The sequence below is a fragment of the Zeugodacus cucurbitae genome, chromosome X, assembly GCF_028554725.1.
Source record: "Zeugodacus cucurbitae isolate PBARC_wt_2022May chromosome X, idZeuCucr1.2, whole genome shotgun sequence".
Lineage (NCBI taxonomy): Eukaryota > Metazoa > Arthropoda > Insecta > Diptera > Tephritidae > Zeugodacus > Zeugodacus cucurbitae.
Window position 1 is genome coordinate 32,692,045 of NC_071672.1, and position 58,281 is coordinate 32,750,325.

Genomic DNA, 58,281 nt, shown 5'->3' on the forward strand with positions numbered 1-58,281 from the left:
TATGACGCTATTCCAGTGTTGCCTGAATATTTTCGGTTAAAATTAAATATGTTAAAATTCTAATCTTTAATATTTATAAATCTTCAAATAAAGAAAAAATAAGATAATTCAGAGGAAAATACCTTTTTCACAACAATTATTTTTTAATGTGTTTAATAAAAAAATCTTTTTTTTTTATTTATAACGCAAATACTTTAAGTGCAATAAACAAATCAAATCAAATAGGTACGATATGAGGGTAAATTTTGCAACAGAAACATAACTATTCCGAATCTCTGCATGAATTTGTGGTGATCTGCTCAGAAAAAAAATATTTTGCGAATTTATGTAATGAAAAATTGATTGTAAATGTTCAAAAACAATTTGAATAAATTATTTTTTCACCTATCATTTATACGCTTGGCTGGCTCCAATTTATTACATCTTCTAACAATTCTAAATATCGAAAAACTGAGCTTCACAGATTTCCTAATAGTGAAGATCTTTTTGTATACTAGTTTTGAAATCTTCAATCTTGGTGATATTTTAATTTAAAAAACTTAATTTTAAAGCTAAATCTGCACATCTGGCAACTCTACCCAGAAACTATAATAATAACAGCTGAAGTTGAAGTTGTGTGAAGTATAACTGCATCTAAGTTTCCCAAGCGAAATTTTTCGAAGCTGAGTCAAGTCAAGCATCGGTAACTGGAGCTTAAGTTCTTCCATCCGTTCCAAGTTAATAGGATTTGACATCCTGAAAGTATTATTTTCCGAATTTCATTGAAATCCAGTAGTTTTCCTTTTCGACCCATTCGTGGATGACGACAAACCCATTTTCCATTTTATTTTTGTTTTTATAGTTTTATTTATACCTTAGTTATGATACTTTATAGTTTTTTGGTTTTAGACATTTTGTGGACATGGCAAGGCTCCGATTTCGCCTATTTTCAATACCAACCTCCTCACGGTCCAAGGAACATGTGTACCAAGTTTCGTCAAGATATCTAAATTTTTACTCAAGTTATCCGTTGCATGGACAGACGGACGGACGGACGTACATCCGGATTTGTCTCTATGTCTAACTCGTTTAGTTTTAGGACTTATAACCGTTATGTGAACAAAACCATAATACTCTCTTAGAAACTTTTGTTTGCGACAGTATAAATATATATATGTGTAGATATATATTTTTTATTGTCCTTTTTGTAAATAATTTGTCATTTGAGTACCATTGTGAATAGTCTAAATGTGTAAAATAAAATTTGATATCACTGATGCAATCGGCGATAGAGTACATATAGCTTTATTGAGGTAGATCACAAGTAAAATTTATGACAAACGCGCATCTTTCAAATTTAGCGAGCGGAGAAATATCCAATCGAATACAACGTGCTTTGTCGAATCCGACTCAGCTCTATCTTTCACTCTCTTTCTTATAAGCTAGCAGTAGTCGAGACAATTCTATGCGCCCCTGAACCTGAAACCACATTAGGGGAATTATCTTACCCTTGCAAAACCCTTGCACGAAATGCTAAGTCTGCTCTCATGATACAAATTCACACATACATTATTTTTGCGTCCCGCGCTATATGGCAGTCTTGCAAGAGCAAGATAATCCCCCTTTTATGTTTCGGACAAATCAAAGAATTGCTATTACACGTACAATTTTTGCTGTCTAGCCCGGACGTTACACGAGAAAGAAATTTCTTTCAAGTTGCCACACACTCACACCTTTTTACTACCGCACTCTCGCTTTCACAACTTGAAATCCATCTTGCTTTCAATTTTTGCGAGCAAGAAGTGCTTCAAGTTGATGATCAAGAAATGATCAGCTAAGTGTAGAGTTCTCCAATTTTCAAATTACAAGTATTAAAATTAATGACGAATAAAGTTGAAATAAGTGTCATTTTACAAAATTGTCCACAAACAATTAATTTTATGGAACATGAATCTTCTAACGTATCTACAGATTGATTTAAAAATAAGGACGGATGAATCCATTTTGGCGATAAATGGAAGCAGTTTCCTTGACGACGGTATCTCTGTAAGACCGTTTTCACACAGGCAATTTTTGTCGCGGCAATTCTTAGTTTTATAGGAGAGGGGGCGACGAAGAGACGAGAATTTCTCTCTCTCTCGCTTCCCTTGGTCGCCCCCTCTCCTATAAAACTAAGAATTGCCGCGACAAAAATTGCCCGTGTGAAAACGGTCTAACAATAATTGAATATCAAGTTGCCTGCAGCCTACGTCACGGCTTTCAATTTATGCCTATTTTGACAATTAATTCGTGTGATCAACTTGAAAGCAAGCTCTTTCTCGTGTAACGACAGCGTAAGCAGTAGTGTAACCTTTGCATTATATTGTTTATTTTCCGAATGTCAATAATTTCCTTGTAAATGTATTAGAAATGTGTTTTTGTGAAAGACGAACAAAAATTCTTTTTCCAGGATATTTTACATAATATAGTGGAATATTATGATCAAACATATGAACTGGAACTAATTTAAACCCTTTATTTGCAGTTTACAAGGGATGACTAAGATGAGTGTGAATCTAGCCGAAGTGTATGCATTTACATATGGCGATGTGTATTAACTGATTTTAATTGATAATTGCTGATAGCATGATTCAGCTTTATCACCTGCCCAATATTCTGAATTTCTAATTACGCAAGGATTATAATCAGTTTCTATGCTAATTCAAAGTTTTCGAATGGGTGAATACCTCTGGATAGCACGTGTACTAATGAAAACTGGTAAAAACCAAATACAAACAACGAAAAGAATTATTTGATATCCTAAGTGAGTAAATATGTCTAAGAAACGTGTATTTACTACATAAATAATACAGAACGTTGTTATGCCTAATAAAAGTGATTTTAAGTGGAAACTAAAATTTTAATGGCCCGATTACTTTGGCGGTCGGGGTTTGACAACTCCGATCGGTATGGTGAAAGAGGAGGATCTCCAGAGCAGGAATATAGATAAATATTATTGATGGCGCCGCGATCTGATTACACCGTTGGAAAGAGGACGTCCTCCCGATTCAAAAATATATAGGGTAATAGGTACCGCAGACGCCTAGTTTTCGAGATATTCCGCTTTAAAGATAAAAAAATCAAAATTTTCAACTAGCTATTTCACACAATTTAATACACTTTAACACATTTTACGCACTTTTTTCACCTCAAATATATTAAATAAAACTGTAGGCGTTGCACTAAATGTACATTTTACTTTTATTATATAATTTTAAAGTTAGAATTATATGTTTCAAAAATCACTATTCACTCTCAAATTTATGTGTTTACAATTATGCGGAAAACGAGCGCTGCCACATTGTAGATACCATATATAAATCATTCCTCTTTTTGTGAAAACTCGTCTTTTTTGCCAAAATTCCTCTTTCATCTAACAAAATGAATTTTTAAAAATCATATCGAGGGCAGCCGTTTATTTTGCTAACACTTGTATTGGCTTGATCAGAAAGGAGTTCTACGCGAAAAAATTTCGAACGCACCTGGTGTTGGATCGATGAGGGTAATTTTTTTAAGCGCGGCCGAAGGCCGCCTCTGCAGAAAGAAGTTCTACGAGAAAAAACTTCGAATACCCCCGATCCAACACCGGGTAACACCCGATCCATGAGGGTAATTTTTTTAAAGTGCGGCCGAAGGCCTCCCGTCCAGAAAGTAATTCTACTCGAAAAATCTTCGGACACCCCCGGTTTTGGCCCGACCAGGGGCATTTTTTTAAGCGCGCACGAAGGTCCCCAATGATGTAAGGAGTTCTACACGAAAAAAAACTACATCCCTGGAAAGATTTTTTATATACATCCTTGATGAGAGAGTTCTACGACAAAAAACTATGATATGCTAATAAATAAAACACAGTCATTAAAAAATCTATCATCTATGGTTTCTAACATGTGGCATGGCATGACATGTGTAATTATCAATATGTGAAGTGAAAAATATGGGAAAATTGCGTTAAAGTGTGTGAAATAGCATGTGCAACTCATAGAAAAAATTAGAAATTTAAGCACGAATATTTAATAAACTATATATCCGATCAATAATATTTATATATATTCCTGCTCTGGAGATCCTCCTCTTTCACCCGATACCCCATTTATACCGATCGGAGTTGTCAAACCCCGACCGCCAAAGTAATAGGAATCGTGCCATAAATTTTTATTGTCTTAACGTTGTTGTAAAATCCTTTTTAATAATATACTACTATAATTTAAAAAAATGTATGCGTTGATAACAAAACTGTATAAACTGCCCTTTGTACATCTAAATTGTGAAGTTTAATTTCTCATCAGTTTCAACACCATAAAATATACTTGCATTACCGAGAATGAAAAATGTAAATTAAGAAAACAAGGACTAACATATAGTTAAAATAAATCTAAATAACATACTGTTAAAACATATCAAACTAAAAAATTAGCGATAATTCTTGATTTAAGCCGAGAAAAATAATAAACCAAAATTACTTGCACAATGAGTTAAAATACGTCATATTTTTCGCATATTGAGCAATCCGCGCATTATAAACGAGAGTGCAATTATTTTTGTTAGCGTACATCTATCAAGAATTATTTTTATACTCTCGTAATAAAAATTGCTAAGAGAGTATTATAGTTTTGTTCACATAACGGTTGTTTGTAAGTCATAAAATTAAACGAGTTAGATATAGGGTTATATATATCACAATGATCAGGGAGACGAGACGAGTTGAAATCTGAATGTCTGTCTGTCCGTCCGTCTGTCCGTGGAGCGGATAATTGAGTAAAAATTGAGATATCTTAACGAAACTTGGAACACGCATTCCTTGGCACCCTGAAGAGGTTGCTTGAAATGCTTGCTTGCGAAAATGAGCAAAATCGGACTATTGCCACGCCCACAAAATGGCGAAAACCAAAAAGTTATAAAGTGTCATAACGAAGCCATAAATAAAGTTATAAAGGTAAAATTTGGAATTAAGGATCGCACTAGGAAGGGGAATATGTGGTTGTAATTTTTTTGGGGGAGTGGGCGTGGCCCCGCCCCAAAATCGGTTATTTATATATATCTCGCAAACCAATGAAGCTATATAAACCAAACTTTCTGCAGTCGGTTCTCTTACGTACCCCACCACACACCATGAAAATAGTTTAAATCGGATAATAACCACGCCCACCTCCCATACAATGGTTAGGTTGAAAATTACTAAAAGTGGGTTATCACTAACGAAAACTGGCATAAACACTAAATTTTACAGACCGAATTGCAGAAGGAAGCTGCACTCAGACTTTATTACAAAATGGAAAATGGGGGTGGCATCGCCCACTTAGGGGTCAAAAACCATATCTCAGGAACTACTCGACCGATTCGAATTAAATTCGTTATATAATATTTTCTTAACACCCTAATGAGACGTGTGGAAAATGGATGAAATCGGTTTACAACCACGACAACTTCCCATGAAACTCAATTTTGAACTCCATCTTATTCCTTCACTTTATAATATATACATAAGGAACCAATGAAGAAAATTTGGGTAAATCTCCCAGGTATCTTAATTTAATTCAGACGAAATATTTTTCTTCTAATATTGTGTCTCTGTACCAGAAAAGATCGTGTCATAACTTCCCCTAGCTCTCATATACCTAATTATATGATTTTCAAATTGTGTGTTATCTTAATAAAAATGTATCAATAAATTGCGAGAGTATGAAATGATCGGTTGCACCCGAACTTAGCCTTTTCATGTTAATTATTTAGTTTGATTACAACAGTACTGCTAAGAAGAGCAGTCCAAAATGTGTTACAGCAATACCTATAGCATGTTAAAAGTAATGTATATATATAATTAGTCAGTTTACAAATTTCTCAGAACTCGGTACTTTTCTATGACTAATTACCCCTACTAAAAAGTAATTAAAGGTGCCTTTTGATAGAGAAGTTTTGAAATATACCTACTTGCTTGGAGTAGAAATTTGTTTAGGTTTGATTATTTTTGAATAGTTGTAATTAGTTATAGAGATGCTGACTAGAAGTAAAATACTGTTTGGAAATTTTAGGATATCTTTTAAAAGTTTTGCTATCACTTGAAATGTGGACATTAATTCATTTTTAATATTCAAATAACACCATCGTTGGTTGGAACTTATAGTTACAGCATACTTTTAGGGCATCTTTTTCATTGAGTTGCGCAAACTTTTGTTCGCCTTACAGTGTATATTAAACATTTAATGTTTCAATACAACTGAAAAAAGTTACTAATAAACATACGTACATAGAAATGAAGCTAATATAATCATATTATAAAGCACTAACAACTAAAATATTAAATTTAAAATACACTAAATTTATTTCTTTATGCTCTGTGTTGACAACTATGTAACAAATATCAGGAAGCAACCCATTTAGCGGTTGAAAACCGTTTTTTGTTTTCAGTAGCTCACAATAAATTAAATGGGGTAAGATGAAACAGCTTTATTTTTTTATTCAAAATAATATATAATTATTTATACATATATTTACATATGTTAGTTCTTCTAAAATAGATAATTTACCAAAGTTATTAATTTTATACAAATGCCAATCCTAAAACATTTTCAGTATAGTGGCATCAAATATAGATTTGCTTAATTCTAATAATTGCAATCAAATTCTGACTTTCATGTTTGGATGGTTGAGGATAAAACTAATAAAATAAAAATTTCAAGATATCAAAATTGTACGTACCATATTACTTTCAAATAGTCATTAATAATGGAATGATAGGATCAAAATACCAAATATAGCAGCTCTTTTTTAAGTAAAGGAAAAAAGTAAAATAAAACAAATGAAAGATTTACGGAATCTTAGTAATCCGCTTGATATCCACAAGCGTCCATAAGTAGTCCATTCTTTATTATATTGATATTTATTATAAAATTGAATAAATTTCACGCTTACATTAGCTGCCATCGATTGGTCACTTCTCTGCTCGCTATCTTTGGGCGCTGCTCGCCTGTCAAAAATTTTATATGTGAAAGCAACAACAAAGATATTTGGTTGATTTCGTGCTGGAGAGTATGCGAATACCTCATTAAAATTTCAATAGTCGCTGACTGAGTGCTACCAAGTTTTGTTTTACTCATTTTAGAACCATTTTACTATTTATTTAATTGCTGTCATCGATTGGCTAACTGCTATAGACAAGCCAATCGAACAAACTTTCCAAAATTTTCATTCGGACTGGCAGCACTGAAATCGAATTTTTTGCTTGTTCAGTTAAAAGAGTTTCTAATCTGTTTACTGCTTCGTAGTGCTCGTCGGTTGTATTAATATTCGTATTTAATTATGAATTGCAAAGGAATGCATTACATAAGCTGTCATCGATTGGCTAACTGCTATAGACAAGCCAATCGAACAAACTTTCCAAAATTTTCATTCGAACTGGCAGCACTGAAATCGAATTGTCTATACTTGGTCGCACTGAACTCTTCTACCACCGTCAATGTCTTACGTTTTCTGCAACACATTTAATTTTTATTACAGTTTTTTATTCAATAAATTCAATACAAAAATACTTACGATTAATCTTCGCCAATTTTTATTATTTTGACAGTAATTTGTCCTTTGAGCCGTTCACAATAGTAAAATGGTTCTAAAATGTGTAAAACAAAACTTGGTAAAACTCAGCAGGCGGCGAAAGAATTTTTTAATGAGGTATTCGCATACACTCCTGCACCAATTCAACTAGATAACTTTGTTGCACCCAGGAGGAAATAAGACGATATATAGGTTTGCCCTAACTAAATATGGCTTTGGGTGCGGACCACAGTCTTACTGCAATTTCAAATTCTTTATCAAGAAATATATATGAAAAGCTAAAGAGTGCCTTCTGAATTGAAAAAAACTGGGAAGCGGGTCTTTTGAAAATAAATGTGAAATCTATTACAATTTAATATGTAGGTGTGCGTTGGTTATCGTCTTGTATGGGAGTTGGACCAATTGGAAATTGCAGTTGCTCACTAGCAACTTTCGGTACCATCCTATATAAAAAGTGGCAACATGAAATTTTGCTTGTAAGATCATGATGGCTTTATTTTCTGTCCCAATAGAAAAAAATTTGCAACCACAGAAAAACCTCAGGTTCCAAAGGGTTAAGATGTTGTTTATGTTATATAGGAATAAAATGAAAATCAAAACGACGCAGAGCCAACACAAAAATTATAAAAATAAAAAATAATAATTGAATATAAAACCATCATCTGGATAAAGTCAGATCAGTCGTTAACAGCTATCTGAAACAACAAGAATGTAGTTAGTTGTACCTTCGGTGTACATACATACATAAAATGTCCAGATTGGCGTTGATGACTTAAGGGGGGTGGTAAGGTTTTTTTTTTATTTTTTTAATTTTTTTTTTCTGAACCATCAACATCTCAAGAATATTGTGTTAAAGTTTTAGGTCATTCGGAGAAAAACTAACGAAGTTACAGCGGGTTGAATAACGGTACCACCAGCTATCTGCGCTGAGTGTACAAAACTTTGAATCGATTATCCCAAATATGTCATTTTTAAAGTCGGTGACCAGCCTACATCGATCGGGTTGAAATTTTTAACAAATATTCTACATATACAGAGGTAGTCAAAATTATTTACACATCGTTTCTTTACAAGTTTCACACAAAAAGCTTTCGCTTGTTGTTGTTGTTGTCGCGGGTAACAAAATGCTGTGTTGTTGTAAACCTTGATCTATTCCCGAGCGAATGAAGTCGGTTTGGCAAGAATAGCTAGAAATATGGCGGAGATATAAGCAAATGAACTGAAGACTCGCAGTAGTCAAAAGTATTTACACACATTTTTTTGCGTCAAAAGTATTTGCACACGGTGATTAAGCCTTTATCCTTGGATTTGGTTTAAGCAAAAGTAGTAATTGGCTTCTACTGCATTCATAACTAACTAACAAAGACTTAAAATATAAAATTTGGTAAATAAAATGCCAAAACCAAAGGAATTAAGGATTATAACTAAATTGGAGACTGTTAGTTAGTTAAAATTTATAGAATTTGATGTAATACTGTTTATAATGTTATTAAAAAGAAAGAAACGAACAATTGCAAGGATACTTTAAAGATTACTGGGCAGAAACCTGAGATAACTCCAAGATAATGTAGAAGATTAGTAGGAACTGTCATACAAAATCCCACAATTAGTCCTGTTAATATTGCAGCACCATCGAATGAGCATATTGCATGAACAGTCAATGATGCTACACTGTTAATGACATTTAAAAATAGTAACATAAATACCTACGTTGTGCATAAAGTTGACCACTTCCAAAATCAAAAAAGCTTTATTTCCGAAACCAAAAAACCGATATGCCTCTCACTTGCTTTAAAATACATCCTAAAGCCTGTCGTGGACAAATGACTGAATTTTAGTTCCAGGGCTTCTTCAGTAAACGCTTTATGCATTTACCGCTAAATAAAGACGGGAGTAACATTATCATTTTTTGGGGAAATTTTCTTTACTTCTGTTTTGGAGATTTGGTACTAATTTAGGGACCCTAAGTCATCCGAATACATCAGGATTTACATGAACATGCCATTGTAGTGGTTAGTCTGCCTTTTCCAACTATTGACCACATTTTACAACAGGGCAATGCTTCATTCCATAAAGGATCGTTACCAACAAAACTTTTAAGTGAAGCAAATCAAGCTGACCTCCGCAGATCCCCGACCTAAACTTTATTGAAAATATTTGGACATTCGTTAAATATCAGAGGACAATTGATATAATAACCGAAAACCCGGAAATTACCGACATTTGGTCTAAATTAACTGTTAACTTAGCGCATAATTTGGTGGAATCAATTCGGACCATAAAGCAGACTGTTATTAATGCCAATGGTAATGTAACCAATTATGAATTTATCGCCTTAGAATAGGAACTTATCCTGAACATTAAAATATTAAAGAATAAAAACAGGATAATAGAGTTCATATTGTGTGTAAATACTTTTGACGCAAAAAAAAATGTGTGTAAATACTTTTGACTACAGCGAGTCTTCAGTTCATTTGCTTATATCTCCGCCATATTTCTAGCTACCCTTGCCAAACCGACTTCATTCTCTCAGGAATAGAACAGGTTTTACAACAACATAGCATTTTGTTACCCTGCGACAATAACAACAACAAGCGAAAGCTTTTTGTGTGAAACTTGTAAAAAAACGTCCGATGTGTAAATAATTTTGATTACCTCTGTATATAGCTCTCGAATGACGTCGAAAATGACGTCGTCGTTTCTCCAAAAATTTTAATTATTAACAATTTTACAATAACAAATAGGTCGATTTTTCGTCTAAAATCGTCATTTTGGCTTCAAAATGGTACCAAAATTTGAAAAATTTAAAAATTAAAAAAAACTCGACGTCAATTGAAAGATAAACTAATAAACTAAAGAAAGCATTTTGATTTTTTGGTTTCGGTTGATCCAGTGATGCTGTAGGCTGGTCACCGCACAACAACTTTTTTTCGAGGTGCCTGCCGAGATCGACGATAAATCCGTTATTACTCGCTTTTTTTCGATAAATTTTTTTTTAAGTATCCTTCAAATGTTGTACTTTCATATAATAATAAGTAAAATAAACCTACAGCAATAATTTTTTTAAAAAAATTCATGAAAAAAGGTCTTTTTTCGACGAAACAAACCTTACCCCCTCCCCCCCTTAACTAATTTAATATGATGTAAAAAGTAAAGTTGAAATCTCAGAACAGAGTTCAAAACCCTTGCACAGGGAAGAATATTGCTGTATAAGAAAGCTACCCAAATGTGGTAAAACGCAAATATTCCAATGCCATTGCCCTAAAATGAATCAAATGGAACTATGATTTTAATCAAATGGAACTATGATTTAATTTACATACAAAAATAATTCGAGATTTAATTCAAGGGCAAAATCAAATGCTGCAAAGTGGTTAAATGCAAACTTAGCGTATTGAATATTTATCTATGGGTAGCCCAATACTAATTGGTGCTTATTAACTATTATTATATTATTAAACTCATCTAGCATATAAAAACAATTTTTTCATACTTCCCAAATGACTAATTACTATTTGTAAGAATCATACGGTTGGAAAGGCACTTAATTTATGAGTTTACAAGAAAGTTTTATTGAAACAAGCTGGTTATTATATAGAGGGAAATACTTAAATTATATTTGAATACATATTGTTTATCTTTTATTAACACAATTACTAACTTAATTGATAACAAAACGATGTGCAGTGATTGAAATTTTAATAATAGGAATGATGTATTTACATGTCTGAAATCAATAAAACACAAATATTTCGTTAGTAAATGGATAAATTGAGTTAATGAACGAAGAAAATAAATAAGATAATACTTTTTGAATTTTTAACAGAATTTTAACAAAATAACACACTGCGTAAAATTTTCCTCATGTATTGGCTCTAAAAAATACTTCTAATAGAAATATAAAAAAATTCTTCGTTCATTAAAGAAAACGAAAATTTTTCAAAGATGTGTGCAAAGTTTGAACAAAATCGCTGCATAACTTTTCGAGATATCGACTTTAAAAAATTGATTTTTCGGATCTCGGATTGATATTTTTGGTTAATATTTTAAACATAATATCTAATAAGTCACAAAAAAATTTCATATGTTGAAACCCAGCTAACTCCTAAAAGAGAGTACAGCAAAGGCTTTTAGTACGGTGACGGCGATAGCAAAAATAATATATGTCCGATCGAAAAAAACCAAGGTGATCTAGCTTCAGTATTAAATTATCTTCTATTTGAACTAAAAAAGTTGGACAAAAGTATTATTTAAACTACTTGTTTTGCAACTTAAAGTAAATTTTTTTCTTAAAAAAGTGATTTTGTTTTCAAACTTCGAAAAAATTTGGAATTTTATAACTTCTTGGGTATTTTTTTAGTTCATAAAGAAAAAAAACGTATAAAAATTAAAAAAAAAAATTGGTTCGACTGTTTCAGATACATCGCACGACCTCCATCACTGGCACCGATTTACAAGTGCAGACTCCAGGCGCTCCAGAAAAATACTTACAACTTTGAAAAAATTTCAATATTTTTTATTTATTATTGTTTTTTAAGCGTTAATTTAAGGTACACTATCGTCTTAAAAATCCGTTTGTCTCAATAATTTCCTTCCCTTTAAAAAAATGCTAAAAAAACGCTTTTTTCGGTTTCTAAAGCAGACTACTGCCTTAAAAAGTTCTTAATGGATATCATTTCTTTCATGCTCACCTACACAGTCACAGTTCAGCTCACACATAGGTTAGGTTAGGTTAGGTACGAAGGCTGTTTCCCTATAGGGGGAAACCCTCTTAGACTATCGAGAGCAATCCTTTGTGATGCCATAAAAATTCAACCCCCTCACTTATTTATGAATCGACAAAGCGCTTGGAACCTACCACAAATCTGCAGAGGTTTTTAACTTCTGTATCCGCTAGCTCGCGGGGGTGCCCAAAAAAGTGAGATCCAAGGATTTTTTGTCTAGATCTCGCAAAGGCGGGACATTCCAAAAGGAAATGCTGGGAGGATTCTACCTCACCTTCTTCTAGGCAGCTTTTGCAGCTAGCATCCGATAAAATTCTTAATTTGACCGCGTGAGTCCCAATGGGACAATGGCCAGTTAGAACACCTATAACTTGGGAAAGATTGATCTTGTTTAGGGCGAAGAGTTCCCTTGACCTCTTGCGATTTACTTTGGGCCAGAATGATCTTGCGACAGAACAGGTGCTAGTGACTGTCCAACGCTTGCTCAGTTCGACTGAGACCCATTCATCCAGAAGCAAATTGCAAGAGGACAGCGGCGCCCCTGTTTGTTCCCATTCCACCGTAAGTGCAACAGAACTACCTGTCCTAGCAAGCTCATCAGCCTTGCAGTTTCCTGCGATTCCGCTGTGGCCAGGCACCCAAACTATTATAATGGCAAAGTGCTCCGATGCAACTGATAGCGAGGACTGGCAATCCTTAACCAGCCTGGAGCGCACAGTCATTGAGCTTAAGGCTAATATTGCCGCCCTACTATCAGAGTGGATCGTTACCTTTTTGAAAGCTGCTGCACTCCGCAGCAGTGAATCCGCTGCAACCTTTATGGCCGCCACTTCCGCTTGGAACACGCTACAATGGTCCGGAAGCCTAAAGCTGTAGTTAATGAGAAGTTCCGGACTATAAACTCCTCCTCCAACTTTCCCCGCTAACTTCGACCCATCCGTAAAGAAGCTTACTGCGTCTCTCCTCCAGCGACTTCTACCCACCCAAACCTCTCTTGAAGGTATGAGAGCAGGGAATACGCCGCCAGGGTAGGGCTCATCGACAGGAAGGTAGTCCAGTAGCCTCGGAATGAAGTCGAAGCGCCTGAGGATACTAGAGTGCCCAGGCGCGCACTCTGTTAAGTACCCAGCCTCCCTCAGCCTGATAGCGGGTTTCGCGGCCATACACCTTCCGGCTATGTCCACGGGTGCTATATGAAGTAAGGAATTCAGTGCCAAAGTCGGTGTGGTCCGTAGCGCACCGCACATGGCTATGAGAGCCGCCCGTTGTACACTCACTAACTTTTTAGCTAGTGAAGTCTTTTCAAGCGCCTCCCACCATACGTGAACCCCGTAAAACATTATAGGCTTGACTATGGTTTCATATAGCCAAAGAACTACTTTTGGTGAGAGGCCCCATCTACTACCCCTACAACAATACATGGCAACCGATGCCTTTTTTGCTCTTTCCGCAATGTTGGCTTTCCAAGAAAGCTTTCTGTCCAAGACAACACCTAGGTATTTTACACTGTCGGCGGGATGAAGACAGACTCCTCCCATCGACGGCAGAGGCTCATCCGGTATTTTGTATCTCCTGGTGAAAAGAACTAGCTCAGTCTTACGAGGATTTACAGAAAGACTGTTGTCCAGAGCCCAACTTGATACGACATCAAGATAACTTTGAGTCAAATCATATACGGTATCCAGAAACTTACCTTCAACCATGAGAATCACGTCGTCTGCATAGGCAATCGCCCGGCATCCGATCTCATTAAGCTTTCCCAGAAGGTCGTCTACGACCATGATCCAGAGAAGAGGTGAGAGGACCCCTCCCTGCGGAGTACCCCTATTTACCTCCCGTCGCACCCGTGTCGTGCCCCATTCTGCCACAATCGTTCTATCGCAGAGAAGAGTGAAAATAAGATACTTGAGGTTGGACTCAACCTCGAATCTATTCAGGGCCCTTACTACCGCTTCCGCCAGTACGTTGTTGAAAGCCCCCTCACTGTCGAGGAAGGTTCCCACTGCATATTCCTTACGTCCGATAGCTTTCTCTATCCATGAGACGACCACGTGTAAGGCTGTGTCCACTGACCTGCCTTTACAGTAAGCGTGCTGCGCTTTAGAGAGACGGTTTCTGGGAATCCTACCCCTTATAAATCGATCGATCAGCCTCTCCAATGTTTTCAGTAGAAAAGAGGAGAGACTGATAGGCCTGAAGGTCTTTGGCCGCGACGTGCGAGCTCTTTCCGGCCTTGGGTATAAACGTCACTCTGACCTGCTTCCAGGCCCCCGGAATGTGACCAAGTCTGATGCAGTTTGCATATATTGGTAACAACCAACTACACGAAAGGCTGAGGGCCCGCTGCAGCTGCGCCGGAATGATACCATCCGGTCCAGGGGACTTGAACGGTTTGAATGAATTGATCGCCCATACCAGAAGTCTCTCGTTCAGAAGATCCGCTTCTTGACATCCCTCTACTTTTTCACAGAAAGTTTTCCAGGACGACCTCTTAGCCCTCCTTATCTCGGACTTGTACACGGAGAAATTTCATTCTACAGACTCTCCTCCAGTAACGCTAGTTCAGCGCTTGGATTGCCTTCCTCTTGCCCTTCGACGAACAGCTTATCCAGACCGAAGGCGGACTCATCGATTGACGAGCCGCCCCCAATGCTGGCAGCATCCGAGCATCCGAGGGGACCTGGTCCACTTCCATGGTCATTTGACCATCCGCTTCTGTTTGAAGCGTCGCAGGCTGCAAGCAGTCCGTCTTGGCTTCGGTGGAGAGAACTCTCAGAGTTACCTTCTCAAAGCCATAACTAATGGCCCCCTTTAGCTCGTTGAGAGGACCGATGGACTCCGCATTAAGCAGTATCAGCACTTACCGATAGGGTTCTTCGGTTTTCTCGAGCCGTATCACCTTCCAGTCGTGTGCTGGCAGCGAGGGATTACAATATTTTATAATCTCCTCGATTTCCCCCGCAGAGGAGGGTTCAGCTGGAAGCCAGACGCGAGCCCTAGGACGCAGTGGCAAATCTGCCTTGTCTACAGCCTCCAATCTGGCCCTTTCCCAAAACTCCCCCACGAGAGAGACCGCCTCTTTATAGAGCACTGCCGATCGTTCATCCGCACACCTAATCAGCTTGTGAAGCCCGTAGTGCCAACCAGCACTTTCGCAATCCGGAGGTGGCCCAGGGTTTCCCCCTAATCACCTTCAGGAACACGGCAGAGATGGCCGCCGCCACCCTCTTCCATTCTTCTCGGGAGATGGCACCATCCCCCCTACTGCGGTCCAACACGCCGATCTCGATGGAGCCCGCCGACTTAGCGATATCGCTGAAAGTTGCGCAGCTCCCGTCCGCGGCCTCTTGGCGAGGGAGGATTCACCCTCCAGCGACCTTTGTCGCTTGACCGCCGCGGCTGCACCTTGCCCTGTCGTTGCCGGGTCCACTCTCTCGTTCAAGACCTTTTCGGCCCACTTGAGGGTGCTGGCGTGTTGCTCCGATGCCTGCCCGTCCTTCTTTCCGCCGTAGCGCTCCATAATTTTTGCTGCTAAACGTCGATCCGACTTTAGATTCCTAGCCGGATTTTTCCGGGGTTTGTTGGTACCTCTCGAGGCCGTGGTGGCCCCCATAACTCGAGCAGAGGTTCCCCTGCTAGTACTGGCGATTCCGCCGCGTACGACTGCCTTGTTGGAGTTGTCAGCCGGCGGGTTTCCGCCAGCTACCCCCGTCAGTCTGTCCGTAACTGCCCCTGGGACAGAGGCCTCACCGACCTTTTTGACGCCCTTGGAGGGTGACGATCTCGTCACCTTGGGTACTACTCGCCCACCCGGAGCGGGTCGAGAGCTAAGAGTCGATTCCGGCCCTTCTATACCTTCCGCTGTCCTTTCACTGTTGTTTATTGTTGTTTGTTGTTGTTGTTTGTTGTTGTTTGTAGTCTTCATTCTATATGGGTCCCCACTCAGAGCCGCTATCCTCCCCCCGGGAAGGTAGTCGCCTTTAGATGGTCCCAAGGTTATCTCGTTGACGAGGCCAAGGCGAGGGTTGACGTATGCCCTTATGGGGCTATACGTTCAGAGCCGACCAGCGCAAAGAGGGAGTCTTCTCAACCTACACCTACCACACCAACTTAATGATGACGGGGGGGAACGTACTCCGAGGCCTGCCATGGTTTTAACGGGACGGAGGCCGTTGAGACATTAGCCCGCCAGCCATTTCTAATGAGTGTCACCCCATCATACTCAGGTGACAGAATGCCCCAACAACCAGCCCAGGGTTCAACCGAAATATCTAAACAAATGTCTCTACTCGTTGTCCGTGTCATGCCTATGGTCTGGAAAATCAGGGGGTTAGTAAGGCCGTGAAGACCGCAGGTCATTTAGCGTTACCCAGGATGCACCACTCGGAGGCGACCCACACTACATCCCTAGCTCACACATAAGTGCTTTTTAATTTATTGGAACAGTTCAGAAGTCAGATACATATGTATGAATATACAATATGAACAATGACAATGTAAAAATACTGATGACGAATTTAAAAGATTTTTTGGAACCTTAGTTACAATTCAAAGCATATTTATCGGGAAATACGACCCCTTAATCAGTAAGGTCGACAGCTTTACTACACGATTATGAATGAGCACAACTAAATACAATGGGAAACCAAACCGAGTATAAATCAAGTAACAGCTGTCAATAAGACTATCTTCGAAGAAAGTGAAGTAAAGTTACATTAATATTAATGTCGGAATAAAATCACGAAGAGATATTTATGAATGTATATCTGAGTTTATTGACAAAGTAACTATACATACATGGTATGTACAGTGCCGGACAAAAAATATGAACACTATTAAAAATAAAAAATTAAAAAAAATAAAAAATAAAAAATTTTAAAAAATAACTATCCTAACCAGTGAAAATTCACACACTTTTTTAATTATAGGCTCATCAGTAATTCAAACACTACTTTCGCAACAAAAGTTACTAAAGAGAGTATTATAGTTTTGTTCACATAACGGTTGTTTGTAAGTCATAAAACTAAACGAGTTAGATGTAGGGTTATGTATATCAGAATGATCAGGTTGACGAGACGAGTTAAAATCCAGATGTATGTCGCTCCGTCCGTCCATCTTGAGTAAAATTGAGATATCTTAACGAAACTTGGGATACGTATTCCTTGGCACCCTGAAAAGGTTGGTATTGAAAATGGGCGAAATCGGACCATTGCCACGCCCTCAAAATGGCGAAAACCAAAAACACATAAACTGTCATAACTAAGCCATAAATAACGTTATTAAATTAAAATTTGGAACAAAGGATCGCACTATTAAGGGGCATATTTGGATGTAATTTTTTTGGGGAAGTGCTCGTGGCCCCGCCCCAATTCGGTTATTTGTATATATTTCGCAAACCAATGAAGCTATATAAACCAAACTTTCTGCAGTCGGTTCTCTTACGTACCCCACCACACACCGTGAAAAGAGTTGAAATCGAATAATAACCATGTCCACCTCCCATACAAAGTTTAGGTTGAAAATTACTAAAAGTGGATTAACTCACTAACGAAAAACGTCAGAAACCCTAAATTTTACAGAAGAAATAGCAGAAGGAAGCTGCACTCAGATTTAAAAAAAAATGGAAAATGGACGAGGCATCGCCTACTTATGGGTCAAAAACCATATCTCAGGAACTACTCGACAGATTTCAATGAAATTCGGTATATAATATTTTCTTGACACCCTGATAACACGGATAAAAAATGGGCGAAATCGGATCACAACCACGATTACTTTCCTTATAACTCAATTTTGAATTCCATCTGATTCCTTTACTTTGTAATGTATACATTAGGAACCAATGAAGATAGTGAAATAAAACTTTACACAAATAGGCTCTGGCTCTCTGGACTATAACTTTTCAAGGCCCCAGATATCGAACATGTTGAACTCAGCGCCTAAGGGTAAATTTTAACCGGAAATATTGGTAAATCTCTCAGATAATTTAATGTAGTTCAGAGGAAATTGTTTTCTTCTAATAGTGGGTCTCTGTTCCAAAAATTATTAAAATCGACTCATAACATCTCCTACCTCTCATATAACAAATTATAGGTTTTTCAAAAACACGGTGGGCTTTATTCCGTATATATCTGTTAATATGTGAAATATCTTAGCAAAATTAAGTGTGCGTAAAGTCTTGGATATAGTGTACCTTGCAGGTAAAAATGTATGAAATCGTTGCAGGAATTACCTCAGCTCTCATATACTATATATTACGATTTTCGTTATTCTAGTGGACTTTATGCCGAATATATGGGTACATTTGTGGGTCTTATATTAATAAAATTACTTCAATAAATTGCATAAAATGTTCGGTTGCATTTACTTGTTTAATTATTGAACCGTAAGTTTAAGTTTTACTAAAAATGAAATCAAAAACATTTCGTTGTAAAAATAAATTACTTTTAAATGGCATGCTGATTCCTATCGTGAGAGGTCAAACTAAATAAGAACACTTGAAACAATTGATAAATATTAATAAACGGAAGGTAAAATAGCGTGGATATTCAATATTTTGTTGTATAGCCATTCATTAGCTGCGCCGCTTGGCATCTTTTTAGCTTTGGGTCCACTAGTTCCTTACAAGTAGCCTGGGATACGGAATACTATTGATCTTGGATTCTTCCTTGTTTTTTTTTTATTTTACGCTTGCAATCTTTTTTTTAATTTTTTCTCCAGAAGTTCTCTATTGGAAATAGGTCCGCAGATTGGGAAGTCCAGATTTAAATATCTATTTTATTATGAATAATCTAATTACATACAAGGGCCGAGATATGTTTAGGATCATTGTTCCTTTGAAACCTTCACTTTAGGAGCAACTTTCATTATGTAAAATGGACCACAACTTCCTAAATTGAAAATGCGGATGTAAATAAATTGTTCCACCTTTTATTTTAACTACTATAGAGGATCCACACAGTAGCAGAAGACACATTTCAATAACATGATGTTTTTACTTCCGTGCTTAAGATTTTGCCGTAGATTTACCGTTAAATGCAGAATTTATTAACCCTCTACCAATGCTTAGCATCACTTGCAACTTAATTTATCTTAATGTCGTTTGTACATAGTGTGTTACGATTATTCAACCTGTAAAGGCTGATTTAAGTGGTTTGGTGGGTTTCAAAATGTGAAAAATTTAAACTTTTTTATTGTCTTATCATATAGTGCAATATGTATTAAATATAATCCGAAAAATATCAATCCGACAATCAAACATTTTAAGAGATATTCCCTTTGAAAGTTCCGTCCATCAGTTCACGTCAGTACGAATGTAAATCTTTAAAAGCATTTATCTGAAAACCCAATAAAGTCGGAGGATACTATTTTGCCTACACCTTTGGAATAACATTATCTAGTTAATGAACGAAGGATTTTTATACTCTCATTACAAACTTGCTAAGAGAGTATTATAGTTTTGTTCACATAACGGTTGTTTGCAAGTCATAAAACTAAACGAGTTAGATATAGGGTTATATATACCAAAGTGATCAAGGTGAAGAGAGGAGTTGAAATCCGGATGTCTGTCCGTGCAAGTGATAACTTGAGTAAAAATTTAGAAATCTTAATGAAATTTGGTACACATTATTGGTATTGAAAATACGCGAAATCGGGCATCGCTCCTTTTAGATACTACCTTATATGTTGAAAACTACTACAAACCTTAAATTTCATTATAAAGAAGGTACAGAAGGGCTTCACTCAAATTGCTATTAAAAATTTAAAGTGGGTGTGGCTCCGCCCACTTATGAGTCAAAAACCGTTTCTCCGAAACTACTCGACCAATATCAATGAAATTTGGTTTGTAATATTTTCCTTGCATCCCAATCATATGTTGTGAAAATAGGCCAAATCGGTTCACCACCACGCCTACTTCCTATATAACAGAACTTTGAAGTCGATCTGAATAGTTTACTGTACAATATATAAAGTAAGCACTAGTGAAGATATCGGAACAGAACTTTGCATAAATACTACATTTATAGTGCGGCAGCCTATAAATGTAAAAAGGCCCCATATATCGAACATAATGATCTCGGTGCTTCTAACCTAATATTTGGGTTTCCAACTGCCTATGAACTTTATACAATTAAGTAAATAAATTGCGAGAGTATAAAATGTTCGTAATGTAATATGTAAATATTTATCTTTGATATGCTAAATACAGCGGAACTTCTCTAACTCGAATCACCATAATCCAAAAGTTAGAGAGATTTCGAGTTATAGAATTTTCATTAAAACCTATTATATAATTTTTCAAAAATATAGATTTATGATAGTTTTATTTGTTTACTACGGGTACAGTTTACATGCATTCTACAATTTTGTTTGTTGCAATTTGCTATCGTTTGGCTCTTGACATCTGTATCCCATGCCTCCATATGATATAGAGAGACTGTTTTAAAATTCTGCCTCGATAGTAAAATTTTAAATTTTGTATTACACCCTGGCCGAAACGTTCGATTTATGGAAGGAAATTTGTATGAAATTTGACTTCTATTGTCAATTTAAGAGTTCGAATTATGGAGAACTTCGAGTTAGGGAAGTTCGAATTACGGAGATTTTAGAGTTATAGAAGCTCGAATTATGGGAGTATCCACTGTAGTTTAAACGAAATATATTATTGTATGTATTTAAAAACAAGTCAGGAAGGGCTAAGTTCGGATGCAACCGAACATTTTATACTCTCGCAATTTATTGAAAAAATTTTATTTGCATAAAGTTTAATATATGTGGAAAGTTTTATTCCGCTATCTTCATTGGTTCCTTATGTATACACTATAAAGTGAAGGAATCAGATGGAATTCAAAATTGAGTTATAAGGAAAGTCGTCGTGGTTGTGAACCGATTTCGCCCATTTTTTATCCGTGTTATCTGGGTGTCAAGAAAATATTATATACCGAATTTCATTGAAATCTGTCGAGTAGTTCCTGAGATATGGTTTTGTAAAAAAATCTGAGTTGTCAGATAAAAATGTAAACAAACCAAAAATTGGAAAATAAAAACTTTATTCATATTTATTTTGACCATCCCGGATCTAATAATGATTGTAGATTCCTTAAAAGATCAGAATATTATTGAAACCCGTTAAACGAGTAATAATATATGTAGATATTCAAACAGCTAATATAGTAATAGAAAACGGATAACCTATTGTCGTTACATTGTCCATGGCTTGAGACTTGGGATATTGGCAAATGCAAGTTACCAAAGCTGTTTGGAGGAAGGCGTTGTGGAATCATCTAAGCATTTCCTCCTCCAATGCCAAGCTAGACTGAGATTGAAACAGCTTGGTAGGCACACTTTCGGCGAACCTAGCGAGTTGGCTAGAATTGACTTTAGCCGACATACATAAGAAGTTTGTAACAGATTCTAAGCGTTTTGTCAAATTCTAAGGATATTTCTGATCCAATATAAGTTGATTGATATCACAAAGGACAGTGCTAAAAAAGAGTTTTGGCAACTTTTTTTTTGGTCACTTGTTCTAAAAATCTAACTTTGTGCATGAAAAATGTCCGCACAAGGGAGGTGTCCGTTAGGAGAGGTTATATATTTGAGTATTTGTGCCAGCGATACTCCAACTTTCTCGTTCAAGTTTGGATATAAAAGTAAAAGTTAAGCGCAATAATTCGGCAGTAAAGACTGACTACTTCTGAACTTTCAGAATTCCAGAAACGCTGTACGCCGATATTGAAATTCGTACGTATTGCGATTAAACAGCTTTAAACAAGATTCAGTTCCATTCCAAGATCCATATGTTCCCTGCCAAGGATTGTCAAAGCATTACTCATAATTATTTGTGGAATCTTTTATAACGCTGTAACAACAACAACAAAATACAGTACTTATCTAACCGCCCTCGTATGTGTATGTGTATAATCACACATTATCGTCTGGCATGAATTGTTGTTTGTTATGTTTACTTCAGTTGTGGACGTAGTCTGATAGCGTGGGATTAAGTTGTCAATATAAAATGTATGTACGCAAAGACATTATCGTGGAACGTATAGGCGCCTAAGGAGTGAGACACTCATTTCGCCAAACAGCTCAAAGCGGATATTTGAAAGTAAGCTTAAAAGCTTTTGATAGATGTCGAAGTAGTTTTTAGAGCAATAAATTAAAAATAATTTTTTGGAAAAAGAAATTATAGACTCTACCAAAAGGTAAGGAAGACTCAGAAAATTGTAAATAGATTTATTGAGACTAAAACAAGACTGCCATTAAATTAAGGCACGCTTAATAGCATATTTCCACGTAGTTTAATTAAGAAAACATTTTACATTTTGACCACTATTAATTATGGCGCGTAGTCACTAGTTAGTAATGATAAGGAGATAAACATACAGTTAGACTGAGTGGCCGAAGTTCAACTCGTCTCGCCAACTTTTGCTTTTGTTATACAGTTGCTCCTCGATTATGTGGGCAACGTATAACCGTTAACTTCGTTTATGATTGACATGCAGTTTTAAACCGCCGACCACATTTCTGTTAGAAAATCGTACATACAAAATTTAGCCTTTATTTTTATTAACAGGCGATTTATTTTTTTAATTCCCCGCCTTTCAATTGTGAAAATATATACATATGTATGTGCGCCATTAAAAGCACAAACCGCTCATTGTCAAATACTGTTAAGGAAATTCATTATTATAGAATGATATGGAAATAAATATATAATATAAATCTAAACATGAATATAAATATATTTTATATACTGAAGTGCTATTTATTACTTTAATTCGTTCAATATACGTATGTTTCCATTTTCATTTAATAGTAAAAATAGTGTAGCCAAATTAATAAAAAAAATTAAATCAGTTATGGGTAGTTATTACAAACTCAGTGTTACTAATTTAATTGTAGTTACTATGCAATTTATCCATAACATTTTTGCGTGATTGGCAATTAATTCTGTCTGAATGAATGTGATTGATTGCCATTGGGAGTGTACTACTATTGATACTGTGTGTGTGCGTGTAGACAAGCATTTATATATACATATATTAATACAGTGCGATGTATCGCTTCCATTCAAAGAACGTCACAATAAAATATTTTTATGTGGGCAAAAAAATATATTCACCGCAGCACTGTGTATAATTAAAGTTTTAATTTAGCAAAGATCTCATTTCACTTAAGCATCATGTGATCAATACAATGATAACAAAATCAGTTAACTCTCTACAGTCGCTACTCACTAACAATAGTGAGTGGAACGGATCAATTGGAGAGTTTAAATGAATAATTCGAAATAATATTATAAATAACTGTATTGTTTTAAAGGACAAGTGTATATATTCTTTTGACTATATTTTATGCATACGGTAACGCAAACAATGTTTAAAAAATTTGTGATTTTTTTATTGAATTGTGTTACATTTACGCGAAGTTATTTAATGGAAATTTAAAAAATAAATGTGATGCCACATTTGGGCACGTTTTTAGCAGAAAATCAGTTGCATTTACGCCGATTTTACAACGTTTATGTTTGAAACCACAAAAACCGCGTCTAAAGAGTAACGCCGAAAATTATAAAAGTCTCAGATAAATATGTTCACATATTTAAGAATAGGCCTTGTAACCACACACAACAACATTTACTCGACCGTTTGGACAGTTAGTATGTGTGTTGTTAACGAAATTAAGTGGGCAGGTTTCTTTGCCTAAAATGGGGTTTAGTGACAAAAATATGCAACATACATGCAGACATAAATACAAACAACAAACAACTACTTAACACTTATTTGAACAACTGTAACATAAGTGCCTATATAAAATAATAAAACGTAAATATCAGTCCGGAACACCATTATTTTTAATAATCTGGGGATTTACATATACTTCTATATGTTCAGTTTGTTTGCAAAATGCAAATAGATACAAAAAGTGTCGCAATTCCTACACGATTTCGGTTGCTTGGCTTATCGGAAACAAAAAAAAATGTCGGCGTTTTGAACTGTAAGCTTAAATGCAAGGAATGGATTGATACCAGATGAATCAAATTTCTGGTAGATATTAAATAATAATTACACATACTAAGTTTTTTTTTGTTTTTGTTATATAGAAATCATTATATAGAGAAGTAGAGAAACTCCGAAAACCCACCTACAGAACCTACTTTTGACACTTAAGCCAACATGGCCGCCTATGTTGAGCTAATTCATATTCCCCAAAAAGAGTTTCGCATAATCAAAAATTTGTGTATTATTGTTTATTACCATTCGAATTTTTGGTATTATTATGATGTTATTTGGTATTACGAAATTAAATTATATTAATTCTTCTTGATAGGGATGAAAAACCAACATAAATATTTGAAAATGTTTTGTTTAATTGAAACGAGAAGATTTATTTTACTATAAGTGGGATTCTGCTTTGTAATGCGATATGGTACTAAAAGTTAGCAGAAATTTAAACAGTATTACAATTTAATTAATTTGAAGTATTTATAGACACAAATGAGAATGAAAAATACAATTTATACATAAGTAAATATGCATATGAAGCCATACACAACATTTATGTAGTTTCGATCGGCTGTACGCGAAAGACAAATCGATCATCAATGAATAAACATGAGAGAGATCAAGCAGTTAATAAAATAACCCTTCTTATAATAATGATATAAATTTGTTACATTATCAATTTTATGTATTTGCCTATATTTAGACAATACATTATATGACAAAAATTATTTTCCAAGTAACTGCATTCAAATATAGAAATATTTGTCCCTTTTAAACAGCTAAATCATATAAATCATAAAAATTTACGATTACACTATATTTTCAAATGAGTACAATACATTATAAATAAGCTATATGAAATTAAATTCTGTTCATTGGACCCTTTTTCATAATTAATAGGTATTTTCTGCCTTACAACTTGTACGTTTTATTCGTTTGCCACCCTATCTCAATAAAGCTTTAAATATGAAAAGCAAAAACAACAACTAGAGAAACTGTCAAATAACTTACATGGTTGCTCTATTCTTGCTACCATAATTCTGTGGTGAATAATTATGCCACCACATTCGATAAAATGAAGCCCAAATAAATTCTTTCATTATTCTTAAATTTGGACGTAGAACGAGGTGTTGCAACAACTAGTCAAAAAAAGGACTCTTTTTTTATCGAAAAAGTATTAAATACTTTCAAATAAACAGTAGTTTTACAACTTTTCATTAAATTTCGCAAAAATCCTAAAATTCTACCATTTTCCGGCAAAAAGTCAGCCATCTTGGATGTCAAAAGAAACTCACCCCCGGAGACTACTTGACAGTTCTCCATGAACCCCTCTCAGCTGTGGATTGTTTACGTTTTATCAGCTGATAGTTTCTCTACTTCTCTATTCAATGATTGAAATATAGCACCTTCCTCTAACTGCTTTAAAACGACTTCAAATTTTTATACTCTCGCAACAAATGTTGCTAAAGAGAGTATTATAGTTTTGTTCACATAACGGTTGTTTGTAACACCCAAAACTAAACGAGTTAGATATAGGGTTATATATACCAAAGTGATCAGGGTGAAGAGTGGAGTTCAAATCCGAATGTCTGTCTGTCCGTCCGTCCGTCCGTCTGTGCAAGCTGTAACTTGAGCAAAAAATAAGATATCTTGATGAAACTTGGCACACTAATTTCTTGGCACCATAGGAAGGTTGCTTTCGAGCAAAATCGGACCACTGCCACGCCCACAAAATGGCGAAAACCGAAAACACATAAAGTGCCATAAAATTTGGTATGAAGGATCGCACTATGAAGGGGCATATTTGGATGTAATTTTTTTGGGGAAGTGGGCGTGGCCCCGCCCCCTAATAAGTTTTTTGTACATATCTCGCAAACCAATAGAGCTATATAAACCAAACTTTTTGCAGTGGTTTTTTTTTAACACTTCCTAATACCGTCCAAAAATGAAAGAAATCGGATAATAACCACGCCCACCTCCCATACAAAAGTTAGGTTGAAAATTACTAAAAGTGGGTTAACTCACTAACGAGAAACGTCAGAAACACCGAATTTTACATAAGAAATGGCAGAAGGAAGCTGCACTCAGATTTTTTTACAAAATGGAAAATGGGCGTGGCGTCGCCCACTTATGGGTCAAAAACCATATCTCAGGAAATACTCGACCGATTTCAATGAAACTTGGTTTGTAATAGTTTCCTTACATCCCAGTGATATGTTGTGAAAATAGGCCAAATCGCTTTACAACCACGCTTACTTCCTATATACCAGAACTTTGAAGACAATCTGAATCCTTTACTTTACAATATATAAAGTAAGTACTAGTGTAGATATCGGTGCAGAACTTTGCACAAATTCTATGTTTATAGTGTGGCAGCCCCATTCTAAAAATCGCCGAAATCGGACCATAGGTTTTTAAGGCCCCATATATCGAACACGAGGACCTCGGTGCTTCTAACTTAATATTATGGTTTCCAACTTTCAATGAACTTTATACAATATATATGACGAATATGTGGGTCAAATTATGTATTATATAATATAAATAAAGTTAAATAAATAAATTGTGAGAGTATAAAATGTTCGGTTACATCCGAACTTAGCCCTTCCTTACTTGTTAAAACTCATTTTACTACCGTACTCTAGACATGCTAAGAAAGCAATTGATGATGATAATAAATCGATATTTTGTGCCCATCACTTGGAATGACCCACTTAAACGAGTTGTCCGAAAAGTTGAATATTAAGCTAATAGTATGTTTACATATGAAAATAATCTCGTTCTAAGCTCGTTCAATAATCCAACTGTTTACATATAGTCAAATGAGATTATCAATTGTCAAATGTGTTGCATTTGTTGTTGTATTACACATATTTCTCTCGCTGTTGGCCATTTTTGTTTACATTTTCATTTGACACACCGAAAATCTAGTTGTATAAAACGAGATAATTTTATAATCTCGGATTATCCAGAGAGGAAATTTAATGGGAAATCTCGTTCCTTAATTACAGATTATCGAGTTAAGCTCGTAAATGGAGATAATCTCGTTATATGTAAACATAGTATAAGCTCTATTCAATACTACTCAGGTGAGAAAAAAGAAAATATATTGCATTTGAACAAATCTGGAGGGAAACCATTAGAGCTTTCCCGTCGGGATTGTTTGGGTCAATAAATGTTTAGTCAATTAATTAAGTAATATAACAGACCTCATTAAACGACTTTGAAAAAATACTAATATTGCACTCGTATATCAAAAAAACATAAATAAATAAATAAAAATTTGAAGAGTCGTTTTTGTACCGATCTTGTAGAATTTCACTAACTCATTTATTTATGAATTAATGAATCCAAACAATGAGCAACCACGCTTCTCTCATCTTCAATTTTCTCAAATTTAATATGTAAACTATTTGACTAGAAATAAAATTGATCTCAGTATTTGTATAAATTTTACATTTTCTAATGGATTGAGTTCTTTCGACGCCGTTTAGAATTCAATCAGTACAATTGTCTCCAAATCGTTTGACACATTACAATTTTCGTTCTTCGAATATCTAACCTCACGTGAAAGCGCAATCCAGGTAACTGTCAAAGTTATATCATGTTCCGACAGGAAATTTTAAGTGTTTAGATTACATTTAAACGATTCACAAAACTACCCTGTTCTCACTGCCGTTGGAGATTTATAAATCAGCTGTTTTTAACTCATATATGCAAGGGTGTTTCTGTACTGTTAGCTAGCAAAGTTCTGTTTTAATTTTATATTGTTATTCATTGGTTTTAGTTTAAAATATCTTCCCAAGTAATTTATTCAATTTTACATTGATAAATTTTGAAAATATTATACGGTTTTTAGTCTTCTTCTTCTGAAAGCCAGCAGCAGCCAGCACCTAATAGTAGTAAAGATCCACTCTTCGCTGCTGTTGACCGAAGCTGTGATATTTTTTTGACGGTTTGTAGTGAAAATCAGCTCTGATTAAACAAATGTGAGCAACAGATGGCGCTAAAACAGAGTCGCACAGGGGTCAGATTGAAATGGATTAGAAGATAAACAATATACTTAGATGTACATAATGTTTTCATATTATCATGTACACTTTAAAAACGATTGTTATGAAACCAGTGTTAGTCCAAATTTGTCTAGATTTGAAAAGCTCAAAACCAGTATAACGCAACAGTTGAGCAGCTTAAGCTCAGAAAGTTAAACTTGGAATTCCAACGGGAATCATTTATTATTATTTAATAAGACACATATTGTTTTTTTTTTTTCTAACTTGAAACCCACCTTAATACAGTCGATACAGTCAAGAAGAAAACGTTGAGGTTTTCAACTCGCCCTTTTTCAATAAATTTCTACATTTAGCATTCGAGCTACCTATCGCGAAGAGCGTTTATCAGGTGCAGTCACTGAAACTAGGGCAATGCGAGGTCCTTTTGGTCTTCCGTAATTGCAGAGATCTGTCTTTTAACCTAACCTAACCTTTGTGATCTAGAAAGAATTTTACTCTTTTGGATCCAAAAGATATACAAATGAACGCATTATATGCACTTGCATTATATGAAACTTTGAAAAATTAATGTAGTAATTTACCCCAGAAATGTGTACCCTTCTGCAATTTATTAAAATAATGGTGTACAAAATAATAATTAATATTTCATATTATTTATAAAAAAACTGTATTTTAAAGTACATTTATTATTTATTTCTTTTCATTTTGCAGACGCTGTACTTGCGCAGGCGCTGTAGGCAAAGGATTGTACCTGATATAGATTGCAATGTAGTATGACAATGAAATTTTAGTATTATTAAATATTTATCAGCATTTTAAAGATTCTATAGCACTCATCTACGCTCAATGATAATAAGACGAATATTATTTGTACTTAATTATCTTATTTTAACTATAAATGCTGTATACATTCCAACGCCATTCGACTAAAGTTTCTGCGTAATTTTAAAATCAAGCTTGCATAATTATGTATACTTCACATTCAGACAAACGAACATCAAGGTTATATGAAGTAACTGAAGCTTCAACCAACAATGAATCTGCAGAAGAGAACCAACATCAAAGAGAAACCAACTTTTGCTTTAGACTTAATGGTAAGTTGCATTAAGGGGTTAGGAGTTGTCAGTGACACGAAAATATGACAATTTTCAATAATTTGTTTTGCTATTAAATCATGTTATTTTACAAAAATATTAATATGGCATTATTACGCAATGTTTTTACTTGAAGTCACGAAAACTGGAAAAAAATAAATTAATTTCCAAAGTTATATTTATGATCCAAAAAATGGTCCTTGCGGTGACAATCACAAGTCCTTGGGGATTCATCTAAAATCAATCGGATAATAAAAATTAGTTTTATAAATAGATAATCCAGGGCCTGATCGAAACTTTTTTTCCAGAAATTAACAAAATACTGGCCTCAGGAAAATTTTTTCTATAATAGATTTTCGGGAAAAAATCAAGGGTTAATTGGTCTTAACCATAGAATCGAAATTTTTGAAAAAAACAAAAAAATATTCTAAAAGCTGTATAAATTTCATTAAGATCTAATAAGCGGTTTTCGGGTTACAGTTGCTACCAGTTTAAAAAACATAGTTTTGAGAAAAACGCATTTAAGTTTCACACTAGCGTGTTCGAGAGCCCGAGCGCTCTTTGTTATTTGTCGAATAACTAAAAAAGTAATTATCGGATCAACTTCAAATTTTCAGAGAATTTTTTTAAGATATTACACTTAACGAAAACTGACTACCCCTTACACCGTAATGAACATATATTGCAATAATTACAACTACAATTTGAACTAAACTATCCACAATAAATTATAGCTTTAGTATATATGTACATAAATTGCTACATATATAAACTCAATCAAAGGAAAAAATATAATACGGTATATATAAGGGAAAAGTCAGCAAGATGGATTAAAATCATTATAATATGGGTATAGGGACCAGACCAAAGTTTGGATCGATCTTACCACAACTTAAATAAGTTAATATATAAGATAGTGCCACCATTTAATTTTGCATTATATCTTAAAATTATTGTATACTAGTAGACCCGGCCACGTGTTGCTGTAGATAATTTAAATTTTGGTTAAATTTGAAATACACTGTAATTATTACTTAAGTATGAATATACAGTGATGCCCGCCTAAGTGCCTCCCGTTTAAGTACCTATATTTTGCGGCATAGTTGTTTTTTTTCTATAAATTTACATACAAACTGCCCTCTTGAAGTTATATTGAAGTTGAACATTTAGAGGAAAAGCTTTTCAAAAGATTTCAAAATTTTACTAACTAACTTTTTAATCATTTAATGCATAAAATGTACTATTAATGTCATATTGATGTATTAAATAAATGTGAACACTACAAAGCAATGTTTGGAGTACATACATATGTGTACATAGTTTAAAGATATTTGTAGTATTTAGTATTTTAGAAAAAATTTGGCAAGTACCTCAAGGCACTTAAGCGGGATTTATTTAAGTGCCTTGTCCGCTTTAGTGGCTCAAAAGTGTTACCTTTTTAACAGTGGCACTTAAGCGGGAATTACTCTAGTCGAAAAAGGTATTATCGATAGTAAAATCCACGACTTTGTTGTAGTTAATCTAGATGTCAATATGTTTAAATGATTTGTGATTGATAAGAGTTGATATTAATTTCAAGTAATATTTTATTAAAATTTTTAAGCAATGAATATATTATAAAGTTATTAGTTGATAGCATGTAATATTTATTTTTATAAACTAGTAAGGTAAGATCGACAATTATTTATTTTGTAGGATAGTATTTAATATTTTGAATTATAAAAAATTTAATTTAATTCAGCACTATTCGGTGCACAATATTCTTGGTTAACATGTTTCTAGTTAATACAGGTACTTCTAGTTTTCCAAACGTGAACATCCAGCATATATTTACAAATATTTGCCCATGAGAAATAAAGGGTTTTTCAATAAGAGCGCTAAATAAAACAAAAAAGGTTAGGATGTCAATGAAATTCTTTATTACTGTGAATGTACATTCGATGCCATTATGTATGGAATGATCGATTACTTTTGGATGGTCACCACAGGCACGGTTAACAGAAATCCAGACACTGAACCCAATTTTCGACGGTTTCCAAGCTTAGACATGACACAGGGAATATTCTAACGGCATCAAATCGCTCGACCGAGGCGGCCAATTGACTGGGCCATGGCGTGAGATAACACGTTCTTCAAACTTGTTTTTCAATAAATCGATTGTGGTGTTGTCCTGTTGGAACCACATATTGCCCAAGTCCATATCATCATTTTTTCGGTATGCAATGGTGACTCATGGATTACGTGTGGATTGCTACCTAGCGCATATTTTGCTTATTGACGAAGCCATTCAGTCAGAAATGAGCCTTATCGCTACGTAGGATATAGCTCACTTAAAGCTAATTGCCAATGCCATTTTCTGGTGTGACCGTATCTTTGTAAAGATCTCGCCGCGTCAATAAAAAAATCGCCTTTTTCTGCACTAACAGGAAATAAATAATTGTTTGTTCTGCTTCTGGTCATGGCTCACATTTCGCGATAATTTCAGATAAATTACTTTGGTCGTATTATTTTTCTCGTTGTAAATCCCTGTTAACTACTTTGGTGGCTGCCCGGTCAGGTGATGGCATAACACATTGACTTACTAGTGAATTTGATATTAAAATTCATAAATCGTCGATTAACAATAAGGCTTAATTATACATCTTTGCCATGTGATCTACGTTTGGACATTGGTGTGTTTGCCTAATTCGATAAAACAGTTTTTGTATTTTCCCCACAAAGTCGATGATTGCATTGGAAAAACCACCCTGCAAGACAGGTACCGGCGAATTCTTCGGTGAAATGCCCGGGAGCGGTACCCGCAGTTTCAATGAAAGTTTCTATGCCATTCTTAAGGGCGAATTGGCAAAAGTACCCGAAACTATTGTGTACGTGTGATCATTCATCCCTTTCTTGCACATTACATTCATCATTTAACAGTTTATATATACCTCTTGCACAATTTGGAGAATGGTATTGGTACAATCACGGATGAAAGACCCAAAACTGCGAACCAAAACAAAATGTGCACTTTTAGTACTGCGACCCATAAAAGCCCAGAAACTATAACCGCTTTTTTCGGTTAGTTCTACCAAAACCCCAAATGAGAATTTAATAACAAAATCATTAATTATATTTCATATTTATTGAAAATATCATGCCATTTAGGTGTTTAAACTATATACATATGTAAAAAGTATTGAATAGTTGAACAATTTTTGCTATCTGACAAAGGCTGGAGGAAGAGCGGCCTGGAAGTGTAAGCTGCGCACATTATGTGAGAAATCTGTTCTTTCATTAATTTCACTAGTACTAGATTCATCCAATTTCTGGGAGAAGGGTTTCTATAAAATGTAAAGTAAAATTTTAATTTTTACAACATAAAAGTTGGTAATAGTTAACTTATGTTTCAGGTATTCTAAGTCTAGCACGAGCAACTTTCTAGTCATAACATCCATGCTCTTGCTGTAGTATTTCCATTGAACTAATTTCGGTGAATCCATGTCCTTGTAAAGCGATACAACATCGTTATGATTCCTGAATACAAGGTGAAAATGAATCAAAAAAGTCCTCCTAATTAAACATACAAGAAGTTTTTAAATTTTTGTGATCACAAACATTCACTTAAACTTACCCTTTAATTTCTGTGTTTTAGCTGCTAATGGCACGGCCAACTGAGGTGCCGATAAGTCCAAAAATACTGCAACTGCTTTTCCCTCTAGCTCATTGGCAAAATCCAGTGGACACACGTCACGATGATAAACGATTACAAAATCACCTAAACTATGTCGTTCCAATTCTCGTGCTTGTGTTGACCAAAATGTTTAATTGCACGTAAAAAAGTGACATTAAACCTAATATCTGGTGTGTAAATGATTTGTGTTCCATGTAATAGCGTTTGCATCCATAGTTCTGGATTTGCTTGCAGCACATATTCCATCGCTTTGAAAGTTCTACACTGCTACCATAAGTGACACCAATAAGTTTCCGTACATTTAACGCGCCGTATGAGGTTTGAAATATCTGTATGGGAAATTAATTAGAATTTAAGGCAAGATAATATTATTATATTCAACAATTATTAACGTATTCAAGGGTTTCGCCCTTGATGTTGACAATTGTTGGCGTAGCTTCTATTGCGTGCTTCGAATTGACAGTGCAATGAAGTATTACTGTATCACCCTCTTCAATTCCATATTTTGGTTTTAGAAAATTTTTATTTTACGTTTTTAAAATGCGTGCTTCAATAATTTAAACTTTAATTAGGCTGCAGATCACTGAATTAAATAAAACACGCAAAATAATACTTCACAAGCAGCCATAAAATAGCTCAAAACAAAACTTGTTCAAACACGAGAACTTTGGTTGTTTCTTTCTATCATTCAGGGTGCTGTATGAGAGAAGAGTTGAGTTAAATGTTTATGCACATTTTACCCTTTGTTTCGTATGTGTGTATGTAGTGGTGTTATTAAAATTTCCTTGAATGTGTTGGAGTTTCAGTACCCATGACTTGCTGGGCATCGTCAAATTATTCCAAACAGTTGTTAGAACCAAATTGTTATCGTCTTCTAACAATTGCAGTTCCCGATATACATATGGTATTGAATACTCTTTCATTAAGTGTTCGTAAAATTCAAAAAATTTTGGTTCAGCAACATTCACTAATACTCACGCTTTTGTAATTGAAATACGGCCAATACACTTCCTTTATACTTGCAAATGTATTTGATTGACTTTCGAAACTGCAAAGATCAACATTAATATGAGCTTTATATCTTTTGAAAGTAATGGTCAATTTGTTAGTCGTTTTGTCAACGACGATACATTAGAGACCTTCAATATCCGTGTATCATTTGTATATTACTTTCAACTCTTCTCTATCACCCTTTCAATAATATTTATATCTTTTTATTGATTTCATTGAGGTTTATATATTTGCTATATACACATATATTTGCTATATACGTATATATACAACACGTCCACTTATCTAAAAATTTGTAAATCCTAATGTCCTTTCGTGCTGTGAATATCTGTTGAAAAATTCTTATGTTTTCTAACTTTTTTATTTGTTGCATTTGTCCAGTATTGCCTATTTACAATACAATCTTATATTGCCAATTGTAACGTGTACGAAGTTTTATTAAGATATCTAAATTTCCTATCAAATTATCGCTTATCCGAATGGTCAGGCGGTCAAATATTGCGTCTAAGATTTTAAATATAAATTATCCTGTCTCTTAAGTTGGATCAAACTGCTCATGTGTGCCAAATTTCATTGAATTTGGTTCAGTAGTTTGGCGTGACTACAGGACCAACAAAGTGACATGAAATCTATATATACAAAAGAAAGTTGTATTAGTTAAACTACTTATAACTCAAGAATGGCTGAATCGATTTGGCATACATTTGGTTTGTAGGTAGCTTAGAACCGGGGGCAGGACATAGGTTACTTTATATTCCATTCCCGAGAGGAGAACGTGAATAAACTTGTTTTCAAAACATCAAAGTAGGCATTAATTCCATAAAAATGAATACAAAACTGAAAAACAAAAAAAATATATAAATCACAACCTTGCAACCGTTTCTTTAATTAACTTATTCAGATGTATATATAGAGATTCTAATCTCTTTACTTCACGTAATTGATTTCAAACATGAACGATTAACGAAAACTAAGAAAGAAATTGCAAGAACGTGTTTAAAAATACTAAACAAAACTGTTGTAGTAGATAATCGGTCCAAGAGAATATATCTTAAACCCTGGCTCAATTTGTAAGAAAGATTATGTAATCAATCAACAATATTTATCCATTGACCGAACATTCCTTGCTCTTTAATTGAAGCGAAAGCATAATGTTTAGAGCTACTTCTGCAGAACCATATGTTTGCAGATGTCTGATAATCTATATATATAAAATTCTCGTGTCACGGTGTACGTTATTGAACTCCTCTGAAACCGCTCGACCGATTTTCGTGAATTTTAGCGTGCATATTGGCTAGGGTGGAGAATCGGACAACATCTATTTTTCATCCTCATAAATGTTAAGGGTGGTCCACCCCTAAAATTTTTTAACTTTCCGCGAAGAAAATTAAAAATTTTCTAAAATTGGGAAGTTATTGGTTGTTGAACTTCAAACCGATCTGGCTAATTTTAGTCTTGAAATATTCGTGGAAGGCCAGAAAAAGATTTGAAAGTGAGTAAATATGGAAAAATTGCGAGAAAGGTATCAATAAGAGAATTTTATTCGAGTTGACAAGAAAAATATAAAAAGAGAAAACAAAAAAAATTATATCTTGAAGGTTGTCATTGCTTTGTTAAAATATTTTTGTTATTGTTCAATTGTATTTGTAGCCTGCATAAAGTCCAATAGAAAATCATCATATATAGTATATGAGGGCTGATGTAATTCCAGAACCAATTTCACTCATTTTCGCCAAGGTTCCAAGGTTTCCAAGGTTAATGGGAATAGGCACCTGTTAGTAGGCAAACACATTCGGCCATAAAATTACTCCTATATTGCAAATGAATGAAACATCAGTCGGCAAAATCGCCAAAAATAGCGCTCTAACGAAGATTTTCCAAATATTCAAGAAGTCGCTGGAGGTACTGCACAGGACTTTAAAAGATCTTCATTGTCGATAAACGTTTTTGGTGGAGCCAGGATTTAGTTAACAGGTGATCTACGCCAGACTCTTCCAATTATTCCTGGATCAACTGTTACTGACGGGCTAATCGCATGCCTAAAATCATTTAATTTGTGGCGACACATAAAGCATCGCCAATTAACAACTAAAGTGTTTTTGCAACAATATCAAATTGCGATTGTAGAAGCAGTTGGCAGTTGACACCTCGATGGATTAATAGCATTTCCAACAGATTTCTGTCACTTCATTGACTTGAAAGAGAAGTTTTCCTGACATGAAACCTCAATATGATAACCATAAATGACTGATTGAATGACCTATATTGGTGGTAAAAAAACAAAGATATCGATGGTATTAATGCGACAATTTAGAATTTCGGTCCAGGAGAGTTGACACAGCTACAAACCAGGATGACGTAGTCAATTATCCAAAAATAATTAAAATTGACTGTACTATCACCACTCACTTTGCAATTAAAAGTAGTGTGAGTTGTTATCATGCTGCTTAACATAAATCGACCTCGAGTAATCAATATCGTCGCCGAAGCCAAGATTGGACCAACTTAATTTAATGTATACCTTAGCCACAACAACGTGTGGCCGGGTCTGCTAGTTTATTATAAAATTTTCATACTAATTTCCGAAAATACAATTAAATGTTGGATTCATGGATTCTTTATGATTACACTTTACGGCAAAATCTACTATTTTTACAGGAAAATAAAAAAGATATATTCTCCGATTTTCGAAGTTAGCAACAAATCATCGAATTTATGGCATTATAAGAAGAAACAAACAAACAAACATGAGAGTTGCATTACTAAACGATAGAGCTGTTGAAGATTTCCCTGAGCAATTGCTGACTATTGGTAATGGTCTCGTACCTGTCGACGAATCAATTCATTTCAATGCAAGAATAAAGATGTACATGACATAAAATATATAATTCTGAATGATATCATTGGTACACATCATTCATTCAAATCTATTGACTGTGCAATAAACGAAGATGAAGCTACCAACTATCCAATTGACTATCAGCACTATAAATATTAATCATATTGTAACAGATTTCTAAAATCTGTCGTTTACTCTAAAACTCTACTTTGAGTTCGATCACAGGATTGTCAAATAAAAGTCACTGCTATACACTTATCTTTATTTCTAATTTAACAAACTTAACACTTTATTACTCGTTGTACAAGTCTATAACTTCTTACTTATAACTTCTTGCAATTTACTCGGCAACTCTCTAATTAGAACTGTGTGTTGCTGCCAGTCCGGCAGCCCTTATATACCCGATTGTTAGCAAGTTATCGTCACTCGAACATTCTGGCAACTACGAATACCGATGACTGGATAAATCTGGCAAGTTATCAATTTCGTTATTGATTCTAGTTTATTCTAGCATACATGTTCGTCACACTGCCCTCCACTTAAGTCTGATCGTCCCGATTAGACATACTTCCAGAACCAAATGCTGCAAGCCGTTCTAAATGAACCACCCTCATTTTATTCCAATGGTCTTCCAATTTATTTTATTTAGGTCTTCCAATGGTTTGTATACGATACACTACATCATTTATCCGTTTAATACCCTGGTATGGTCCTTCCCAACCACATTGAAATTTTAGAGACAATTCTTTCTTCCGTTGTGGGTTATATAACAATACCCAATCTCCTTCCACAAATCCTTCGGAGTTCATTGCCTTGTCGTATTTTGCCTTCATTTTATCACTCATGATTTGCGTCCGATGTCTCACCATAGCATGAATTTCTCTCATTTCGTCTTCTATGACACTGTTGGCTTCCCTAACATTCTTTCCACCATTTGCGTTTATTCCGAACTTTAAATCAATCGGTAACCGAAGATGATGACCAAAGGATACCTTTGCTGGAGTCTGCCCCGTTGTTTCATGTACAGCAGACCGGTAAGCCATCAGGAACAAACCTATATGGGTATCCCAATCCTTTTGATACTTGTCTACCACTTTTTTTAGATGTTCTTCCAAAGTTCGATTGAAACGTTCTACCATACCATGGGACTGTGGATGTAAGGCTGTTGTACGAGTTTTCCGTATACCCAATTTGTGGCACATTTCCTGGATTAGAGCTGATTCGAAATTCCTTCCTTGGTCAGAATGTAATTCTATTGGACCACCATACCTTGTTACCCAATTATTGATGAATACATTGGCTACTGTTTCAGCTTCTTGATTAGGAATTGGGTATACTTCTGGCCATTTGCTGAAGTAATCCATAACTACCAAAACATATTTGTTTTCTAATTTACTGGTGGGAAACAGACCGGCTACATCCATGGCAACTCCGACAACCGACAACCAACCCAATAAAATCTTTGCTTTAGTTTTTCAAAGGTTTTTGTGATTCCCATGTGCCCTCCACTTGGACCGTTATACATCTCCTTGAGAACATCAGGAATTCTTACTTTCGGAACGATTATAAGAGTTAGGGAAATTTGTCCATCTTCGCTTTCCCATACTCGATGCAAGCAGCCAGATACCAACTTTAAACTGTTCCACTGTGCCCAATATGTCTTTGCAACTGGACTCTCTGCAGCTATTTCTTCTCTTGTTGGACTCTTGTTCAGCTCCACTCCATGCATTACCAGTTCCAAATCTGGATCTTCTTGCTGACATTTTCGTAAATCCTTTGGATCCCAGCCTTCTGTCGAATTTATTGACATTAATCGGACATCTATAATGTCTTCTTTGGCCTCAGCTCTTAAACCATGTCTACATTCTAAATTGCAAGGACGACGGGACATCGCATCTGCATTTCCATGACTACTACCTTTGCGATGTTCTATAGAAAAGTCATATCTTTGGAGTCTCTCAATCCACCGTGCGAACTGTCTTCTGGATTCTTGAATTGCAGAAGCCATTTTCATGCTGCGTGATCTGTCCTTACTCGAAATCGCTGACCATAACCGTACTTATGGAAATGTTTGATGCACTTCACCAATGCCAGTAATTCTCTTCGCGTTACACAATAATTCTTCTCTGGCTTACTTATCGTCTGGCTATAATACGCGACTACTTTCTCATTCCCGTCAATCACTTGGGATAGAACGCCCGCGACGAACGTTGAGCCTGGAACTGGATATGCTAATATTGGCGCAGTACATAATCGCTCCTTCAGAGTTTGGAAGGCCAATTCCTGTTCTTTATTCCATTCAAAGGCTTTGTTCTTCTTCGTGAGTTCATGGAGGCTACTAGCTACACTGGCGAAATTTGGAACGAAGCGTCGGTAATACGTACACAGTCCAAGGAAACTCCGCAATTCATGTAAATTTTGAGGTCTGGGCCAATCCTTTACTACCTTTATCTTTTCCTGAGCTGTACAAAGGCCCTTCGTTGTCACTTTGTGTCCTAAATAGCTCACTTCCTTCTTGAACAGAGAACACTTCTTTGGGCTCAGTTTTAAACCAGCACTCGCTATGCGTTGGAAAACCTCTTCCAAATTTTTGAGATGCTCATCAAAGCTTTTACCCAACACGATGATATCGTCTAGGTACACCAAACATGTCTTCCAGTGCAATCCTTTTAACACTTGGTCCATAAGCCTCTCAAAAGTAGCAGGAGCGTATAACCCAAAGGGCATTACAGTAAATTGCCATAGACCATCTCCAACGCTGAAAGCCATCCTTTCTTTGTCTTCATCGTTTACTTCCACTTTTCAAATCGAGTGTTGAAAACCAATTCGTGCCTGATAGCGTGTCTAGAGTGTCATCTATTCGAGGTAATGGGTGACATCATTCAATTTTCTGTAGTCAACACAGAAGCTCATGTTGCCATCTTTCTTCTTCACAAGTACTACGGGTGAACGCCATGGACTCAATGGTTCAATTATGCCGCTATCGCTCATTTCACGTATGGTCTGGCATACAACTTCTCGTTTGGCTAAAGGAACGCTGCGAGGAGCCTGTCGGGTTGGTCTTGCATCTCCGGTGTTGATGAAATGTTTCACAATTTTGGTTCTACCTGGTTTAGATACATCTCTATCAAATATGGTGGAGTATCTGAGAAGAAGTTGTTTGGTCTTCTTTTTATGGTCTACCTCTAATTCCTCGGTCCAAGCGTTAATCTCGTTCGAAATATCGTTTTTACCCACAGAATTTCCTTCAAGATGTGTTTCGCAATTTATAACGGCCTCAATCTTCTGACACTGCCCTAATATAGCTCCTTTGGAGACTGTGACTTGTAACTTACACTCATTAAGGACTCTTACTGGAACTCTTTTGCTTTGTCGTGTCATAGCCTGCGTTTTTACTACGAGTAAGTTTGGTATAGACTCTTTTGCGCCTTCAACAACCCACAACGTGTCCGTCCAATAGTCTCCATCTATTTCTGCCCAAACAACTGCTTCTGATTTTGGTGGAATCTTCTGATTTTCTGTTACTAACACTCGTCTAACGTTGCATTTGTTATCATCATAACCAAACATAAGATGCACTTCCATATAGGTATAAGTCATAATTATCTTTTCCAAGTCTAGTTTGATCCCTTTATTAGCTAGAAAGTCTACTCCAATTATGACTTCATCAACGATGTCTGCCACTATAAAATTATGTAACACGGCTATCTTTCCTATAACAATTTCGCACATTACTTCCCCGAGAAATTGAGCATCATCTCCAGTTGCAGTACGTAACTTTGCACCAGCTAGTGGTTTTACTTCCTTGTTAACTAGATCCGATCGAATTATGGAATGTGTTGCTCCCGTATCCACAGTCACAGTTTTTACCATCCACGCTTCCACTAACGGTAACGTTGTTCGTATTTCTATTTATTTGAGAGACAGAGATTATAGGGCATTCACTTGGGGGAGCCAGCACGCGCCCTTTTCGACTGGCTCGCTTTAGTTTAACGACTGACTGTTTTTCTGAGTTGGGTGATCTTCTTCAGCTCTGCGTTTGCGCCCAACTAGATTATTTGACCGATTAGATTCCATATTACAATTACGTGCAATATGGCCGCTTTTCCAGCAGTTGAAGCATTTAACCACGCCATCATTTTTCATGCGTTTTTCTCCAGATTTCTCCAGCATTTTATGCATTTCTTCAAGAAATTTCTTCGTCCGGGCAGGCTCTTCTATTTTTACACGATGAGCTTTAAATGTTCTATTGCTAAGTAAGGAGGCAGTTTCGTGCGTTAGAGCAAAGGACACCGTTTCTGCAAATGTCAATTTTGAACATGCTAGTACAGCATAGCGCGTATTATCGTCTCGTATATCATTAACGAAACTCTGGATTTTTATATCCTCTATATACTCTGCCGACTTATGTGCATGAGCCAAGTGAGCGAGCCTTTCCACTTCCGTAGCAAATTCTTGCAAAGACTCACTAGTTTTCTGCTTACAATTTTGCAGTTCTATTTGGAAAATTTGTCTCCCATGTTCACTTCCATACCGCCTTTCTACAGCACCCATCAACGCTTCGTAACTGCTTGACTGGCAATTGGGTATAGTTTGTAGAATTTCCGCAGCAGCCCCTTTTAAAGCCACGAATAACGCTGCAACTTTGTCTTCCGCGTTCCAATTATTTGTAACTGCCGTCTTTTCAAATTGGAGTTTGAAAATCTGGAACGGAGTTGTGCCGTCAAATGATGGAGTTTTGACTTTGACAGAAACTGTTGACACCATTGGTCGATTTAGTTGCAGGTCTCGGAAACGATCTTTCAATTCTTCTACATCTGTCTTAATCTTGTCTTTCAGTTCTTCCACCTCAGCCTTAATCTTGTCTTGCTCTTCTGAAGTCTGCGTTGACACTTCTGCTATTTGTGAGGTCACTTGCGTCGCTATTCGTGCTTCCTGTTCTTTTAACTGTGCTGACACCTGAGCTGATATTTGTGATGACAGCTGTGTAATTTGTAAGGACATTTGTGTTGACAACTGCGACTGCTGTTCTTTCATCTCAGTTAATTCTAATGACTGCGCCTAGAACTGTGACGACATCTGCGACGACAACTGCGACGCCAACTGTGACGACAACTGCGACGATATCTGCGAGGACATCTGTGATATTGCAGACAAAACCATGTTCATGTCCTGTATCCCTGAGTTCTTATGGGCACAGAATTTTTGACAACAGCACGACTACGCGACAACAGGCTTGAAGTTGTCGTTGTCGCCAAATTAGAAATGTTTCTAATTTTGCCGACGACAATGGCCGCTGTAGAGCTGCCACTAACATGTGAAATGTAAAATTATTCAAAGTTCCCACAAGTATGACGATTTTGACAGCAGAAACGTAAAATAGTTTTTATATATCATTTATAATAATAATCGATTATTTAAAACAAATAAATCGCCAATTTTTACATTTTTTGCACAAATAATTTCACTTTAAACTAAATATGTAAATTTTATTGAAGTGAAAGATTTTAGTACGGCAACAATGAAATTGCTGTTTGATATGTCGCTGCCGTCTTCAAAATGTTCAAGACGCTGGCTTCAAAGCGACATTTGTGGTCAGCCGTCGTTACGTCGTGTCGTCGTCTTTGTGTTCAGCACTTAATGGTTATAAACATATCTTTATTTCTAATTGAACAAACTTAACTCTTTATTACTCGTTGTACATGTTTACAACTTCTTACTTATAACTTCTTGTAATTTACTCGGCAACTCTATAATTAGAACTGTGTGTTGCTGCCAGTCCGGCAGCCCTTATATACCCGATTGTTAGCAAGTTATCGTCACTCGAACATTCTGGCAACTACGAATATCGATGTCTGGATAAATCTGGCAAGTTATCCATTTCGTTGTTGATTCTAATTTATTCTAGCATACATGTTCGTCACAATATGAAACCGTCTCTTAGTGTTGCCGCTTTGAGGATCGTTAAAATATAAACACAAACATGTACAATTATTTGGTAGAGTTTTTGTGAAAGTATTTGGTAAAATGCTACTTGCTCTGAATTAATTAGTATTTTATATAGTAATTCATTAAGTGATTATGCATGTTATCTATAAGCTGAATCTACACCAGCTCTGCGTTTTGATAAAATTTTAACACGATTATCTGCTTATATTTTCAGCTCGAATACCTGCTCGTTTGGTACTTTACTTTCTATCATGGTCTGGTTTTTTGGTTTCATTTATGATGCGCAATGATATCAACTTCGCCTTGGTCGCAATGGTTCGTCCAACAGACGAGTTGAATTCCCTTAGCACCGACGATTCGAGCAGCAAATCGTTTGGCGCCGCTGAAACAAATGAAACAAGTAAACAAGATTTTTTCAATGATGAAAATACGCATATATCTGTGATAAACTCAACAATGGTATGATTTTACGTGGTTTTATTGATTACTAATAATATAAAAAATATATATTACTTTATATTTTTAGAACTCTGCTGGCAGTGATGGTTTATATGATTGGTCCCCAACCGTGAAATCAGTAGTTGTAAGTTCTTTTTACTGGTGCTATGTGTTGTCACAAGTTGTCGGCGGAATTGCTACACAATACTTTGGTACAAAACAAGTATTTGGGTGGTCTCAATTTGCTACAGCATTATGCAGTCTAGGCATTCCCTTCGCTGCTGACTTACACTATTCCGCTGTGATAATATTACGTTCTGTACAAGGTTTCGCTTCTGGCTTAACTTGGCCCGCTATGTACGCAATAGTTGGCTACTGGATACCGTTAGCCGAACGGTCTCGGTTTATGTCCAGCTTTCAGGGCTTCAGCATAGGTATCGGTTTAACATACCCTTTATGTGGATTTATTATTGATAACTTTGGCTGGCGATATGTATTTTTCACTACCGGCTCCTTAGGTATGTTTTGGTGTGTATTGTGGTATTACTTAGCATTCAACACACCTAAGGAGCATCCACGTATCTCTGCGCAGGAAATTGAATACATTGAAGTGAGTGTTAGTTCCGAGGCAAAAGAAGCAATAGGCATGGACGTGCCATGGAAATCCATTTTCACTTCTTTGCCCGCGTATGCGATTGGCATAACTACATTTGGTAGAATATGGATTCATTACATATTTATTGTATGCGGTCCAAATTTTATGAAAAATATGCTGAAATTCAATTATAAAGCCAACGGTTTCCTCTCCGGAATGCCATTTATATGCTCCTACATCTCGTCGGTTCTATTTTGTTACATTGCGGATAAATTGATGCTAAATAATTGGATGAGCCTCACAAATGTTCGTAAACTTTTTACTGCCTTGTCGCAAGTGGTGCCCGGTATTTTGATTTACTGTATTGGGTATATTGACGAAAACATTGTGTTGCTATTAGTAATTTGGTTTGTGGCAGTTACATTCATAACAGCTTCATATGCTGGGGCAATGGCTAACATTGTTGATATTGCGCCGAATTTGGCAGGACCGGTTCTTGCTTTTTGCCAAACAATACATATGTCAGCATCATTCCTTTCTCCACTGGTTTCGGGTATAATTGTCACAAACGAGGTACATTTTTCTCATATACCTTACTTTTGTTTTGAATAAATTATATGTTGCTGTTATTTTCAGAGTTCCATTGAACAATGGCGCAAGGTCTTTGGTGTTTCATCGGCAATCGCAATTTTAACATATGTCGTTTTTCAAATCTACGGAACCGCTGAAATTCAAAGCTGGAACTACCCACAGTCACGTATTGACGGTACTGCAGAAGAGAGCCAAATCCTTAAAAAGCGGAAAGAACATATACGGAAGGACGAAATGTAGATTATCTAGTTATATTTGTACTTAACTAAGTTAAAGTTTTTTATACATCTCTTTTAAATGTACGTTCAAAAACCTAATATCATAAGAAATGCTAAATTTGCACTAATACATATACGATATATTCTTCGCATACAAACATGGAATTAGTAAGTTATGTGTGGTTTATTTTTTATTTGTGTGATGGGTGTAATATCCTATTATTATTATATTACCGTATTAAACACAATCGAAGACATTTGTGTAATAAGCGAAAATTACAAATTATTATCATAAAAAATCTTGCCGATGAAATATTCTTTCTACATAAATCGATCATATGAAATATTAGAATAATTTATATTTGATGGCGTAAAAACTGTGCTAACAGGAAACATAAATATCAATAGATGCTTTCAAGTGAGTCACTTGCAGAAATTGTGTCGCAAAACTGTAATGTATTTTAACTATTGCAATCTTTATTATACAGCAGATTTCAAGTGAATTCAAGTATATGTAAAATTTGATTTGATAGATGCTTTAAATTGTTTGGGAAAGTGGGTCCCCCCCGCCCCTACTAAGTTTTTTGTACTTATTTCGCAAACTACTAAAGCTATATCAAGGAAACTTTCTAGAGTCGTTTCTTTTAGGTACTACCTTATACAGTCCAAAAATGGAGGCAATCGGGTTATAACCACGCCCACCTCCCATTCAAAGGTTATGTTGAAAACTTTTAGAAATGCTTTAATTCAGCGAGGAAAACCATCAATTTCATTACAAAGATGGTGCAGAAGTGCTGGACTCAAAATGGTATACAAAATTTTAAATGGGCGTGGTTCCGCCCACTTATGGGTCAAAAACCATATCTCCGAAACTACTCGACCAATTTCAATGAAATTCGGTTCTTAATATCTTCCTAGCTTCCCAATGATATGTTGTAATAGGCCAAATCGGTTCCCAACCACGCCTACTTCCCATATACCAGAACTTTGAACTAGGTCTGAATAGTTTACTTTACAATATATAAAGTTAGTACTAGTGAAGATATCGGAGCATAACTTTGCTCAAATACTGCATTTATAGTGTGGCACCCCACTTCTCAAAATCGTCCAAATCGGTCCATAAGTTTTCAAGACCTTATATATCGAATATGAAGACCTCAGTACTTCTAATAAATTTTTTACCGAAATTATAGTTAAGTCTCTCAGATAATTTGAAGAAATTTTGAGGGAATATGTTTCTTCTAATAATGAGTGAAATCGGGTCATAACTTCATCTATCTCCCATATACTTAATATTAGGGTTTTCAAACTTTCAATGGACTTTATACCATATATATGCCGAATATGTGAGTCAAATTGTTTGTTATATTAATAAATTTAAAAAAATAAATTGCGAGAGTATAAAATGTTCGGTGGCACCCGAACTTAGCCCTTCCTTACTTGTTTCAATAGCCTTTTTTGTTAGATCATGTGTGAGTCGTGTTAATCTGTTATTCTATTTTCGTTCAGTATTGTTTAGCATTTGGATTTTTTGTGCGGATATTTCCAAAAAACTAAATCCATTCGCAAAGCTATCTCGCGACGGAGATGGTTGGCATTAATAAAATTGCATTCAAGACTATATTCAAGATATGAAAGGTCTCAAAATTCAAAGAAAAACAAGTAAAGAAGGGCTAAGTTCGGATGTAACCGAACATTTTATACTTTCGCAATTTATTAAAAAAAATTTATTTACATAACACACAAATTTACAGATAAATTCGGCATAAAGTTTTATAGAATAACGGAAATCGTCATAGATGGTATGTGAGGGCTGAGGTAATTCACCAGCAAGGTGCACTATATCCAAGACTATACGCTCACTTAATTTTGCTAAGATATCTCACATATTGACCAAAACATATACGCGGAATAAAGCCCACAGTATTTTTGAAAAACTTATAATTTGGTATATGGGAGCTAGGAGATGTTATGACCCGATTTTAATAATTTTTGGAACAGAAAACAATTAGAAGAAAACAATTTCCTCTGAATTACATTAAATTATCTAAGAGATTTACCCATATTTTCGGTTAAAATTTACCCTTAGGGGCTGAGTTCAAGATGTTCGATATCTTGGTCCTTGAAAAGTTATAGTCCTTTTACGACAATTTTTTTACAAATGAAGCCAGAGATGATATATAATATACTATTTGTGTAAAGTTTTATTCCGCTATCTTCACTGGTTCCTTATGTATATATTATAAAGTGAAGGAATAAGATGGAATTCAAAATTGATTTATAAGGAAAGTAGTCCTGGTTGTAAACCGATTTCGCCCATTTTTTATCCGTGTTATCAGGGTGTCAAGAAAATATTATATACCGAATTTCATTGAAATCTGTCGATTAGTTCCTGAGATATGGTTTTTGACCCATAAGTGAGCGATGCCACACCCATTTTTCATTTTGTAAAAAAATCTCAGTGCAGCTTCCTTCTGCTGCATTTGGTGTTTCGTTAGTGTGTTAACGCACTTTTAGTCATTTTCAACCTAAACTTTGTATGGGAGGTGGGCGTGGTTATTATCCGATTTCTTTCATTTTTGGACGGTATTAGGAAGTGTTAAAAAAAACGACTGCAAAAAGTTTGGTTTATATAGCTCTATTGGTTTCCGAGATATGTACAAAAAACCTATTTGGCGGCGGGGCCACGCCCACTTCCCCAAAAAAATTATCCGTGTTATCAGGGTGTCAAAAAAATATTATGTTCCGATGTACTATTTTTTTATACTCTCGCAACAAATGTTGCTAAAGACAGTATTATAGTTTTGTTCACATAACGGTTGTTTGTGTCACCCAGAAATAAAAGAGATAGATATGGGGTTATATATATATATATAAATGATCAGAATGGCGCGTGGAGTTGAAATCCGGATGTCTGTCCGTCCGCCCGTCCGTCCGTGCAAGCGATAACTTGAGTAAAAATTGAGATATCTTAATGAAACTGGAATGGAACACATGTTCCTTGGGAAGGGTTGCTTTTGAAAATGGGCAAAATCGGGCCACTGCCTTCTTCTTCTTCTTCTTCTTAACTGGCGTAGAAACCGCTTACGCGGTTATAGCCGAGTCCACAACAGTGCGCCACGCATCTCTCCTTTTGGCGGTTTGGCGCCAATTGGTAATACCAAGTGAAGACAGGTCCTTCTCCACCTGGTCCTTCCACCGGAGTGGAGGTCTCCCTCTTCCTCGGCTTCCACCAGCGGGTACTGCATCGAAAACTTTCAGAGCTGGGGCACTTTCATCCATTCGAACAACATGACCCAGCCAGCGTAGCCGCTGTCTTTTTATTCGCTGGACTATGTCTATGTCGTCGAACAACACATACAGCTCATCATTCCATCTTCTGCGGTATTCGCCGTTGCCAATGTTTAAGGGACCGTAAATCTTCCGCAAAACCTTTCTCTCGAAAACTCCTAGTGCCGTCTCATCGGATGTTGACACCGTCCACGCTTCTGCACCATAAAGTAGGACGGGAATGATGAGGGACTTGTAGAGTTTAGTTTTTGTTCGTCGAGAGAGGACTTTACTTTTCAATTGCCTACTCAGTCCATAGTAGCACCTGTTGGCAAGAGTGATTCTGCGTTGGATTTCAAGGCTGACATTATTATCGGTGTTAATGTTGGTTCCTAGGTATACGAAATTATCTACAACTTCAAAGTTATGACTGTCAACAGTGACGTGGGAGCCAAGACGCGAATGCGCTGACTGTTTGTTTGATGACAGGAGATATTTCGTCTTGTCCTCGTTCACCACCAGACCCATTCGCTTCGCTTCCTTATCCAGGCGGGAAAAAGCAGAACTAACGGCGCGGGTGTTGTTTCCGATGATATCAATATCATCGGCGTACGCCAGGAGCTGTACACTCTTGTAGAAGATTGTACCTTCTCTATTTAGCTCTGCAGCTCTTATAATTTTCTCCAGCATCAAGTTAAAGAAGTCGCACGATAGCGAGTCACCTTGTCTGAAACCTCGTTTGGTATCGAACGGCTCGGAGAGGTCCTTCCCGATCCTGACGGAGCTTTTGGTGTTGCTCAACGTCAACTTACACAGCCGTATTAGTTTTGCGGGGATACCAAATTCAGACATCGCGGCATAAAGGCAGCTCCTTTTCGTGCTGTCGAAAGCAGCTTTAAAGTCGACAAATAGATGGTGTGTGTCGATCCTTTTTTCACGGGTCTTCTCCAAGATTTGGCGCATGGTGAATATCTGGTCAGTTGTTGATTTTACAGGTCTAAAGCCACACTGATAAGGTCCAATCAGTTTGTTGACGGTGGGCTTTAGTCTTTCACACAGTACGCTCGATAGAACCTTATAAGCGATGTTAAGGAGGCTTATCCCACGATAGTTGGCGCAGATTGTGGGGTCTCCCTTTTTGTGGATTGGGCAGAGTACACTGAGATTCCAATCGTCGGGCATGCTTTCTTCCGACCATATTTCGCAAAGAAGCTGATGCATGCACCTTATCAGCTCTTCGCCGCCGTATTTGAATAGCTCGGCCGGCAATCCATCGGCCCCCGCCGCCTTGTTGTTCTTCAAGCGGGTAATTGCTATTCTAATTTCTTCACGGTCGGGCAATGGAACATCTGTTCCATCGTCGTCGATTGGGGAATCGGGTTCGCCATCTCCTGGTGTTGTACTTTCACTGCCATTCAGCAGGCTGGAGAAGTGTTCCCTCCACAAACACAGTATACTCTGGTCATCAACCACTAGATCACCGCTGGGGGTCCTACAGGAGTGTGCTCCGGTCTTGAAACCTTCAGTTAGTCGCCGGATCTTTTCGTAAAATTTTCGAGCATTACCCCTGTCGGCCAGCTTGTCAAGCTCTTCATACTCACGCATTTCTGCCTCTTTCTTTCTTTTTCTGCAAATGCGTCTCGCTTCCCTCTTCAGCTCTCGGTATCTTTCCCATCCCGCTCGTGTTGCGGTCGATCGCAACATTGCGAGGTAGGCAGTCTGTTTTCTCTCCACTGCGAGACGACAATCCTCATCATACCAGCTGTTTTTTTGGCTTTTCCGAAAGCCAATGGTTTCGGTTGCAGCTGTACGTAAGGAGTTTGATATGCCGTCCCACAGCTCCCTTATACCGAGATGCTGATGAGTGCTCTCAGAGAGCAGGAGTGCAAGTCGAGTAGAAAATCGTTCGGCTGTCGGTTGTGATTGCAGCTTCTCGATGTCGAACCTTCCTTGTGTTTGTTGACGTGTGCGCTTTTCTACACAGAGGCGGGTGCGTATCTTAGCTGCTACAAGATAGTGGTCCGAGTCGATGTTGGGACCACGAAGCGTACGCACATCAAAAACACTGGAGACATGTCGTCCATCTATCACAACATGATCGATCTGGTTGCGAGTGATTCGATCCGGGGACAGCCAAGTAGCTTGATGGATTTTCTTATGCTGGAATCTAGTGCTACAGATGACCATATTTCGGGCCCCGGCGAAGTCGATCAGCCTCAGACCGTTTGGTGATGTTTCGTCATGGAGGCTGAATTTTCCGACTGTTGTGCCAAAGACACCTTCTTTACCCACCCTAGCGTTGAAATCGCCAAGCACGATTTTGACATCGTGGCGGGGGCAGCGCTCATAGGTACGTTCTAGGCGCTCATAGAAGGTATCTTTGGTCACATCGTCCTTCTCTTCCGTCGGGGCGTGGGCGCAAATCAGCGATATGTTGAAGAACCTCGCTTTGATGCGGATTGTGGCTAGACGTTCATCCACCGGAGTGAATGCCAGGACTCGACGACGGAGTCTCTCTCCCACCACGAATCCCACACCGAATTTGCGCTCCTTTATATGGCCGCTGCAGTAGATGTCACAAGGACCCACCTTCTTCCGTCCTTGTCCCGTCCATCGCATTTCTTGGATTGCGGTGATGTCAGCCTTTACTCTTACGAGGACATCAACCAGCTGGGCAGAGGCACCTTCCCAATTAAGGGTCCGGACATTCCAGGTGCATGCCCTTAAATCATAGTCCTTTATACGTTTGCCGTGGTCGTCATCAAAAGGGGGGTTTCTCATCCGAGGCCTGTGTTTCTTATTCACTGGTTATTCGTTTTTATGTGGTGGGTCCCAAGCCCTACGCACAACCGCATAAGCGGGGTTCGCCTTCTCACTTTAGCTCGCTTCCAGACGGATGTCTGTTGGCTACCCAGAGGATACTTGGTCTAAGACCGGAAGTTGTGAGCTGCTTGAGCCACATGTAAAAGAATCGTTCCTGGCCACTCCCAAGTGAATGGCAGTCAGAAACTTTTCTCACTTACGTGAACTTCTACATATGACTCCATCCTCCACGCCCATAAAATGGCGAAAGCCAAAAACACAAAGTGTCATCACTAAGCCATAAATAAAGTTATAACAGTAAAATTTGGAATAAAGAACTAAGAAGGGGCATATTTGATCTGTATATTTGCATATTTGTAATTTTTTTTGATAAAGTGGGGGTGACCCCATCCCCAAATCGATTATTTGTATATATCTCGCAAACCAATAAAGCTATATATACCAAACTTTCTGCAGTCGGTTCTTTTAGCCATTTCCTTATACAGTCCAAAAACAGAGCAAATGGGATTATAACCAAGTCCACCTCCCATACAATGGTTAAGTTGAAAACTACTAAAAATATTTTAATTCAGTAAGAGAAAACACTAGAAACCTTAAATTTCATTATAAAGAAGGTACAGAAGGGATGCACTCAAATTGGCATACACAATTTTAAATGGGTGTGGCTTCGCCCACTTAGGGGTTAAAGCCAATATCTCCGAAACTACTCGATCAATTTCAATGAAATTTAGTTTATAATATTTTTCAATGATATGTTGTGAAAATAGGTCAAATCGGTTCACAACCTCGGCTACTTCCTATTTACCAGAACTTTAAAGTCTGAATCGTTAAATTTACAATATATACAGTAAGCATTAGTGAAGATATTTTTAAGAAATTCAGGGGGAATATTTTTCATCTAGTAATATGTCTTTGTACCAAACATGGGTGAAATCGGCATATAACCATACCCATACCCATAACCCATATACCAAATATCAGGGTTTCCAACTTTAAATGGACTTTATACCATATATATGACGAATATGTTTGTAAAATTGTGTGTTATATTAATAAAATTAAATAAATAAATTGCGAGAGCATATAATGTTCGGTTATACCCGAACTTAGCACTTCCTTACTTTTTTAAATATTATTTCTTTGAAATGTTGTCCGCGGCTACGTCTCACATGGTCCATCCATTGATTTAAATATTAGGTAACTCGATCGAGCATTTCCAATAACACGCGTGCTGTTTTGCTCCAAGGCCTTTTTAGTTATGGAGGGGGAATCTTCTAAAGATACCGATAACGGTATGCACGATTCGTATTGTTCACTAAGGTACACCTCATTTGGGACTGTTTATTCTAACGCTTTCGCTGCGTTGCCACTATTTTTTTTCGAAGTTCCTGCATGGCTAGTGCCGACCACGCTCGTACTTTATCCCAAACTAGTTTGGATTTTATCATATGCCGCACGATTTATCCGGTGTCACTCGTTCTGCTATAATTTCTTCCAGCTTGGTTCTCTTCTTTATACCGATGGCAGAAGGAACAATTCGTATCGTTGTCATGGCCATATTTGTACAGATATTCTCTGAAACATCCATGCCCCATCAAAAACTGCGTCAAGTAAAAATCGGTCTCTCCGTGCTTTCTTTCTAACCACGCTTACACGCTTCCGATGAGTCGGTGAGTCCATCTTCTTGCCGTTGCTGCGTCCCATCGCCTCTACCATTCATTGAGACTTACTTGTCTTTCCCCTTTTCGCTCATGTTCTGTGAGTCGTCTACCAATACTTTTATATCTATCGAAAATTCTTTTCAGCTCCATCGCCATTATGTCTGGCGGAACGGTGCCCGCTATAATACCGATTGCCTCATGTGATACCATTTGGAATGCACAAGAGACTCTGATAGCGTTGAGCCTAGTTACCATATTCACTTTCTTGGCGTATGTATTGCGCAACAGGGCTGGTCCCCATATGGCTGCCGCATGCATGAGTATTGATTGGCTCGCCTTAGCCAATAATGCTCTTCTGTTGTGAGTTGGTCCACCAATGTTGGCCATTATCCTCGACTGCGCGGCCGTTACGCGTGTCGCTTTTTCACAGACTTTGTCAACGTGCATTTTATAGCATAGCCTCGTATCAATCAGGACTCCTAAGTACCTCAGTGTTCTCTGTGTCGTGATGTTATGCCCGTCAATATGAAGTTCCACATTATTCTTTGAAACAGCAGGGCTTACTTTTCTTTATAGCTTTTTTCAGGTTGTTGCGTCTACTTTTGAATCTTTCGCGTAGTTCCGTTTGTTCCGTCGCTCCTCGACTTCTTTGGTATATCCTCCTGGCTTTGTGGCAATCTCTGCATTCCACCAGTATACGGGTTTTCTGCAGGCCCCATATTTCTTTCTGCACATTGAAGCGTCGCAAGATTTGCTAATGTGTTTCACCAACATCTCCGCTTGTCGGTCTATGTCTTCCACATAGTTGAGATTATCCTCGAGTGATAGTCTCAATAGTTCGTCATCAAGGGTATTGATTTTCCACCCTCTCGTTTGTACGCTGTTAGTGAGCACACTCCGTCGATTTTGCATTAAGTGTCCAATTTCTATAATAATAGCTTGATGATCGCTATGTGTATAGAGATCACACACCTGCCAGCTTGTTATGCGCACGAGAGAGCTACTTGCGAATGTGATAACGATCACAGAGCCCCGACCGTTCTTCTCGAACGTGTTTTGATGTCCAGTGTTTAGCAACACTGTGTCTAACACCAAACGCGCCTTGAGGAGGACAAAAGTCGCCTGCCACCACGTTCATCGCAGTGGTCAAAACTTCTCTCACTAGTTCGTCCAGTATTTTTTCAAAATCACTCTGGGAACTATAGAAGTTGATTCCACCGATCTTCGCACTGGCGTAGAATGGTTTTCTTATTAGTGGTTTATCTCGAAAAGCTTTTCCTCCACATGCCCATAGCGCAGATTTACTTGTGCAGTCTGATATCCATGTGGATTCGCTTTTGTTTCTGTACTGCTCACTGATTATAGCAACGTCTATTTTTTGTTCTTGCACCGTCTGGCTTAGAAGCTCTTGAGCAGCCTCGCAGTAGTTCAAATTAAATTGCAGTACTCTAAGCTGTTGGAGGATGGGATCATGTGTAGAAGTTCACGCAAGTGAGGAAAGTTTTTGATTGTCACTCACTTGGGAGTGGCCAGAAACGATTCTTCTCCACATGGTTCAAGCAGCTCACGACTTCCGGTTTTAGACCAAGTATCCTCTGGGTAGCCAACAGACATCCGTTTGAAGGCGAGCTAAAGTGAGAAGGCGAAGCCCGCTTATGCGGTTGTGCGTAGGGTTTGGGACCCACCACATAAAAACACCCCCCAATGAAAAATCTACGAAAGCCTCGGATGAGACACCCCCCTTTTGATGACGACCCCTGCAAACGTTTTAAGGATAATGATATAAGGGCATGCACCTGGAATGTCCGGACCCTTAATTGGGAAGGTGCCTCTGCCCAGCTGGTTGATGTCCTCATACGACTTAAGGCTGACATCACCGCCATCCAAGAAGTGCGATGGACGGGACAAGGACGGAAGAAGGTGGGTCCTTGTGACATCTACTACAGCGGCCATATAAAGGAGCGCAAATTTGGTGTTGGATTTGTGGTGGGAGAGAGACTCCGTCGCAGAGTCCTGGCATTCACCCCGGTGGATGAACGTCTAGCCACAATCCGCATCAAAGCGAGGTTCTTCAACATATCGCTGATTTGCGCCCACGCCCCAACGGAAGAGAAGGACGATGTGACCAAAGATGCTTTCTATGAGCGCCTAGAACGCACCTATGAGCGCTGCCCCCGCCACGATGTAAAAGTCGTGCTTGGTGATTTTAACGCCAGGGTGGGTAAAGAAGGTGTCTTTGGCACAACAGTCGGAAAATTCAGCCTCCATGACGAAACATCGCCAAACGGCCTGAGGCTGATCGACTTCGCTGGGGCCCGAAATATGGTCGTCTGTAGTACCAGATTCCAGCATAAGAAAATACATCAAGCTACTTGGCTGTCTCCTGATCGAAACACGCGGAACCAAATCGATCACGTTGTGATAGACGGAAGACATGTCTCCTGTGTTTTAGACGTGCGTACGCTCCGAGGACCAAATATAGACTCGGATCATTATCTGGTCGCAGCGAAGATACGCACCCGCCTCTGTGCAGCAAAGAACGCCCGTCTACAAACACAAGGAAGGTTCGACGTCGAAAAGCTGCAATCGCAACAGACAGCCACGAAATACTCTACTCGACTTGCACTCCTGCTCTCTGAGAGCACTCATCAGCATCTCGGTATAAGGGAACTGTGGAACGGCATCTCAAACTCACTGCGTACCGCTGCAGCCGAAACAATTGGTTTTCGGCAACGACAAAAAACAAGCTGGTACGATGAGGAGTGCCGTCTCGCAGCGGAGAGAAAACAGACTGCCTACCTCGCAACGTTGCAAACGACCACAACACGTGCGGGATGGGATAGATACCGAGAGCTGAAGAGGGAAGCGAGACGCATCTGCAGACAAAAAAAGAAAGAGGCCGAAATGCGTGAGTACGAAGAGCTTGAGAAGCTGGCAGACAGAGGGAATGCTCGAAAATTTTATGAAAAAATGAAGCGACTTAACGAAGGTTTCAAGACCGGAGCATCCTCATGTAGAGACCAAGGTGGTAATCTGGTAACCGATGTCCAGGGCATACTGGGATTATGGAGGGAACACTTCTCCGACCTGCTGAATGGCAGTGAGAGTACAACACCAGGAGATGGCGAACCCGATCCCCAAATCGATGACGATGGAACAGATGTTCCATTACCCGACCATGAAGAAATTCGAGTAGCAATTACCCGCTTGAAGAACAACAAAGCAGCGGGGGCCGATAGATTACCGGCAGAACTATTCAAATACGGCGGCGAAGAACTGATAAGGTGCATGCATCAGCTTCTTTGCAGAATATGGTCGGAAGAAAGCATGCCTGACGATTGGAATCTCAGTGTGCTCTGCCCAATCCATAAAAAGGGAGAACCCACAATCTGCGCCAATTACCGTGGGATCAGCCTTCTTAATATCGCATACAAGGTTCTATCGAGCGTACTGTGTGAAAGACTAAAGCCCACCGTCAACAAACTGATTGGACCTTATCAGTGTGGCTTTAGACCTGGAAAATCGACAACTGACCAGATATTCACCATGCGCCAAATCTTGGAGAAGACCCGTGAAAAGAGGATCGACACACACCACCTTTTTGTCGATTTTAAAGCTGCTTTCGACAGCACGAAAAGGAGCTGCCTTTATGCCGCGATGTCTGAATTTGGTATCCCCGCAAAGCTAATACGGCTGTGTAAGTTGACGTTGAGCAACACCGAAAGCTCCGTCATGATTGGGAAGGACTTCTCCGAGCCGTTCGATACCAAACGAGGTTTCAGACAAGGTGACTCCCTATCGTGCGACTTCTTTAACCTGATGCTGGAGAAAATTATAAGAGCTGCAGAACTAAACCGAGAAGTTACAATCTTCTACAAGAGTGTACAGCTCCTGGCGTACGCCGGTGATATTGATATCATCGGTAGCAACAACCGCGCCGTTTGTTCTGCTTTTTCCCGCATGGATAAGGAGGCGAAGCGAATGGGTCTGGAGGTGAATGAGGACAAGACGAAATATCTCCTGTCATCAAACAAACAGTCAGCGCATTCGCGTCTTGGCTCCCACGTCACTGTTGACAGTCATAACTTCGAGGTCGTAGATAATTTCGTGTACCTGGGAACCAGCATCAACAAAACGAACAATGTCAGCCTCGAAATCCAGCGCAGAATAACTCTTGCCAACAGGTGCTACTTTGGACTGAGTAGGCAATTGAACAGTAAAGTCCTCTCTCGACGAACCAAAATCAAGCTCTACAAGTCGCTTATCATTCCCGTCCTGCTTTACGGTGCAGAAGCGTGGACGATGTCAACATCAGATGAGACGACACTAGGAGTTTTCGAGAGGAAAATTTTGCGCAAGATTTATGGTCCTCAGAACATTGGCAACGGCGAATACCGCAGACGATGGAACGATGAGCTGTACGAGTTATACGACGACATTGACATAGTTCAGCGAATAAAAAGACAGCGGCTACGCTGGCTAGGTCATGTTGTCCGAATGGACGAAAACACTCCAGCCCTGAAAGTGTTCGATGCAGTACCCGACGGAGGAAGCCGAGGAAGGGGAAGGCCTCCACTCCGTTGGAGGGACCAGGTGGAGAGCGACCTGGTTACACTTGGGATCTCCAACTGGCGCCGAACTGCGAAGGAGAGAGAGAGGTGGCGCACTATCGTCGATTCGGCTATAACCGGCTAAACGGTTGCAACGCCAATCACATACACATACATACTCTAAGCTGTTGGTTCGTTTGATTGCTTCTTGATATAGGGGGCATTTCTTACTACCTATTTTGTGGTCGGTGTTCTCCCTACTCCTGCTCCTACATGCTATACACGACGGTTTTTTGGTACACTCTTTCGCAAAACGCCCATTTTCACCACACTTAACACAACACTTGCTTCTATCATCAGGGTTCCGTATTCGAGACATCTGAAGCATCTTCGTATATTATTCTGCATACTACTCAGCCTATTTTTATTTTATGTAAATCGAGTAGTTTCCTTGCCTCTAGTGCGGGTAAGCTTACAGTTGCGGATTGCGTTCCTAAGTATGCCGCCCTGATACTCTTGATTGAGATTTTATCAAAGTGATTCAACTCCTTTACCTGTGCCCGGATAGCTTCGGTGATGTCCTCTTTAGTGGTGATCTTGTCAAGGTCTCGAATTTCCACCATTAGTTCTTGTGTTAGTGCTCTGATTTGTGCGTGGTTTCCTAACACTTTACCTATCTCTGTCTTGAACTCGCTTGTATTTTTCATTTGCGCCTCTCTTTGTTCTAGCAGAATTTCACCTTTGGCGGTCTTTCTAATCTTAAACACATTTTCGCCAAGTTTCTGCAGGGTGTCATCCTTCTTGACTGCCCTCAAAACATCGCTGTAAGACATATCCGGGTCGGGGTGTCGGCTTATGCGGTATCTTTTTTGGTGGTCTTTGGTCTTTCCGTTTAACCGTGGTCTAACTGTCTTGCTTTTTCGACACATTTTCATTACTTTTGATAGAGCTATCACTTTTAGTTTCTTTGTTCAGGTCAACATCACTTTTACTCGACACTTCATTATGCTCCAAATATGTTCCAAGGCCTGAATCGTAGCGGGATTGTCCGCAGATACTTTCGACTTTACATATTCCCATAGGAAAAAAGACTAACGATGTGATGTCACGCGATCTTGGTGGCCAATGCAAATATATCCATTGATTGATGCAATGTGGGAGAAGTGTCGCCGTCTTGTTGGAACCAAATGTGACCGAGATCACGAGCTTCAATTTCAGGCATCAAAAATTCGGTTATCATGGCGTGATAACGGTCGCC

General features: G+C 37.5%; 1 protein-coding gene across 14 annotated transcripts; it reads left to right on the plus strand.

The window, feature by feature from the left end:
• Positions 1-2,179: 2,179 nt before the first annotated feature.
• LOC105218271 (sialin) lies at positions 2,180-44,849 on the plus strand. 14 transcript variants are annotated; one of them, XM_054235454.1, is made up of 6 exons: positions 2,180-2,312; positions 2,504-2,782; positions 29,023-29,405; positions 43,092-43,336; positions 43,404-44,483; positions 44,547-44,849. In XM_054235454.1, exons 3-6 carry the CDS (start codon positions 29,279-29,281, stop codon positions 44,739-44,741), a joined length of 1,647 nt encoding a protein of 548 aa, XP_054091429.1. In that variant the 5' UTR covers positions 2,180-2,312; positions 2,504-2,782; positions 29,023-29,278; the 3' UTR covers positions 44,742-44,849. The 14 variants fall into 14 exon arrangements, with proteins under 14 accessions (XP_054091429.1, XP_054091430.1, XP_054091433.1 ...); XM_054235455.1 differs by lacking the exon at positions 2,180-2,312 and adding an exon at positions 2,363-2,379; XM_054235458.1 differs by lacking the exon at positions 2,180-2,312 and having other exon boundaries at positions 2,386-2,782; positions 29,023-29,082; positions 29,133-29,405.
• The last annotated feature ends 13,432 nt before the right edge of the window (positions 44,850-58,281 follow it).

Excerpts from the sequence above, each read along its gene's own strand:
- LOC105218271 (XM_054235454.1), top strand. The coding sequence starts at position 29,279 with ATGTATACTTCACATTCAGACAAACGAACATCAAGGTTATATGAAGTA. Across the intron at positions 29,406-43,091 it reads CTTTTGCTTTAGACTTAATG|CTCGAATACCTGCTCGTTTG; the intron begins GTAAGTTGCATT and ends TTATATTTTCAG. Across the intron at positions 43,337-43,403 it reads CTGTGATAAACTCAACAATG|AACTCTGCTGGCAGTGATGG; the intron begins GTATGATTTTAC and ends TTATATTTTTAG.